The 72,089-nt window shown below is 42.8% G+C and overlaps 2 protein-coding genes across 3 annotated transcripts; both read left to right on the top strand.

Moving 5' to 3' along the window:
• The first annotated feature begins 22,008 nt into the window (after positions 1-22,008).
• FAM50B (family with sequence similarity 50 member B) lies at positions 22,009-40,955 on the top strand. Of its 2 annotated transcripts, XM_004753631.3 has the most exons (3): positions 22,028-22,105; positions 30,587-30,644; positions 39,645-40,955. In XM_004753631.3, the coding sequence occupies exon 3, from the start codon at positions 39,728-39,730 to the stop codon at positions 40,733-40,735; it is 1,008 nt and encodes a 335-aa protein (XP_004753688.1). In that variant the 5' UTR covers positions 22,028-22,105; positions 30,587-30,644; positions 39,645-39,727; the 3' UTR covers positions 40,736-40,955. The 2 variants fall into 2 exon arrangements, with proteins under 2 accessions (XP_012912237.1, XP_004753688.1); XM_013056783.2 differs by lacking the exon at positions 30,587-30,644 and having other exon boundaries at positions 22,009-22,105.
• Positions 22,028-26,523, top strand: LOC106003367 (elongation factor 1-alpha 1-like). The gene is made up of 2 exons (XM_045067018.1): positions 22,028-22,105; positions 24,984-26,523. The coding sequence occupies exon 2, from the start codon at positions 25,037-25,039 to the stop codon at positions 26,411-26,413; it is 1,377 nt and encodes a 458-aa protein (XP_044922953.1). The 5' UTR covers positions 22,028-22,105; positions 24,984-25,036; the 3' UTR covers positions 26,414-26,523.
• Positions 40,956-72,089: the final 31,134 nt, after the last annotated feature.

Genomic DNA, 72,089 nt, shown 5'->3' on the forward strand with positions numbered 1-72,089 from the left:
TATTTTTTAAACATATTTATTTCAGAGAGAGAGAGAAAGAGAGAACATGAGTAGGGGGAGGGGCAGAGGAAAAGGGAGAAAGAGAATCCCCAAGCAGACTCCGCACTGAACGCTGAGGCTGATGCAGGACTCAATCCCAGGACCCTGAGATCATGACCCAAGCCAAAATCAAGAATCGGATGATTAACTGACTGAGCCACCCAGGCACCCCAAATTGTTCTATGTTTTATTAGTTATTGCTGTTAATCTCTTATTGTGCTTACTTTGTAAGTTAAACTTTTTCATAAGTATGTACATATAGAAAAAAACATGGTATATATAGGGTATGGTAGTATCTGCAGTTTCAGGCATCTACTGGAGGTCTTGGTATGGATCCCCAGCAGATAGGGGGAACTACTGCCCCTCCCAAAGTCCCCATCTCCAAATACTGTCACACTGGGGCTTAGGACCTCAACATATGCCATTAAGTTTAAAGAGAGAATTCCTGGCCAACAGGAGACATTCCAGTGCTAGCTCCCTTGTTCCATTCATCAGTAAGTGAATAGTGAACATTCAAACTGGGACTACTGGGTGGCTCAGTCAGTTAAGCATCTGCCTTCAGTTCAGGTCATGATCCCAGGGTCTTGGGATGGAGTCCCACATAGGGTTCCTTGCTCAGCTGGGAACCTGCTTCTCCCTCTCCCTCTCCCTCTGCATGCCACTCTCCTTGCTTGTGCTCTCTATCTCTGGCAAATCCATACATAGAATCTCTAAAAACATTAAAACTTAGCTCTGTTAGAAACAACACAAGTGTCCCTCAGGAGGGGACCAGTTAAATAAATAAGCATAAATGCAGTGGATACCACGCAACCATAAAAAGGAATATATACTTCTGGTGTGCACTGACCATGAGCAGTCTTCAGCAGACATCAAGTCAGCAGGCAAAGGTATAGAATGGCGCACATGGCGTGTGTGAGACAAGACAAAGAAGGACCTGCTTGTGTTTAGATGGAAGGATAGATCAGTGTCCATCTTACATCTCGTGACAACTTCCAGAACCCAGATGTGTAGGATCAGGAAGACTTGTTGAGCAGATCAGACCCCAGGGTTGTGTGACAGCCCTCCCCCTGTGCAGAGTGGGTGAGACCAGTGCTCTCCGTCTGTCTTTCCCACTTCCCCAGGAGTTACCTGCCCTCCACTGCCTTACAGGACCCCACAGGACGCAGGAGCTTCTGCCCCTGGCTTATTTCTTCTGGCAACACCGCAGCAGGGAAAGCTCCTGAAATGGCAGCCCCTGGAGTGAAGAAGCCCTGGGGCGCCCCTGGCTGTCAGAGAAATCACCCTTTGTTGGCGCCTCATAGAGAGAGCTCCCAAAATGCGTTTTCAGCTTCCCACTAGTTGGGCACGCTAAAAAATTTCCATTGGAAAATGCCTGAGAAGCCCTTGAGATCAGGGTTTCTCAATTTCAAAGAGCACTCAAATGCCCTGGGGACCCTGCTAAAATGCAGATTCCGCTAAGGTAGGTGAGGGATGGGGCCTGAGTGTCAGCAGGCTCCCAGTGACGCCCATGCTGCTGGCCTGTCCTTCCCAGCTTAGGGGTGGAGGCAAGAAGCCCCATGGGACATAGGCTTCACCACATATTTCACATCCCATCTCTGGTCTCTCTGCTGAGGGGGCACTTTTCCTACTGAGTCAGCATGTCCTGAATTATAACAGACCCCTTTTAAAGGAAAAAAACCCTGCACTTATGGTCTCAAAAATATGCCTTATTCTCTATTCTTTATAGACTATACACTTTTAGCCTATTCTAAAGTCTTCTTCTGAAAAAAATGCCTTTCAACTGGTAATTATTATCCTAAGGGAAATTTCTCTTTTTAAAACTGGTAAGAAGTTTTTTATTGTCAGTGAAACAAAGCACAACATTAAAAATTTTCATAGAAGAGTAATGTCAATTTCTATACAAACACAGAAAACTCTCCAAGATATCTTTTTAAGAGATTAAGTCAATACAGAAAAAATACAGCATACACCATTTATGTTTTTAAAAACTCAAACTTGGGATGCCTGGGTGGCTCAGTAGGTCAAGCACCTACCTTTGGCTCAGGTCATAATTCTAGGTTCTTGGGATCAAGCCCCACGTCAGGCTCTTTGCTCAGAGGAGAGTCTGTTTCTCCCTCTCCCTTTGCCTCTCCCCCTACTTATGCTCTCTTTCTCTCTCTCTTCCTGATAAATAAATAAATAAATGAATGAATGAATGAATAAATAAATAAATAAATAAATAAATAAAATCTTTCCAAAAAACCCCAAAACTCAAACTCATCTGTATATATCTGGGAGTATACAGGAAGACATGTGTGTGTGTGTGTGTGTGTGTGTGTGTGTGTACCATAACGAAAAAACCTAGGACAAGGCACACAAGTTCTTAAAAGTGGTTACCTTTTTGGGAGCAAAATGGGATTAACCAACAATTAAAAGAGACTTTGGCTTTATCTGTAATATTTTTATTTTTTTTTACAATGAGAATGTATTTGCTAATTATTTATATAATTAAAATAAATGAAAATACTTAAAACAGCAAAAAAAAAAAAAAATCTCATAGAACTTGTATTCCCCTTGTATAAATTTGCAGACTCCAGTTCAAGAGAACACAACTTTCCCCCACTGTGATTTCACACTGGCTCAGCTCTCTTCTCTCCCTCCCCATCACCCCATTACACAGTGTGGTATAAGAGAAAAAACAGGGGCTCTGGAGCCACACGAATCTGGCTTTAATTCAATGGAAGTCAATTTACCACCTATAGTCTAGGTGACCATGGATAAGGTACTTAACCTCTCTGAGTTTAAAGTCTTCACTGATCAAATGATGATGATAGCTCAAGTGTCACTCCCTTTCTGACCATCCATCTTCTCTCATCCCACTCTAGTCTGGGACAGGATTATCTACTGTGGATTCTCCTGAAAGTATTTCTTCCCTTTAGAGCAATCTCTTAGATTATAATTTCACATGCATTGATTGAACAAAGTCCTCTTCCTCAACAGGACTAGAAGCTCCTTGCAGCAGGTTCTACGTAGCTCCTTGCTAACCACTGCTTTCCCCACAGCTAGCATAATGATGGGCACATAGTAGAGGTTCAATAGACAGTTAATACATGGATGAATAAATAACCTACTTTGCCAGGTTATTAGGAAAGGTAATTGTGGTAGATTAAAGATAGCTGCAAATTTCTTGCCATTCTACTCCCCTTGAATCTGGACCAGTCCCATTATTTACACTGGCCAGTGTGATGAATAGGACATGACACTGTAATTTCTGAGTTTGGATCTCAATAGATTTGCAGTATCCACTTTTGTATACTTGTATTCTTCTTGTAAACCAGCACACCTGCTGTGAAAACCCTGCATGTGTAAAAAGGCCATGTGGAGGAGCGCTGAGAACCCAGGGGCTACAACTCTGGCTGAGCTCCCAACCAATAGCCATTGTCAACTCTGGTCACGTGAGTGAGCCATCATGGACCCCCAGCACCAAGGGAGCCTCCAGATGTCTGTAGTCACCACCAGCAACACATACAGCAGGAGATTCAGTCATCTGAGCCCAGGCAACCCACAAAATAGTGAGAGATAATAAATAAGATTGTTCTAAGTCATTAAGTTACATAACAACAGACAACTAAAACAGATGTAAAGAAATTGGCTCAGAGTGGAAGATCCACCAATTAATAGCAGTCTTCTTTCCTCTCTGGCTACATATTTTAATCTGAAAAACCTCTTCCATGGTCTCACTTTCTGCTACCTCTTCTCCCCATCATTCTCTTATCTGGCACCCTCAATTAAGTCTTTTCCATCACTCATGGCCCAGTTGTAATCCCACCAATGACACCATGAAGCTTTCTCACCATCTCTCTGTACATCTGGCTTTCTTTGGAGGAGCTACCCTTATAATGGTAAAGACTCATTACCCCAAGGAGCATTGCCTACAGATCCCTTTTCTTGTTAAGTATTATATTATATTAAATTATATGCACTTAACATGGGAACACCCAAATACATAAAATAGTTAATAACAAAACCAATAATAATACAGTAATAATAAAAGACTTTAACACACCACTTAAAATCACTAGTCAGATCATCCAAAGAGAAGATCAAGAAGGAAAGAATGGCTTTGAATGACACATTGGGCCAAATGGATTTAACAGATATATTCAGAACATTCCATCCTAAAAGATCAGAATACTCATTTTTTTAAAGTGCACATGAAATATTCCCTAGAATTCCCTAGAATAGATCACATATTAGGCCACAAAACAAGTCTTGACAAATTCAAAAAGATTGAAGTTATACCATGAATCCTTTCTGACCACAATGCTATGAAACTAGAAATCAAACACAAGAAAAAAGTCTGTGAAGAGAACAAATACGTGGAGATTAAAAAGCATGCTATTAAACAATATTAAACAATGAATGGGTCATCCAAGAAGTTGAAGAGGAAATCAAAAAATACATGGAGACAAGTGAAAATGAAAACACGATTGTCCAAAATCTTGGGGATGTGGTAAAATTGTTCTAAGAGGTAAGTTTATAGTAAAACAGATCTATCTCAAGAAACAAGAAAAATCTCAAATAAACAACCTAACTATACACCTAAGGGAGCTAGAAAATGAACAAACAAAATTCCAAAACAGCAGAAGGAAAGAAATAATAATGATTAGAACAGAAATAAATGACATAGAAAATAAAAAAGACAAACTAAACAAAAAACAACAGAACATATCAATGAAACAAGGAGCTGTTTTTTTTTAAAAGATAAACAAAATTGAATAACTTTTAGCCAGACTCATCAAAAACAGCAACAAAACAAAACAAAACAACAAAAACAACAACCACAAAAGAAAACACACACACACACACAGACGGAGAGAGAGAGAGAGAAATGATTCAAACAAAATCAGAAATGAAAGAGGAGAACTGACAACCAACACCACAGAAATACAAAGTATTGTATATGAATATTATGAAAGATTATATGCCAAGAAATTGGACAACCTAGAAAAAAATGTATCAATTTCTAGAATCATACAACTTCCCAAGATGAACTGGGAAGAAATAGAAAATGTGAACAGACTGATTACCAGGAATGAAATTGAATCAGTAATCGAAAAAATCCCAACAAAGAAAAGCGCAGGGCCAGATGGCTTCACAGGTGAATTCTACCGAATAAAAGCCGAATAGATTTTTCTCCAAAGAAGAAATACAGATGGTCACCAGACACATGAAAAGATGCTCAGCATTACTCATCATCAGAGAAATACAAATTAAAACCACAATGAGATATCACCTCACGACTGTCAGAATGGCTAAAATCAAAAACACAAGAAACAAGTGTTGCCAAGGATGTGGAGAAAAGGGAACACTTGTGCACCATTGGTAGGAATGCAAACTGGTGCAGACTCTCTGAAAAGCAGTGTGAAGGTTCCTTAAAAAATTAAGAATAGAACTACTCTGTGATCCAGTAATTGCACTACTGGGTTATTGTTTACCCAAACAATATGAAAACTAATTTGAAAGCATACATGAATCTCTATGTTTATTGCAGCATTATTTATAATACCCAAATTATGGAAGTAACCCCAGCATCCATCAACAGATGGATGGATTAAGAAGTGGTGTGTGTGTGTGTAGGTACAATGGAATATTATTCACCCATAGCAAAGAATGAAATCTTGCCTTTACAATAATATGGATGGATCTAGAGGGTATAATGTTAAGCAAAAGAAGTTAGAGACAGGCAAGTACCATATGATTTCACTCACATGTGGAATCTAAGAAATAAATCAACAAAGAAAGAGACAGCCAAAAAATCAGACCTAACTCTAGAGAACAAACAGAAGTCTATCAGACAGGACTTGGGGGGATGGGTGAAATAGGTGAAGAGGATTAAGAGCACAGTTATCGTGATGAGCACTGAGTTATCTACAAATAGTTGGATCACGATATCATACACCTGAAGCTCATGTAACCACTGTATATCAACCACGCTGGAATTAAATTTTTTTAAAAATGTGATAAACGTGACTGCTTATTCCCAAATGTACATACATCCTTGAGGGAAGTGACCAGAGCACTCAACATCTTCAATTGCCCACAAGTACTTGCACTTGGCAGCCTTTACCAGCAAAGGGTTATCTGGCAACCTGAGGATGGTGGATAGTAGCACTGAACTAAGTGGGCTTCGTTTCCCATCAGAAACCTGAGGTCAGTGAGTCACTGACTAGTTTGCTTCTTGGACCTTAATCTCTCACACTTCCCACATTTATGCCATGCGGGGAAGGATAAAGGAAGCCTGAGCTCACATATCAGAAACACTCAAGGTCTGGATAAATCCATAAACGGATTAAACTAGAGTAACCAGAATGGTCTGCATCATCCAGCGTTCTCCTCACGCTCCTCTGGAACAGTAAGGAAGGTCATGCTCACTCCTGCCCTGTGTCTAGAGCTGAAGGTTGACGTCAACAGCCACAATTTTTTCTGAATAGGTGACATACACCTTTATTAGAATTTCCTGGTATTCTCTTTTGAACTTTGTGTAAATTTGACATCAATGAATATCTTCATGAAAGTTCCTGTTGGACAGTGGCCATGGTTGATGATGTCTCAGGGAATCCAGGACTCTGCCTTGTCTTGACAGGGCTGTGACCTCTGTCCCTTCTTCCAGAGGGCTCCAGGCCAGGCTGGAGGGCTCGGGTGGGTTCTAACATGCCCACAGATTTCCCTGGTAGTCCTTTCTATCTCAAACTAATTGTTCTTTTGCCATATGTCAGACGTGCTGGATATTGTGGATACAGAGGTGAAAGAACATAGTTCCCATCACTGAGGAGCTTTAGTCTGGTGGGAAGCCACACATGTTCCCAAACAGTATGAAACAGGAGCAGTTGTCACCTCACACTGCCAGGGCTGTATGTCCAAGTGGAGCTCATAGGATCATGGGGTCCAGACGGAGTCTCCCTTCTTTTACTCCTAACTCAGTCCAAGCTAGCCTGGTGTCCTCTTAGGCAGATACTGAGAAGGCTATGGCCAGGGTAGGGGTCGGTGGGGGGTGGGTGGGTCATGAGGCAAGAAGCATCAGAGCTGGGGAGCAGAGGGATTGCAGTGACCGTCAGGAGTCTTCCTGTAAACAGGGCCCCTCACAGGAGCTGGTGGGATGCAGAGTGTGGCAGCTCACCTGTATGCAGTCACAGTGCAGAGCACGGGGTAGTGAGGATGGGCTGAAGGACTCAGCCTCTCCCACGCCTGCAGGAGTGGGGCAGGCCAGCATCCTGATTCCCAGCAGCGAGCGCTCTCTCCTCCTCTCTGGTCCCACACTTGGGTGTGGCAAGGATTCGACAAAGCCCCGCCCACCAGGCGGCGGGACCTCATTTCCTGTCCTAATGGAAAGCTCCGCGCCTGGCACTGAAAATTAAGAATCTTTGATTTTCTACTTTTGTGAGTTTCAGTTTCCTCTCTTATGGTTTCTGACTCCTTTACTTTTTGCCGTTATTTTATTATACATTTTTATGGTTATTTGTCTCAGGCAGGAAATAAACAGGTAAACAGAGAGGAAGGGAGGGAGCTACAACAGATACATAGGCAGGTATTGATGTGAATGGATGGATGCTTAGATGATAGCTGCTAGCTGCCACGCGAGGTAAGGGAAGAGCAGACAAAAACAAGAGTCTCAGCGTGACAACTCTATGACCTTGTGTTCACCCCCAGCTCTGCCCCGGGAACTTTCCTGAGCATTGAGCTCTTGGAGGCAGCTTGAAGCCGCCCACGGCTGCATGCCAGGGCTCAGCCTTCCCATGGCCTGGCGTGCAGGCAGCCCAAAGCTACGCTTACAATGAAAGCAAACAAGGAACCAGCCAAGGATCAGCTCCGGGGAGTCAGACAAATCCTGGCCTCGGGACCAGCTCCTGACTGGTGGAGTTGGAGAGCTGGCAGATGTTATCACTAAATCACCAAAGCTGAAACCAAAACCTGAAGGTCCGTTCTCCAAAATCACAGAATCTCACAGCTGCATAGTGACCAGTCCCAGGGAGGTGGTGTGATTTTTCCTGGGTCACGATATATGTTGTTATTTCACTATGCTGGTCACGGCACACATACACAAATCTGGGTGGTTTCCTGATGATGTCCTGAATTCCCGAGTACATTGTACAAGCTTTAGCCCTGGTTTGGGGTCTTGAGCTAATGTTTTATTTTGTGTTTAACAAATGCCTGTTGGGTTAAAGAGTACCTGCATAAACCAATAATATACACACCTCTGTATTCCCAAATTCTGAACAAATCAGACTTTTGATCTTATAAAATCACAATAGAGTTAGTTTTAGTATTTCAAAATCTGGGTTTTGATATTTTAGGACTTTCTGTATTGTTGTCCTGGCCTCTCTCCCACCGCACCCCTTCCTCTCCTGAGGGGTCTCCCATCCCCACTCCTAAGTAGTCTGTAGTCGTAAGATTTATTACCAAACACTTGCTTAAAGTTATTAACTCTTGTGAACTTCATGATTTGAAAGTTTGTCTTGGGTGGCAAATTATGTGTATTAAGAAATAATTTCTTTTCCAAGATGTGTCAGTTAAAAATGGTGTTCAAATTCTTTCTCCATTCCTTGGATTGATACATTGATTGGACGAACAGGATAGAGTGAAGGTGACTTGTGAAATTTCCAGATAAGACCTCAAAATCCTTGTAGCTTCCTTTTGTACTGTCTTGGAATATTGTTGTCCCTATAAGCCCAGACTCTTCTGCTGGAGAACCCATGAGTAGCCCCAGCTAACTAACAGACAAGGGAGTGAGGCCATCTTTGACCAGCCTCAGTAAACCCTCCAGATGGCTACAGCCACACGAGTGACCCCAGATAAGACTAGTAGAAACCCCCAACTAAGTCTGGTCCAAATGGCAAAATCTTGAGCCAAGATGCACTGGTTGCTTTATGATACTAGATGTTGGGATGTTGTGTTATGCTGCCATACTAGATAACAAGTAAAGAAATTGTCACCGGAAGTGAGGTACCATGGCCATTAAAATTGCAAGAATATTGTCTTTGGGACCAGGCAGGCTGAGTCTGGAAAAGCAACCAGGAGGCTGTCAGCAAGGTTTGGGGAAAAGGCAGAGGCTGGGAAACCACTGAGGAGATTCTTCTTTGAGGTCAGAAAACAGGTGACCACCTGTTACATCGCAGAGGAACAACAGGGGATGATGTCACACATGACAACTAGGAAAATAGAGACTGATTTAATACAGTTGTGGCTCTGGGCAACAACATTCCATGTGGAATGCTGAGGGTCAGTGGAATGTTTTTGCTCAATAGAAAAAGATGAGGGAGAGAGGTGAGCCAGAAGAAACCATGGGTTTGCAAGCAGAATTCAGGGTGAATATAGAAAGCCTGGGACTTATGAGGTTAGAAAATAAAATCCAGCCAAAGAAGAGGGTACTGACCCAGAGCAACCTGACAAGGCCAAGAGCAGGAAAGGCCAAGAGCAAGAGGTCAGCCTCAGAACGAGTGTATAGGTGCTATTTGGGAATGTGGGATTCCTGGGAAGCCCACAGAGTCTATAAGAGAGTTGTCTTGGCAAAAGCACCACCAGCTTCGACTAGCAGTGTCTGAGTTGGGTCGAGAGATCCTTACATCCCCAAATTTCTATGGGCAGGAAGCAGACTGGGAGAGGGGCTGAACTACCACCATGGTCCCTTTTTATGGAAAAAGAAGGACTTTTCGGCATGTTATGAGTCCTCAAATCTGAGCCAAGAGCCTGGAGAACAGTGAGAGCCAGTCCTGGGGTGCAGAACCAGGCCCTAGTCATGGAACCTCCCTGGCTTCCAAGCCCAGCTGGACCCCAGAATTGCTATATGCACCTGACACCCAGGGGCCCCAACACTCCCCCTTTTAAGGTGAGGGCCCTGTTTACACCATTACATGCTGGGAAATAAGGAGCAGCCTGTTAGCTTTTTTTTTTTTTTTAATAAAGATTTTTATTTTATTTATTTGACAGAGATCACAAGTAGGCAGAGAGGCAGGCAGAGAAAGAGGGGGAAGCAGGCTCCCCGCTGAGCAGAGAGCCCAATGTGGGGCTCAATCCCATGACCCTGAGGTCATGACCTGATCCGGAGGCAGAGGCTTTAACCCACTGAGCCACCCAGGTGCCCCAGCCTGTTCGCTTTTGAGCTCCTCAGTCTGCAGATCAAGAGAACTACATCTGAGGAGGGGCTTCCTAGGAGGCTCACAGGTATCTGGCCCTGCTCCAGGGCACGAGTCCGGTGCCCTGTTGGGGGAACCTTCCGGGATCCTCCGACTAGGTGAGAGCTGTTAAAGTGTGTGGACGATGTAAGTAATTATGACCAAAGAGCCACAAGGGGTGGATTAAAAATAGCCACAAATTCCTTGCAGTTCCTCTTATGGAGAGAAGCTTGTGTCCCCACCCCTCGAATCTGGCCCAGCCACGCGGCCTGCTGTAATTAGCAGAAAGTGCTAGAGATGACACTGCACAAAACTTCTAGGAGAGGCTGTAAAAGACTTTGCACCTTGCACTCCTGCTCCCGTGGAAGCTGCTGCTGGTGCTGCCACATAGGAATCCCAGGCTCACCGGGCCACGTGGGGCAGAGTCAAGGCTGACTGCCAGACCCAAGGCCCCTGGAGACCACCTGGCAGATGGCCACAGCTGCGTGAGCGACCCCGGGCGAAAGCATCAGAAGAACCTCACAGCTGATCTCTGCCCAGATTGCTGAACGATGGGGCTCCAATAAATGTGGAATTTGAGCAAATACTTTGTTGTGCTTTAAAAATAGTTGTTATTTGAAAAATCAAATAGTTATTATTTGAAGCTGCTAAATTATAGACTGGTTTGTTAAACAACAAAAGATCATGAAGACACAAGAAAACAACCCTTGTTGTCACAATGGAAATCATAGAACGCAAAGAGTGAGGATGCTGCTGTCAGCACTTATAGGATTTTTCTCCTTGGTCCCTGGTTCCTCTCCCTGTGGATGCCGGAGACTCCGCAGAGCCCGGGAGGGAATCACCACCCTCATTCTCTTCCCTCAGATCCCAAGGTGCTGCTGATGGGGGCTGAAGGCACCACTGGTCTCCGGGTCTGGAAGCCTGGGTGAGCTGGGAGTTTCAAACTGAGAAGAAGTTGCCGTTTGAAGCTGTGCTTCTGGAACCTGATCATCCGAGTGAGTCACCCAGTGACCTCATTAAAATGCAGATTCCCCGGGAAAGTCTGCTTTTCTAAGAGGCCCTGGGGGGGGGGGGGATGCCAGGGTCGCGGGTCCACAGCAAAGAGCAACAATCTCAGCCCCATGGTGTTTTAGAGTTGCCCGCAGAACTTCGCAAAATGCTGATGTCTTGATCTCCTTCCCCGGCAATTCCGACTTAATTGGTCTGGGGTGTGGACTGGGACAGGATTTCTGAAACTTTCTTGGTCATTCTAACGGGCAGCCTGGGTGGAGGACCCATCCGTGTGAACGGAGTGGTCCTGGCACTTCGGAAAGGGGGTGCCAGGCTTGCAGCCAGCTGTGGCCACATCTGTAAGGACTGCGCCTGACCCCTCCCCTGCAAAAGAGCTGCATTCACCCTTTCAGGGCAGTTGGAACCAGCCAGAAGCATGCCGGAAGCGGCTGGCTGTGTGGCCAAACCACTTGTCCTGAGGGAGGTGGAACTTGGGGCCCAGAGCACAGATGCACGTTGCATAGCTGTGTGACAGCAGCCCCGGCTCTGAGCTTCTCTGTCTCACCTGGAAGCATCTTCAGGCCACCTTGTGGGGCTGCAGGCTGCTGAGAGGCAATGTCTGCCACATACGGGGCTCCATGACGGACTTGGTAAAAGGGAGCTCTTGCTCATAAACACAGAAGCAAGAAGCCTGGACAACCAGCGACAGAGCAATGGAGAGGGGCTGAGAGCTGGGGTCAGTGTTTGCCAACGTGAAATAGCCAGATGGGAAGAGATCCCTTTTGGTAAATTCCCGGTCCTTCCATCCTCTGTGATCACTTCAGTATTATTATCCAGTTCTGCTCTGCAAGAGACCCAGGACCTGCACGGCTGACTTCCTCTGAGAGGCTCCAAATGTGAAAAATGAAATAATTCAGAATGTGAAACCCCCTTTGGAATGTCCTTATTCTCTGTTTTGGGGTGAAAGAAAGTCGTTTAAAAAAGAAAAAAAACAACCTTCATTATATCAAGGAGAAGAAGAAATAAACCACATCAACAGGAAGCTCAGAGAAGAGATTTATTTGTTCATGTTAAAAAGGCAACTTAGTTAGCAATTCTTGTGAGGTTTGGCTTCGCTCCACTGCTCGCAACATATTAAGGTCTGTCTCTTGAGGAAGACAAACAATTCCAGCACCGGGGGCCTTCCAAACACTGGGCTGTTTTCAGTTTTGCAGGGAGTGTCTCATAGGGATGTTTGCTTGGTGGTGGTGACCATACTGGGGGTGGGGGTGGGGAGAGAGAGAGAGAGAGAGAGAGAGAGAATGGCAAGGGAAAGTAAATTAAAGAAGACAAGGAGATGACTTTTAATGGGCCTATCCAGAGTCTGGGAGGTGGGGTTCCTGTACCTCAGCACCCCCTTCCTCACCATAATGTCCTTTTCCTGCTCTTCCTCCGTTCCTGTCTTCCTCCATACCTCTATGTTCTGAATTATAAAAGTCTCTAATATTGCGTATGTCTAAGAGTAGAAGGTGAACACCCCTCTTCCTATCTCAGTATGCATAAGGACCACCTAGGTTAAAAACAGGGTAAAAAGCACATATTCCTGGGACCCACCCCCAGAGGGTCTGATTTACCAGATCTGGAGCAGGTCCGAGAAGCTTCACTTACAGCAAGCCCCATCCCCATCCCCCGCCCCCGCCACCGTCCACCCTAGTGATTCTGATGTGAGTGGCCATTGAACCAGGCTTAAAGATGAGCTGCTTCGCGCTGACGGCTTGGCATGTGTCTTTCACACAAGTGTGCAGAAATGTACACATGCTGCATGACACGGAAAATACGCACACCACACAGACTCGTAGACACAGGGCTACGGTACATGGGTATACACTTCTCCCTACCAGCCCACACAGCCATGAGCCCAGGGCTCCCATGAGTCAGAACAACAGCATTTTACTAGACAGAAATGAAGAGAAGTTTTAGAATATGCTTATAGACTCCTTTCTGCACTTTCCGACTTCGTGTCCTTTCTGTCTTGCAAAACCTGCCCACACAGAGTCAAATAAAGCCACACCTCATTGCCAGTGACATTCTAGACGTTCTGTCTGGTCTTTGTCTGCAGCTGGTGATAGATAAGGCTTTCTGATCCCCTACAAATAGCCTTTAACCTATTCCCCGGGGTCATGACTATTTTGTGGTGAGCAAATACCCTGATGCGTGTTCTCTGTGCCATGCCGGTCAGAGTACCATGACTGGTTCTCTGACAGAACAGACTCCCTTGGCACTCCTCCCCCTCACTGAGCACTGTGGAAAGAGCAAAGGTCTTGATGTCAAACAGGCTTAAGTTCAACTTGATTCTCTCTTTCACCAGATGTGTATGTTTGGGCAAGTTGATTAACCTCTGAACCTCAATTTTCTCACCTGTTAAATGGGCATAACATTATTCATAGTAACGCCATGAGGGTTAAATGTCACAGAGAGAATTTTTACCACAATAATCTTTCAGCAAATCCATCCATTCAGCAAGTATTTAACTGTGTGCCTGTTAATTGCACCATGATGCATTGCTTAACCAGATGCCACTTTCCTCTGCCTCAAGCAGTGCTGGACGTGACCCTAAGGGCTGGGACAGAGGCAGTGAGTGAGCAGAGCTGACATACATCCCCATCTTGATGGAGCTCACATTCTGGTGGTGGCTGCCATGGTCATCATTATTTCATGGTCATCTACCACAACAGCGCTGTAAATTAATTTTATCTTTGTGATAGAAGTAAGGGATGAGTCAGATGACTGGGAGAGATATCCAGGCCACTTCTCTCGGCACCAGGCTATAGGCGTGTCTCCACCTTATTGGGATCCATCACATACAATTCAGGTTTACGTGTATGAACCTTTATTTACATATTTACCTTTATTTTTAAGTAGGCTCCGCGCTGGGGCTTGAACTCACAACCCTGAGATCAAGACCTGAGCCGAGATCAAGAGTCGGAGGGCTTAATGGACTGCGCCACCCTCGGGCCCCCACTTGTATGACCCTTTAGATAAATGGCTATAAATAAATTGGTCCTACACCCATCAAAGTGGTCGGTTCCTTCAAGGGGAAAGTGAGACATGCTTGTCTTCCTTAGTTAAGTGACTGCTAACCGTCTTCCCAATGCTCTCTCGGCACCAGATTTCAGACCAGCCAGCTGAAATTGCCCACATGGTGGACTGAAGTCCTGAAGCCAAACCATGCCCACTAGGGGGAATATTTCCTGGGATGGAGTGGTTTGTTTTCCTGCATAAATTCAGACTCTTGAGTGTGCATTCAGGAAGTTGTTGGGTCCCGAAATTTTCAGAAGAAAACCCAAGAGATACTCCGGACTCCAGCAAAATGGGGAATATTTTTGGGGGGTAATGAAAGCCAAGAAAAAGAATTTTTAAAACTGTTTTGAAGACTCTGTTATTTCAATTCTTTGTGTGTGGGAATGACTAATTGTAATCTACTCACAAGTGACAGAGAAACTCAGATAATTCCAAACACAATAAGTTTAGAAGCTATGTTATATGCAATGCATCTAAGAAACCCCTTGATGGAAAGAAAGATATATGCAATTTTTACCCAAAGGAAATCAGTTCCTTACCACTAAATAAATGTAGGATAAATACTAAGAGAATATTGGCTTGAAGGGGGGTATTTTTATAGCTGCCCAGAAACCTTCATGCCTGGGTCCAGTCCTACTGGTTTGAGGGTCTACGTGGGGTAAGGGCTGCACTGGAAAGGATTAGGCCCTCACTCATATATTAATTTAAAAAGTTTAACCCAGTGCATTTGTGCTCTTCTTTATTAATCAAAACCAAATTTTTGAGCACTTATGTGATAGGAGGTACTAGGAATACAAAAAGTGCGAGCCTCCCTGAGTCCAGGAAAGCGACAGGTATAGAACAGTGTGTGTAGGACTCCCTTAAAACCCAGCAAAGGCTGCTGGGAAACAGAACAGAGGCAGCCCAGACAATGCATTATTTAGCCAGACATCCCTTCCCGCCGCCATCCGTCAGGTGTCATGTTCTCTGCCAAGGAGGAGAGCCAGCAGGGCAGCCACAGTGGCAGAGAGTAGAAGGCGCTCGGGGTCCGTAAAGGATGGGCACTGAGACGAGGGGAGACCTTCTTCTCCTGGCAGCGCACTTGTTCTAGACCAGGGGTTGGTACACGTTTTCTGTAAAAAGTGAGTAAATGTGTGTACCTGTGTGGGCCGCGTGTTCTCTGTGGCAACCACTCACCTCTGCCCCATGGTGACAAGAAAGCAGCCTTAGACACAGGTCACCGAACGGCCACAGGGGAGTCCTGGTGCAACAGCATTTACAGAAGCAGGCGTCGGGCGGAGGCACCGAGGGGCTTGGCTCTGCTCTGTCCTGGGCCTGGTTATCGGCTGCTGTGGGGGCCCTTGGGCAGCAGATGCTCGTGAAGGAGAGCAGAACTCCCTCCTTCCCTCTCTCCCAGGTTTATGCGCTGAGCCCAGATCTCAAGAGTCCCCTTGTGTCTGGGCTTGCTTTCTGCCATCAGCGTTCACTAGCCGTCTAACTTTGGGCAAAGCAGGAGCCCTGCTCTGTGAATGCAGATAAAAATACCATCTGCTGCTAGTCAGAGGGCGAAGGCTCGCATTGGCTTTCCTCCCCGCTCCCTCGCCAGCACCCCACAGCCTCGCCTTCCCTCCTCCTCTGTAAGAAATGGGTCCAGAAGATGCTAGTTGTCAGGCGGTGAGGCCGAATTACCATTTGCCCCGGAGTACCCCTTTATTCAGGAGGAACTTTGCAAACATCAAGAGACTATTTTTCTAAAAACCGTAAAAAAAAAAAAAAATCCCAGCCACAAGAAAAGCACATTGTGCTCTTTGGTGTTTGCTTTTAAGAAGTGTTTTTCCACTGGTGTTTTAACTGAAGGGTTTTGTTTCTTCTTTCATTTCTCCTAGTGGTTCTTGGCCCCAGAACCCACATACCGACATTTCACCCTTTCCTCACTCACATGGATAAGACTTCGCGGCCCTTGGGAGTTGGCCAAGTGACCAAATAGCTTCTGTCTCCTGTGTCTCAAAATCCTCAAGGCGGTGCAAGCTGCATTTTTCCAGGACCGGGGTGGGATGCCAAAGTGATGATGTCACAGCCCGGGCAGCCGGCCGGCCCCCTCTGTTTCCTGTTTCTTTCCTCCTGACAGACTCATGAATCATATCGTGGCTTTATCATTGGACTCCAAGCTCATTTCCCTGTTCCACAAGCATTTGGAGTTCTAGGAGGCAGGAGCCAAGTGCAATCAAAACATGAAGTCCTGAGTTGCTTTTTCCTTGCGAAACTAGAACACATGTTCTCCTGTCTTGAAAGAAAGCACGGCATCTGGCTTAATTTGGAGTTCTCTGGCCTCGAGCTCCACTCCTGGGTCAGACAGTGGTGATCTCATCTGAAAAGCTGGGCGCTCCCTGCGCCAGAGGCAGTGGGGGTCCTGGGCGAGGTGGCAGCCGGGCACTCGCGTGTCCAGCATTGGCTCTTGGGGGGCTGTGGGACGAGGGGGACGGTTTTCACAAAAGCCAATCCAACAGCCTGTATGCCCTTGACCAATGCAGAGGCAAACTGTGATCATGTTCAGCCGTTCTCTCTTGCTAGGTGTCTCCTCGGGGTCTCCACCGCAGCATCTCCATATACGGGCCCTCCGGAAAAAGTGTTGGTAGGAAGGGGGACGTCTAACCAAGTTATTTAGCCCCATGAGTTTGAAACTAACACACCGTTGCCTGGTAAATACAAGGATGGACCAGGGAGGGTCAGAGGCAGGAGTTACTCCCATACTCGGCCACCTGGAGGGTGCTCAGCTGCTTGCAATGCCATATTGCTACGTTTGCTCAGCACTCCTGTGACGGGCTCCGTTTGAAGGGTTTATTTCATTTCATCTTCATAACAACCCCATGAGGTAGATTCGATGGCTCTTGCCATAGCACAGATAAGGAAACTGAGGAACTAAGAGGTAACTTGACTAAGGTTGTGTGGTTAGCAAGTGCCAGAGCCCATCTTGACGCTGGGGGTTCGAACACCTGTGAGTGTCTGTGTGCCATGTGATATGAGTATAATGTTACAAATATTATATTTAAAATTAAAATTAGTCTTTTAATAATAAATTTTAGTCAATAATTTAATAATTATATAATTTAATAAATAGAATCCATTAATTTTATTTATGTATTTATATATTTCATTGAATTATATCCATTATACTTTATATTATTATTAAATAATACATTAAATTCATTAATTTATATTTACATAAACATATAAATATAACATATATTTATTAGAATTATTTAACAAATAATAATTTAATGAATAAAATGTATTAAAAATTAAAAATATTTAAAATGCATGTACATATTTCAGAAGTTTCATGTATATTTTAATACAATAATAGTTGGTGTGATGAGATCTGACATTTATGTTTACTGGAGTCACACTGGTGTGGTGTGCAAATACACAACTTCGTGCATACACAGTGCAAATCTGCTTTATGCACATAGTATTACACTTTAGCACCCAGGAATCTCTGCGTCCCAGGCTGGGGCCGTGAGATCTTTAATCCTTAGTTCTGATTCCAGGTTCTGGTCCCCCTGGGCTGCAATGTGTGCCCAGATCATGCTGACTATTTTCTACAAATGTGAGTTAGGTCAGGCTTGTTGCACATTGAACTGACATTCTTACATCTTCTTTGGGTATTAGCCATTTTGAGAAAGGTTGTGACAGTTGAATTCTGACTCCCAGCCCCCGTCTAGGTGGAGGAGGCATTTATTGGCCAGGAGTTCTATGGAAGTCAGACAGTAGCTTACTTGAGTTAAGGGACTATGAGTCCCCCTCAAGTGGCCAGTTGGCCCCGTGAACCCTGCCCTTCATCCTCCCATTTCCCCCACGTCTCTGAGATCTGCCCCACATCCTCCAAGGGGAAGCAAACTAAATTTAATGTTGATGTTAAATGAGAAGCTGCAGATCACAAGTGTATCTTCTGTGTCTATTTTTTATGTTTAAATACGTATAACATTAAAGTCATGCTCTTCCTCACTTTTAAATTTATCGTTCTGGGCATTCAGTACATTCACGATGTCTGCAACCGTCACCACCACTCCAGAACCTTCACTTGTCCCAAACCGAAACTCTTTCCCTATTAGACATGGACCCCCTCCCCTTCCCTCCCCCCCAGGCCCCTGTCAACCCCCATGCTGCTCCTGTCTCTATGAAGTTGATTCCCCTGGGGACCTCATAGAAGTGGGATTCTCCAGTATTTGTCCTTTGTGACTGGCTTGTGTCACTGAGCTTCATGTCCTTGAGGTCCACCTGGATCCTGGTATGGGTCAGAAACCATAATGTTCCATTGTTTGCATATTTCACATTTTTGTGTATCTGCTTATCTGCTGGTGGCCACTGGGCTTGTTGTCATATTTTGGTGACTGCATAATGCTGCCATGGCAGAGAGGCAGAAATATCTCTTTAAGACTTTATTTTTAATCCTTCTGAGTATATATACTCAGACATGGAATTGCTGGATCGTGTGGTAATTCTGTTTAATTTTTTGAGGAGCACTGTTGTGTTAATTTTTTAAAGGGTTACAAAAGACTGATATGTGACTTCTTACGTTCCTGTGTTAAATTTTAAAAAACCATAATAAAGTTCAACATCATTAATTTCGTCAAATCTGAAGTAATTCACTAAGGAGGCTACAGGTTTGCCTTTTCTTTCTCATTTACCCACAACTTTGAGACATTTTCTAAGCTTCCTTCTTCTCTTTAGGGAGCCAGTTAAATTGGGGTCTATTACTACATTCCCATAGAGTCTACATTAGCAGATATACAGTGTTCTAATTTAAAATAAATGACAGAAGAAAGCACTGCTAGACTTACTCCTCAAAGATTCCAAGCAGTTGATTTTTGTGTTGCACTCTGTCCCCACGGCACTAAGACTGCATGCACTAATGGCCTTTCATTTTCCTGGTCATTCACTCACTCAACAAAAGTTAGGCTCTTTGCCATCTGTGTAGGCACCATTAATCAGCATTCATTGTCTTATTCTGTAGGGACCTACGTCTAAGCATTATTGCTCTAAACCACACGTTGTGTATGCAAATGGCCCAGAAATTGGACTGTGATGAAGATGGGTCTACAGCTGGGGAGGCCATGGAGACTTAGAGAGGCTGTGTCTCACTGAAGAGGCAGCCTACTCTGTCGGATGGCAGGCCCAGTTTTCCAGATCTTTCTAACTTCCAGGAATGGCAGGAAATCAAGACGTTAAATGTGGATTCTCTCGGTTGTAAAATGCTAACACTTATCAGAAAAAAATATGAGAACACATTGTATAGGCAAATAAGTGTGTTTTACGAATAAAAACACATTTGCAGGTCAAATGCAGCTCATGGGTCACTAACTTCGACCTATCCTCCACCTGAAACTCATTCCTGGATCACAAAAGCCATTTGCAAGGAATATCTTGTTTTCCCAGGGTGTCTCTCAAGAGGGGATGAGTGAACCAAGAAAGACATTAGAGCTGGATTTCCATGAAGCTGATGCAACTTTACTTCTCAGCCCTGTATCTGCCTGGCCTTCTTCTCTGGGGCTAATATTTAGTATTTTCCAAAGTAAACAATTTCAGCCACAGTGGACTAGGACTGCTGTCCCTTTCCATTCTGACTTCTCCTCTGTCACATTTCCCCTTGTCTCAGGTGGCACTGAACCAACCAAGGATATTCTTGGGAAACTACAAAGGGGAAGTGAATTGAAGATACATTAAGTTTCAGTTGAGAGGGATGATTTTGTGTGGTTTGGACAAGTAATGCCCGTGGGCTACAGCGACTTCCCCAGTCTGACCGTTGACTAGTATAGGGTGAGAAGTGTGCACGACCAACTTATTGGACCTGCCCCTGGGCCCAAGCCCTAGATTCCACACCATACCTGGGATCCTGCAATTTCCTGTCAACACCTGGGGACTCCTTAGGCCTCTCCTCTGAATTTATCTTCTTATGGATTAAAAACCACTGCTGGGTGTGCTCCCTCGGGGCCCAAGAAGGGCTATGGGGTGGCTGTTTCCAGGGAGCGTGGCTGGAATGTTAGCTGTGTATGTGTGAGGCCCTGACAGGTGTTGGATGGAGCCTAGGATGAGTAAGAAAAGGGAGCGGCCAGCCTTCAATGGGAATTCTAAATCCAAACCTAGTCTTCCCAGTCTCTTTTAAGGCATGTTTTTCAGAGAAGGAGAATAAAACATAGCTCTTCAATAGTTTATTAGTGTGATTTCTAATATTTAATTTATAAAATCTTTAAATCTTTAGACCTCCATTTGTACCAAGGACCCACACAGTATTGGGATTGTACCTGGACCATAGTAACTTTGGCTTGTTTGGGCCACTCCTGCTGTGTAACTATTGCTCTAAAACTTAGTGGCATGAAACAACCATCTCATTATGCTCATGGATTCTGAGGGGCAGAAATTCAGACAGGACACAGCTTGTCTCCGCTCCAAAATGCCTGCAGCCTCCGCTGAGAAGACCCCATGGTAGAGGTGACTCTGCAGTGGGGGCAGGAATCGTGTCAGGGGCTTGGTGCTGGCTGTCGGCGGGATCTCAGCTGTGCCGTGCACCGCGGCGGCACCTAATGTGAAAGGATGTCTGCCACAGGGGAATTGAACTTCTTACAGGTTGGATCTGGGCTCAGAAGGCGAGGACCCCTGAGAATCCCTAAGTAGAGCAGTAGTATTCTGTTGGTTACAACCAAGCCACAAGCCTACCCAGATCCAAGGGGGCTGGACCTAAGCAAGAAGATGTGGACTCCATCTCTCAGGGGGAGGATCGTTAAAGAATCTGGGGGCTATATTTTAAAACTACCACTCAGCAGGCTCCTTGCTCAGCAAAGAGCCTACTTCTCCCTCTGCCTGCAGCTTCCTCTGTTTGTGCTCTCTCTCCTTCTCTCTCTGACAAATAAGTAAATAAAATCTTTAAAAAAATTAAACTACCCCCCAGGTTAAAATATTGTTAACCATCCTGACTTCCAAGAATATACCTAACGGCAATTCAAAGAACATTCCAAAAAAACTTGACATCTCTTTTGAAATTTTAGCTCATACATAAAAGAAACATAATACAGTTTTCCTCATATCTGACAGAAATCCTAAAAATTTATGTATCAGTGATGGTTAAGAATTTTTAAAGCAAAAAAGATATTTTTCTAAAGTATCAATAACAAAAAGATACTTTTGATAAATCTTGTTATAGGAAAGACTGAATTATATCTTTCTATTCTATCAAAAATATCGTAAAATCGTTACCATATGAAGTGACAAGAATGTGCTGCCCTCAAAAGTGTGGGTGTTTTTACAGACCGTTGGATCATCATATGTGCATTTTTAAGAATATTCAGAATGAAAAATGGTAATTAAATCCCAAAGAAGGAAAGACCAGCACAAGCAAGTGTAGTTTAGAAACACTTCTTTTTTTTTTTTTTTTTTTTTTTTTAAAGATTTTATTTATTTATTTGACAGAGAGAGAGATCACAAGCAGGCAGAGAGGCAGGCAGAGAGAGAGGAGGAAGCAGGCTCCCTGCCGAGCAGAGAGCCCGATGCGGGGCTCGATCCCAGAACCTCGGGATCATGACCCGAGCCGAAGGCAGCGGCCTAACCCACTGAGCCACCCAGGCGCCCCAAACACTTCATGGAGGATGAAGGAAAGATGGGATTTCAACAGAGAGAAGAAAAATGGAAGCTTGAGAGCAGAGCTGAGTAACTGGTCAACCCGTAGTGTCAGTTATATGTGACATCACTTCTGATTGTCTCAGTCTCCATTCTGATTGGTCGGTGCCTTCCATGGCAGTTGGTAAAGGTTTCCCACACCATCCCTGTCAGTTAGACGGGGCAATATTAACAAAGACACCGAGAAGGAATAATCTTGGCCTGTTGATCAAACGGTAAGGAAATTAGACTGGCTTGAGTCCAGCTGGGACCGTTATGGGGAGGACAGCTGTTTAATTATGGTAAAACAAATTGTGAAGAATATTGAATGTTAAGCAAAGGAATTTGTACATAATCCTGCAACCGGTGGGGGGTAATGAATCATTTTGTGAAGTAAAGACAAAATGGAGGTGTTTATTGTATTTTAGGAAGATTACAGCAGTAGTCGAATGAGGGCAAACCTAGAGAAATCTTTTCAGGAGGTGGGTATAATAATCCAGACATGAACTTACCAGATGTTAACTAGTAATTTCGGCTAATTTGTATATCACTTTTTAAACTCATGTTATTTAACACAACTTTAACTCAAGTTTCTTAGTAGCTTATAATGGATTGAAGACCTCTACTTAAAATATTCTACTTAAATTTTCTGGTCCCATCTCCGTCCAGCCCCTGCAGCAGTGGGTAGTTCTACCCAACCAGCTCTATGGTGGAGCACCCATTGACGGTCTCTTCTCCTTTCCCATCCCTGGCTTGTCTGGTGCAGAGGCTAGCTGGGCTGTCCAACCCACTGGGCACCCACTTATGTACAACTAAGAAATGCAGGGTTATTAACATCCTGTGCAGCAATCCTTGGCCATTGGCGATATGTGCTATAGGGTAAATGCTTTCTCTTTTCTCCCCATCCCACAGTGACACATTTTCATGGAGCTTCCCAAAGTCCCTGTGGGCTCAAATTGTTGCTATAGAGATGGCTGCCTGGATTGTACTGGCTTTCCTCTTCACCCTCCCACCTCAGCCTGACAGTCCCCCTGCTCCTGGTGACCACATCCCCAGATAAACAACCCATGCACAAACTTTTGTATCATGCTCATCTTTGGGGAAACCTAGGCTAAACTAGAACAGGATCTTCATGTCCAGTCCTTTGAAACCCCCAAGAGAGAACCTCACATAATGTTCTGCTCCCATTAGGAACATCAATATAGCCAAAAGCGAATATCCCCTTTTGACCTTTTAATTTAAAAAAAATGAGATTGTAGAGCTGAGGCTGTCCTGTATTGTAGCAGCGTGTTTTAGGCATGTGGGGAGATAGTTTAGAATCCTGGGAAGAGCAGAGAATTTCAAGTCATGAGATCTAGATTTGAGCTTTGCTACCTACAAAGTGAGTGAGAGGGCAAATTATAGAACTCTAGTCTTCCATATCTCCATCTATAAAATGGGGAAGTTAGTAACTACCTACCTTCATAGGGTAACTACAAATTTGTTTTGAGATTTGGGAAAGAAACTCCCTCACCCCTCTGAGAGGATTATCAAAGAAACAATTTCTCTTTATCCTGAATATGAATGAGACAGCACGTAACGCCTAGAAATCACTAGACATCATCTCCTGGCCCTAAAGATTGGTCAGCCTACAGATAAAGTGGAAAGGAACCATGGTGAGATTAGTGAACTTCTGAACCAAGCCACATCCATAGCCCACATGACCTCTGGTCATTTCAGATAAGTGAGTCAGTAAATATGTCATTTAAGCCAGTTTTAGTCAGACTTTCTCTTACTTGGAATAGAAGAATTTCCAACTGATAAAATATGTAAGTAAGCTTTGTAACTTGAGATCACTATAAAAACATTAGTTTTTACTATTTTTATTCCTACTAGTTAACAAGAATACCCATAGTCCATTGAGCAAGTTGAGAAAAATTCCTAAGTTTTCATGTCAATTTAGTACCAACTTTTGGAAAAAAATTTAAGTCACTGCCTTATGGTATGTAGATTACCTGTATTAGACAGATTATTAGCTATATTATTTGTATATGTAGAAAGAAACAAATGTAAATAAAACCTATTAAACTGACTGAACGTTAAAACATACTAAACTTATAAGTCATAAAAGAAATGACTGTTCAGATATGGCTACATAAAAATAATACAAAACTGCTGTAATTTGGGAAAATTACTTTAAATAAAGTTAAAACACAAAGACAAACTGGGGATAGTGTTTGAAGCTTATATGGTAGATAAGCTTATAAATTTATGAGTTCTTATAAATCAATAATAGGAAACCTCCTCAATAAAAAAATAGGTAAAAGATTTCATGATGAAATCTGAGAACTATAAGAAAAGATGCTGAACTTAAGATTAAGGAACATCAAGGGCTATCATTAAAAGAGATAACTAATATTTGTAATAACTAGCACATACACTAACATGTAATAACTATCACCAGACACTATAAGAATTCTCTCACAGAGATATAGGTATAAGAATTATTATTACAGCATTCAAATAAATGAAAACAACTTAAATGTCAAGTAGTAGAAAGCTGGCAAAATAAGTTATATATTCCTATACTTAGATACATTGTTGCCATTAAAAAGGATCCAATAAGGGAGTGCCTGAGTGGCTCAGTCAGTTAAGCATCTGACTCTTGGTTTTGGCTCAGGTCAGGACTTCAGGAACCTGGGATGGAACCCTGTGTTGGGCTCTGCACTCAGTGGGGAGTCTGCTGGAGGATTTCGCTCTCTCTGTCCCTCCCCACTTTCTAAATAAAGGAATAAGTCTTCAAAAAAGATGGTTAAGATTATAAGTTGTTTTTTTTTTTTAAAGGAACCAGTAGGCCCTTAAATGTTAACATGGAAAGAAGTATGATATATAGTTTGAGTTTATCAAACGAGGTATAGAATGACCCCATTATATTAAAATATATATTTATGTATACACTTACAGTCTAAAAATAAATGCCAGCTATTAATACTAGTTAGCTCTCAAGTGTAGGGTTACAATGAGATCATTTTATGTAAAGTTTTACAAGATGTATATAATATAAAAATATTTGTTTATAAAACAAATAATTCAATGAGCACCAATCAGAAAGAAATCAGGGGTTTTTCACAACAGGTTTGCTGCCAGAACACAGGTGTCATGAAAGCCACCACTCAACCTAAACCAGAATGGGGAAGGAAAAGACTCATATTAACATTGTTGTCATCGGACACGTAGATTCGGGCAAGTCTACCACTCCTGGTCATCTGATCTACAACTGTGGTGGGATTGACAAAAGAACTATCGAAAAATTCGAGAAGGAGGCTGCTGAGATGGGAAAAGGCTCCTTCAAGTATGCCTGGGTCTTGGATAAACTAAAAGCTGAATGTGAATGTGGTATCACCATTGATATCTCCCTGTGGAAATTCAAGACCAGCAAGTATTACGTGACCATCATTGATGCTCCAGGAAACAGACTTTATCAAAAACACGATGACAGGCACATCCCTGTCCTGATTGTTGCTGCTGGTGTTGGTGAATTTGAAGCTGGTATCTCCAAGAACGGGCAGACCTGTGAGCATGCCCTTCTGGCTTACACACTGGGTGTAAAACCACGAATTGTTGGTGTTAACAAAATGGATTCCACTGAGCTACCCTACAGCCAGAAGAGATACGAGGAAATCGTTAAGGAAGGCAGCACCTACATTAAGAAAATTGGCTACAACCCCAACACAGTAGCATTTGTGCCAATTTCTGGTTGGAATGGTGACAACATGCTGGAGCCAAGTGCTAACATGCCTTGGTTCAAAAGATGGAAAGTCACCTGTAAAGATGGTAATGCCAGTGGAACCACACTGCTTGAAGCTCTGGATTGCATTCTGCCACCAACTCGTCCAACTGACAAGCCCTTGTGTCATGTCACTCTCCAGGACATCTACAAAATTGGTGGTATTGGTACTGTCCCTATGGGCCGAGTGGAGACTGGTGTTCTTAAGCCTGGCATGGTGGTCACCTTTGCTCCAGTCAATGTTACAACCGAAGTCAAGTCTGTTGAAATGCACCATGAAGCTTTGAGTGAGGCTCTTCCTGGGGACAATGTGGGCTTCAATGTCAAGAAAGTATCTGTCAAAGATGTTCGTCGTGGCAATGTGGCTGGTGACAGCAAAAATGATTCACCCATGGAAGCAGCTGGCTTCACAGCTCAGGTGATTATCCTGAACCATCCAGGCCAAATTAGTGCTGGATATGCACCTGTGCTGGATTGTCACACTGCTCACACTGCTTGCAAGTTTGCTGAGCTGAAGGAAAAGATAGATCGTCGTTCTGGGAAAAAGCTGGAAGATGGTCCCAAGTGCTTGAAATCTGGTGACTCTGCCATTGTTGATATGGTTCCTGGCAAGCCTATGTGTGTTGAGAGCTTCTCTGACTCTCCTCCTCTGGGCCGTTTTGCTGTTCGTGACTTGAGACAGACGGTTGCTGTGGGTGTCATCAAAGCAGTGGACAAGAAGGCAGCTGGGGCTGGCAAGGTCACCAAGTCTACCCAGAAAGCTCAGAAGGCTAAATGAATATTATCCCCAATACCTGCCACCCCAGTCTTAATCAGTGGTGGAAGAACGGTCTCAGAACCGTTTGTGTCAATTGGCCATTTAAGTTTAATAGTAAAAGTCTGGTTAATAGCAATGCATCGTAAAACCTTCAGAAGGAAAGGAGAATATTTTGTGGACCATTTGTTTTTGTGTGTGTGTGTGTGTGTGTGGCAGTTTTAAGTTATTAGTTTTTAAAATCAGTACTTTTTAATGGAAACAACTTGACCAAAAATCTGTCACAGAATTTTGAGACCCATTAAAACAAAAGTTTAATGAGAAAAAAAAAAAAAAGAAAAGAAATCAGAGTTGGATAATATGTGGCCTCCTTGATGGTTGAATGCATTCCTCTTGTCCTTAGCTCCAAATGTGATGTAGCAGCTGGCAGATGATAGTAACTATCATGTGTAGGAAGAAGGAAGGCAAGAGGAGGGGTGACATTAAGATCTACACTCCATTGTCCCAAAGCAGTGCACACAGTGAGGGGTGGAGGATTAGAGAGAGCATAGGGAAGGGTTTCCCAGGGAAGGAGGAGAGAAGTAAACAGAACTTCCCCAACCAGGAACCCAGGAATGGAAAAATTTCACAGCCAGCTCCAGGTGAAGGAAAAGATTTCGTTTCTCATGTTCACTCACCCAAACTCCTACCTATGGTGTTTAGAATTGGCTCCTTGAAAAGTGTGCGAAGTAGTCATTTGCCAGATTCTGGCTATGAAGGCCAGGGGCTGCCCCAGCTCCTCTGCCACCAAACCAAGAATTTCTTGTGCCTGACCTCATCCCTTCCTGGTCCTTTGGAGTTGCCTTTGGACTAATCTGATAACAGGTCAGCACTGTTATGAAAAGCCAAAGCCTGATACAATCCTATGAGCTAAGGCTCTTGGCGGAGTTGACTTCTCCCTGCTCCCACCCTCAGAAGCTGGAGTTTGGAGTTCTAGATGAAAAGAACAAGGAGGCATTACACAAACAAACTAACTTCAGGCTCCCTTAATCTAAGCCTTAGCATCAACTTTGATGAGTTATGAGAAAGTTCTTTGGTTGAATCCTAGGCCATACAACTCAAAAGGATCAGACAATTTCAACTTGTAAATTTTCAGATGAGAAAACTAAACCTTAGATAAGTTATGTGAATTCCCCCCGAGGCCATGACCAATTTTAGAGATGACATGAGAATCCAGTACTCCTTAAGTAGCATAATCTCCCTGTTGCCATGCCACATCTTTGGCTGCCACACTTCCAGTGGCAGGGTTTCAGAGTTTCAGGGGTTTGTAAATATTTGGGTAAATATAATCAACTGACTGATTTTCTTGGGTTCTTTAAACTGTGGGTGATAGTTGAAAGCAGCAACTGTAACATTATCTAATGGGATTTTCAATGCATGAAATAAAAATGTATTTCCTTGAATATATCAATGAAATTCAATAATCTTCTAGACAGACATAAAGAAAAAACAGAGAGGACACAATATAAAGAATAAAGGAGGAAATCACTACAGGCAGTAAAAGGATAATGAATAAGACAAAAACTATATACATAAGTTTGACTGCTTAGATGAAATGAGCCAGGGCCTCAAAGGCCACATACTATCAAGACTCACCCAAGAAAAAATAAGCACACTTGAATAGTTCTATCTATACCTGTTAAATAAATTGTAGTATAAAATCTGGCAAAAAAGAAAACTCTAGGCCCAGACAGTTGTACTGAAAAATTCTACCCAATGTTTAACGAAAAACACCCAATTCTACACAATCAACATCATACAGGAGGTTCTAGTTAATGAAACAAGGAAAGAAAAAGAAATAAGTGACATATATATTGAAAAGGAATAAATTAAATTGTCCCTGTTCTGAGATAATAGCTGTTGTCTCAGGAAACACGATGTCTATACAGAAATCCCAAGGAATCTATCAAAAAGTTTGTAGAATTAATACTAATGGATGTAGCAGGACAAAAATGCAAGGTCAACAGAAAAAAAATTTATTTTTATATATTGGCAATGAATAAATAAATTACAATTAAATTTAAAATAGTTCTAAAAAAAGATAAGTAGTTGGGTATAAAGCTAACATGCGGAATCTGTATACTAAAAATTAAAAAGTGCCAATGAGAAAAATCATAGGAGACCTAAGTAAATGCAGAGCCATACAATGATCTTAGATTGGAAGGCTCAGTATAGTTAAACTGGCAAATCTCCCTAAATTAATCTATTAATTTAATGCAATTCTAATCAAAATCCAAACATTGTTTATATAGAGTAGGTGATTTTCCAATTTATATGGGAAAGCAAAAGGACTAGAATACCAGGAAGTTCTTTTTTTTTTTTTTTATAATAAAAAATCTTATTTATTTATTTTGGAGAGAGAGCACGTGTATGGGCCTGAGCAGAGGGTTGGGAGGAGGGAGAGGGAGAGAGAATCTCAAGCACACTCTGTGCTGAGCAGGGAGCCCAACACAGGGCTTGAGCTCATGACCCTACCAGGAGGTTCTTGAAAAACAAATAACATTGGAGGATACATATTAACCAATTTTAAGACTTACTATAAAGCTCTGTAGTGTAGTATTAGCAAAGGAATAGATGCATAGTTCAACAGAACACAACAGAGTCATGAAATAGACTCATAAAATATAGTCAATTGATTTTTGACAAAGCTACAAAAAATATTCAGTGAAATAAGACTAGTCTTAACAAACAATGTTGGAACAATTAGATACCAATATGCATACAAATTAACTTTGACCTAACCCTCATATCTCAAACAAAAAAATTAACTAAAAAATAGACCATATGGGCTCTTTCCATAATTTGGCTATTGTTGATAATGCTGCTATGAAACCAAGAAACAGACTCTTAACTAAAGAGAACTGATGGTCACCAGAAGAGAGGTGGGCGGGTGATGGGTGAAACAGGTGATGGGGATTAAGGAGCACACTTGCTGTGATGAGCACCAGGTGTTGTATGGAAGTGTTGAATCACTAATTCCATACCTGAAACTGGTATTACACTGTATGTTAACTAACTGGAATTTAAAGAAAAATTTGGAAGAAAAAAATATAAAGTGGCTCTTCACAAGTAGGTAAAGAAATAAAGTGGGTTTCCTGTAAAAAATATAATAAAATAATAGAAATAATAATAATAAATTTAAAATAGACTATAAATCTAAATGAAAAATGTAAAACTATGAAATTCGGAGAAGAAGGCTTAGGAGAAAATCTTTGTGACTTTAGATTAGGCAAAAAATTCCAAATAAGACATTAAAAGCGTGAGATGTCTGGGTGGCTCAGTGGATTAAGCCTTTATCTTCGGCTCAGGTCATGATCTCAGGGTCCTGGGATCGAGCCCCACATCAGGCTCTCTGCTCAGCAGGGAGCCTCCTTCTCCCTTTCTCTCTACCTGCCTCTCTGCCTACTTGTGATCTCTGTCTGTCAAATAAATAAAACCTTACAAAAATAAAGACATCAAAACCATGATTCATAAGTGAACAATTGACAAATTGGACTTCATCAAAACTAAAAAATTTGCTGGGTGAAAGCCCCTTAAAGAAATGAAAAAAAAAATCTATGCAGCTAGAAGTTATTGCAAATCATATATGTAATAAAAGGCTTGTATTCAGAACCTCCAAAGTACCTCTCAAACTCAATAGTAAGAAAACAACTCAATTAAAAAATGCTCAGAGCATACACATGGCCAAAGAACACATAAGAAATGCTCAACATCACTCAGCACAATGAGATACCACCTCACTTCACTGTTCAGAATGGCTAAAATTAACAACTCTGGCAACAAGAGACAGCGAGGAGGCAGAGAAAGGGGAACCCTCTTACACTGTGGGTGGGAATGCAAGCTGGTGCAGCCACTAGAGAAAGCATTTTGTAATGTGTATAATTGTTAAAACAGTATGTTGTACACCTGAAACTTATATAATGTTATATGTCAATGTATATGTAAAAAACTTCAATGAAAAATTTAAAAATAAATAAAACAACTCAGACACCTGTATAAGCAAAACAAAGGAGTCAAGTTTACAGTTTTTAGATTTTAAAAAATTGTAAAAAGACTTTGCAAAGAGTATTTTATAGCAGGGCTTCAGTGTCTCACGTGTTTTCCCATGTGAGCACAATGGTCCTTAATAAAGCCTCCTTCTTCTCTCCATTCCCCCAGAAGCTTCAGCAATCAACCAAGACACTGGGACAGTGTTTGGGCCAAGAGTTTCTTCTAAGTAAGTGGCAACTCAGTAAAAAAATGTAGCATCATGGCCCGGGCTAAGGGGGTCAGCACATAAAGGCCAAAAGAGTCCAGGAACTAACCAGTTCCTGAGAGCGCCTACCTCAGTCCCAAAGAAGAGTCAAGAACCACCAAAAAGCTGAACCCTGTTCTGTGGACCTTAGCAGGCTGTGTTTCTCACATTTCATTATCAGGAAATCAGTCCAGTGGGGGCTTCTGAAGTTGGTGTCCACTGGAATTAATAGCAGAGATTTTTTTAAAAGATTTATTTATTTATTTTAGAGAGAGATAGTGTGCAGGGGTGGGGGCTGTGGAGACAGGGCAGAGGGAGAGGGAGAGAGCGAATCTCAAGCACACTCCCTCCTAAGCACAGATCCTGATGTGGAGCTCCATCTTAGGACCCCACGATCATAACCAGAGCCTAAATCAAAGGTCAAACACATAACTGACTGAGCCACCAAGGCGCCCCAATAACAGATTTTTTCTTACCACATGTGCCTTGACCAGTGCCTCTGGAAGAAAAGAATGCTATTTAGAATCTGTCAAAATTTGTAGCCATTAGCTATTTGTCAAAACTGTTTGTCATAACTGCACACCAAAAAGAATAAATTGTATTTTGAGTAAGCAAAATAAATAAATAAATAAACTCTGGGAAAAGTTGGTCTTCAAATTATCCTCAAACTGTAACTAAAGACAAATTTTAAGCAACTAGCTCATGTCTTTTTATTATTGGGGCTCAATTCAAAGCAATGGATGGCAAAAATGTGTACCATTAGGTTGTTTCTACTTTTGTGCTTTAGTTTATTACCGAAACAAAATATACAAGGTAGCAGAGGGATCAAAAATAGAGGACAGGGAGAGTCTGATCTGTTAGGAGCCTGCGCACCAAACACTCTGTTCATATATTCCATACCACCCCATTGACTGCGTAGGATCCTCCACATTTACGAGCTGTTTAAGGACTAAATCCTAATAGTGATGTACCAAGTAAAATATGTAATGGTGACCACAGGTAGTACCAGAACTCCTCTGCAGCTGCTGGAACCCTGGGGGATGAGAATGGTTTTAGGAAAATTATTAACCAGCTCGGCTTCCCATGAGATATGAGCCCACCAAGTGGTCTGCCAGGCTTGGAGTGTGAGTGCATTTTGCAGAAAGCTCCAGAATGCTCCAGGGCAGCGGTTCCCTGGGCAAGCAGAGAGGACACCCAGGAGCTCTGGCTGATGTGAAGGGGTTCTCTAGAAAGTGGCTGATGAAGTAAACAAGTTCATGAGGAGTTAAATAGTACATTCTGTCTGCTGTTTGTGATGATGATGTCAGGGACACTACAAACGTTCTGATAAGTGTATGAACACCATAAAAGAGACTTCTTAGTTTCTGGTTTGCTTTTCCTTCAGGGTTCCTCAAGAGAGCGTGGTCCTTCCCTATTCACCCAAAGTCAATGCTAGGTTCAGATAATTTCTTATCTCAGAATTTAATTTCTGAATTTACTGGGCAATCATTCCCTGCCTACCTCTAGTGCCAAGAAGTTGGGATCTCAGAACAATTTCTCCTCAATTGACCTCATTATCCATCAATCCCCTAGGGACCATCTTAGAAGCCACCCCAGGGACAGATTTTCCTGCCATAAACTTAGTGTCTCCCAGGATGCTGGGCCCCACAGCACAACCAGGTCTGTGTTGGCTGTGACCAGTGTCCATTATGGCTGTCCCTGGGCTCCTGCCAAAGGTTCTGCCAAGTAGCAGGTGCTGCTCTGACTGATGAATTCTTCAATCCACGATCACTCCTAGTTGGCAGAAAATATAGGTTTTGAGATAATCGCTCCCACTAACCATCTCTTTGCTATGATTTGAATATTCCACTTCTTGTTTTTGTTTTCATTTTTTTGGTGCGTGTGTAGGTAGCAAAGCAAGGTTTATTGAGTGAGAGCAAAGCTCCCAAAGAGGGAGGGGACTGGAGAGGATTGCCCCCGAACCCACCACTTCCAACAAAGCAAGAAGAACGGGGTGGTGTTTAGTTATCAATAATCTTCATTGACAGCAGGATGAAAAACAAGAGGAGACACCGACCAAGGGCCAGAGTTGGCTTTGGCACCTACCAGGCTGGTGACTGAACTAGGCCTCCCTCTGACTTGGAGATCTTCTGAGATCAATGTAAAATGCCACAGTCACTGTGCTTTCCAAAAAGAAAAAAGAAAAAAAAAACCATCCCCAGAAAACCAATGACTGTGTGGTATTGTAACGCTTTCCATACGTTTCTGCATAAAATAACACTTCTCTTTACTACTTTTCATGTTCCGTGGGAGGAGAGACAATCTTGATTTGTTTAGAATATGTTCCCTTCTGGGCAGACATCTGATTTTTTATTTCTCACTGACTTTTCTGTATAGGTGCGAGCCCCTTACTGCCTCTCCCTCAACCCTGCTTTCCATCAGCCCCTTCACTTCCCTGGCAATTCTTCTAAATGTTGTGTTTGAAGAGACACTGCAATCTAAAACAATGTGTACCTTTTTGTTCTTTTTTTTTAAAAAAATATTTTATTTATTTATTTGAGAGAGAAAGATCACAATTGGGCAGAGAGGCAGGCAGAGAGAGAAAGGGAAGCAGGATCCCCACTGAACAAAAGGGCCCAATGTGGGGCCCAATCCCAGGACCCTGAGATCATGACCTGAGCTGAAGGCAGAGATTCAACCCACTGAGCCACCCAGGTGCCCTACATTTTTGTTCTTAAAAAGATCTATTTCTTTGAGGGAGAGTGTGAGCGAGCAGGGATGGGGGGGGTGGAGGGAGAGGGAGAGAATCTCAAGCAGGCTCCATGCTGAGTGCAGAGTCGAACGTGGGGCTTGATCCCACGACCGTGAGATCATGATCTGAGCCCAAAGCCAGGTGTTCAACCAACTGAGCCACCCAGGCATCCCCATGATATGCACCTTTTGAAAGATCAAAGGTAATTAGAGCTTCCTCTACTCTTTGCCTTCACTTCCCAAGTGCCCATGTAACCCTGTTTGCTCCCACCTAGCACACAGTCACGTAGTTACAGGCCAAAACTCACCTCAATTCTATTTCTGATTAAGCTGCAAAGAACATAAAAGTATATTATTACATGTGACATTTGCCGTAGGTTTCTCGAAAACAGTTTTTATCAAATTAAAGAAATTTCTTTCTAGGTCTAGTTCACTAATTTTTTTTTTTAGTGTTATTTGCAGGTATCTGAGATATTATTAATGTGGTGAATTACACATGTAGATATTTTAGTATTGAACTATATGAATAAATCCTACTTTCTAATGTATATGTTCATAAACTGCTGAATTCAGTTTGTTAATATTTTGTTTGAGGTTTTAGCCACTACCTTTATAATTCCTCACATTGTAAAAAATCCAGTTTAAAAAAAAATCTGGTTTAAATACTAAGAAGTTCTGTAATGCCTTCCTCCTCATGTGACTGGGCCAGATATTTTGATTTAGTCCAGGAAAAAATTAAATCTTCATCCACCATAAGAAGAAATCAATAATAGATGAAGTAAAATTGGTTAGCCACAAAATATCAACGTAAGAGTTACTGAAGAATAAGAAAGTAAATATGAGAAGGAACTTCCCGCAGGATTGAAAGGAGTTGCCTCTAGAGAAAAGAGTGACAAAACTGGGAGCTGCTTGCTCTGCTGCCATTTTATTTTGTTTTGTTTGTCAAAATAATCCTTTCACTATTACTTTTCTTTTTAAACCATGAATATGCATTACTTTGATAAAAACGAAGGAACACATTTAGGTCTCCCAAAACTCAGAGACGTTTCTGGCGCAGAATCTATTTTGAAATCTGTGACATCTTCTTTCTTTTCTCTAGTGAACATATATTGCAGTCATGGCTTGTTTATCTAAGCTTTTTCCATCCCGTACATTTTGCTCTTCTCTGTCTCTGAACATGTGAAGCTTCTTTCTTCCACCTTTTAACATCCCCAAATACTGGACTTCTCCCAAGCAAATGTTAAAAGACATTTTTAACTACACACTGCACCCCCCACACACACACACATTAGAAAGCATCCAATAGAATTATCTTTATAATCATTTTAAAACATCCATGAAAGACTTCTGGTCGGGTGACAGAATTCTGCAGAGGTCATGCACTGGTTCATTGGGGGGGGGGCGGTTGGCATCTGGTTGAGTGAGAGGCTCTGTGCTTTGCTTGGACAACTAATTCAGGATACATGATGGCGGCTGGATGGATCTGTGGGTGGTGATGTCAGGAGGCATATCCTAGACCCAGTGTGGGCTGATTAGGAAGGGTTGCCCTTTATAGACACAGGTTCCACCATCATCAGTTCAGGGCAAAGCTGACTCCAGAGAAGGGGTATGCTTGCCCCTTGTAAGATTATCAGTTTAAACCAGGAGGGAGACTGATAGAAGGTAAACTGCAAACCAGCCATGACACAAAGTATTCTTTTTTTATTTGTTTCTTATTTGCAATGGAAACGAGAGTCTTTTTTTTTTTTCCTGTTAAAATAGTTAAGGCAATAGCTTTGGAGTTTTGTGGAATTTTTAAAAAAATGCTACTGTTTGCTTGCATATTTGTTTTACCTTGTGGCTAAGTTGGAAGGAAGTAACATTTTTGTTAAATTAAATTTGCATATTTAATCAGCATTTCAGATTCCTTGGAGCAGGCTGTTGCTCCCTTCCATCTACTGTTGCTACTGTTATTGTTGATACAGTTTAAAAGAGTTGGAAAAGTAACTTGTAGCTTGGTGCAGTCCTTTTCATTGAGAATTGAGGCCACAAGCAGCTATCATCTTGGAGCCTGTGGGGGGGGATTCTTAAAACCAGGATTTTAGACTCTAAGGATAAATCTGCTTCCTTCTGTTATTTGTGTTTCTTGTCAAGCTTTTGGAAGAATTTCAGACTAACCTTTTTAATTCTGGAGGCTGGCTGGCTATGGTATTTGAAGCCTGAGATTGAGTTAAGAGGAGGGATGGTAGATAATAGGAATAGGAATGATGAGGTTTGGGGACTATATTGACATTTGGCTTCTGATTAGATTGGGAAAAGGGCAAGTACAGTTGATGTGGCCATATTCTATTTGATTGGATTAAAGTGTGCTGGTTGGGTTATCTAATTGGAAAAAAAAAAAAAAAAAAAGGAGGTGGCCGAGCAATCTGATTTCTGTTATATCTAATAAAGGTCATCATACAGGGAGCCTGGAGAGAAGAAGGTATTGGTAACTTTGTGTATCTGTGGATGGTAGTGGCATTGGAAGTTGCTGGAGGTTTTCTGTAGGATGAACTTGAAGCTGATTTTGAAGCCTGGCACCAGGAGAGCAGGGTTCTAAGAAGAGTATGTCCAAAAGAAACAGTTTATGAAAAGGCATCGTGTAGTCAGGAGCACTGAACTATTCTGGGTGGCTACTGCACGGTGTGGAGTATTGGGAAATGGGTGGATGGGTCTGGTGATTAGGACCTAGTAGGAAAAATTTAACATTCCAGTTTTATCTTAAAAGAGTTAGAGGAGATTTTGAAGAAAGGGAGTGACATTATCAGGTTTATTTTTATTTCTTATCAGGATCACTGGATAGTGTATAAAAGATAGACAAGAATGAGAATATACTGATAATGGGGCTTTACACTGACTTTATACTTCTACCAATGAGGAAATTTTAGGTGGGGGGTGGGGGTAAGCACAATTCCTGCATTAAGACCAGATGTAGGAAAGGAAAGAAAAGGAAAATACACGGAAGATTTTTTTTTTTTTTTAATTTTATGTGTGAAGCACAGTAGTCAAGGAAAACACCTCGATTTCTTTTTTAGCCAGTTGGTGAGTGGCAACACCACAATATTTTCTTCTTGGCCTGTAGGTGCCATATTTGATTATCAGAACATAAAAGGTTTCTTCTTGAGGTTGTGCCCACAAGCATCATTGCTTTTAGGAGGGGCTAGCTAAAAACTGGCATATAGTTCACAGCCTGTTTTTCTAAATGTGGTCCCATGAAGCACTGGTTTTGAGAAATGTCAACAGATATTTTGTAGGGGAAGAAATGTTGAATAATCCAAAACTTTTGGGAAACATGAAATGCTATACCCCTCTTGGAGGGTGTCAGTGGAAACATGTCAGACACTCACAGTAAAGAGTTTTTTCAACTTTCTTTAACTCAGAATTTCCATAGTTACTTGAGTTTAGAGAGCGTTTTTTCAAGGAACACATATTTAGGGAGATCTAACTAGACTGCAGTTTTTATGCTATGAAATTTGGGAGGGGGCGGATACGATTATTCAAGAATCACTGTGTTTGAATCAGAAGAGAGAACTGTATCCAGTGGTGTGCTAATACATGTCTACCTACCAGCCTGGGGGATGTGGGGGAGGTAAGACAGACTAGAGGTGTTAGAAATACAGGAAGAAGCATGAAATAGTTATCTTGGGGAGCAAGACAGCAGACTCACCGTGGCAGCATGATAGAATTACCAGACAGTTTTGAGTACCCTTTGGAGGTTTGAGGTCATGAACCTAAAGTGAGACTAGCCAACACAGCAGTGCTATTTTCTCCAGCTGCCAGGGTTTAGGAGTTGAGAAGATGGGGGCTAGGTTTAATCAGGATGAGAGCTTTTCCAGGCAAGAATAACATGAAGGAAAGGAGCATGAGAGATTGAGAATCTGGGACTCTCTGGTGGGTTATGAAGGAGTAAGCACGGATGTGTGTGTGTGTGTGTGATGATAACGGAGAGGTTCTGGGTCTTTGGATTGGAGGTTTCAAGCCATCAGAGAACAGATGGAGTTGGGGTAGTGGAGTAAGTCATTTGAAAATAAAGAAGGTGATAGAATTCCCATTTGGGAGATGGGGCACTTGCTGGCAGTGATAAGAAAAGGTCTTCAGAAGTGAGGAGGTCTAGGTGTCAAGTACGTTCTGCTGATGACACCCAGGATTCAGATGGGCGGAGGATGGAGGGGAAGGCAGTTGAGCCAGGTGCTAGTCCGCAAGGGTTCAGAAGGACAGGGAATTCCAGAGATGACAGCAGCAGCTGGATAGTATCACTGGGTTGCATGAGCTTCAAGGGAAGAAAGAAATAGAAAGAAACAAGAGAAAGAAAGAAAGAAAGGAAGGAAAAGAAAAGAAATGTTTTCGAAAGAGCAAAGACACTCGTCACACTTTTAGACTTTGAGATGATGTGGATGCCAGAAGAAAACAACCTGCACTTTACGGAGCTTCAGGGAGAAATGGTCATCTCAGGGAACAGCAGGCTTCTAGCGTGAGACAAAGAGGTAAAAGGGAAGGTTCCCAGAGGTGGCTGAGGATTTAGAAGAGTTTTCTGACGAGGTGCTGCCTTCTAGAGGACAGGGTGGAAGAGTTTAAGAAGGTGGGGATGGTTAGATGAGACCTTGTCTGGAGTTTATGGGCATGAGGGTCCAGCAGATAATGGAGCTGTGGTTTCCTAGACATCCTGTTTCCATGGAAAATGGGGTTGTACCTGCGCTGCTTCTGAATGTTTTCGCATGGGGCATAAGGCAGATTCAACAAATACCTCAAAAATTATTCTTAAGGGACAGCAAGCAACTAATATGGTCCTGCCTTACTCCTAACATATTAATGGGAACTTAGCTAACATTACCAACCTCTAGAAGAGTACTAGGAGAGTACTTGCTCCCTTGCATCCTCAAGAAGAAATCTATATCTGACTGAGGGGGAAGGTGCCTACACCCCCTGAGCCAGCATAGATGTTAGGCTCCGTTATCAAAGGAAAGAGATTGAGACAAAGTGAAAGTTATTTAAAGCTTTATTTTATGCCAAGTATTAGAAGTCAGACTGATTAGCCAGGGGAACGAGACTGAAAGTTAAAATTATGCAAAGCTTTATTCTATGCCAAGCATTAGAAGTCAGACTGACCAGCCAGGGCCGCCTCCAAAGAGAGTGACCCCTCTCAGCCTCACAGACTTTTTTTTTTTAAGATTTTTATTTATTTATTTGATAGACAGAGAGAGATCACAAGTAGGCAGAGAGGCAGGCAGAGAGAGAGGGGGGAAGCAGGCTCCCTGCTGAGCAGAGAGCCCGATGTGGGGCTCGATCCCAGGACCCTGAGATCATGACCTGAGCTGAAGGCAGAGGCTTAAACCACTGATCCACCCAGGCGCCCCCTCACAAAAGCCTGGCCACACATAGGTGGCCAATGAGATTGTAACATTGCATATTCATGTTGGGTCACACGCAGGTGGCCAATTGAATTACAATTTACCCGATAGTAGCTGTTTGAACTAACCTATTACTCTGGTCAGAATTGGAGCTCAAGTTTGGTGCCCAAAAGACAGGATTTACATTCTTTGGTGGTTAGGGAGACAGTATGTGTGCCTTTTACTGATAGGATGTCTCCACCTGGCCTGACTCGTCCTTGGGTTCTGGGCTCTGTTATTAGGAACTGGCCAACCATATTTTACTAGTTTTCCAGACTTGTATCTTAAGTAAGTTCCCAGGGGGCGGGGTGGCGAGGGCAGGGTCAGTTTAAGTTTTACTGCACAAACAACAAAATGGCTTTTTAACCAAGATGGAACCGCTCTGGCTAAATAGGCCCTGACAATAGACACTTTCCTTCCCAGCACTGCTCTCCACTGGTTGCCACACCAGAATCCAAGCCACTGCAGGCCAGCTCTCTTGGTGCCCAGACTCTTGCATTCCCATGTCTGATGGGGTTTCTGGACAAATGAAGAGACTGGAAGACTGGGAAGAGTTTGCTCTGTAAACCCACCTTCTCCAGGAGCAGCTCTCAAAGCCCAGGGTTGCACTGTCCAGATAGGGCTACTGGGATTTAAACTAATTAAAATAAAATTAGAATGCAGTGCCTCCATAGCACCAGCCCCATTTCAAGGGCTTGATAGCCTCATACAGATACACTCATCGGTCAGCACAGCTGCAATAACGTTTCCACCTCTCCGGAAGTTCTATTAGAGTGCGCCCCCGTGAAGTATTCATTAAGCTGTTCTTTTGGTCCCTTTCTAACTCAGGTGTTTTTCCTTGGTGCAGCACCTGTGAGCTAGCCCCGAACCCCGCGGGCGTTGGGAAGGACCAGGAAGCCGGCGTGTCTGCGCCCGTGTCAAGCTGCGAGCATGGCTCAGTACAAGGGCACGATGCGCGAGGCCGGCCGGGCCATGCACCTGATCAAGAAGCGGGAAAAGCAGAAGGAGCAGATGGAGGTGCTGAAGCAGCGGATCGCCGAGGAGACCATCATCAAGTCGAAGGTGGACAAGAAATTCTCGGCTCATTACGACGCCGTGGAGGCCGAGCTCAAGTCGAGCACGGTGGGCCTGGTGACCCTGAACGACATGAAGGCCAAGCAGGAGGCCCTGCTGAAGGAGCGGGAGATGCAGCTGGCCAAGAGGGAGCAGCTGGAGGCGCGGCGGCTGCAGCTGGAGGCGCTGCGGGAGAAGGAGCGCAAGCAGGAGCAGAAGCGCAAGGTCTGCAGCCTGTCCTTCACGCCGGACGAGGGCGACGAGGGCGACGAGGACGCGACGGCTGGGGAGCAGCCCGGGTCCGCGGCGGGGAGCAAGCGGCGGAAGAACCTGGGGAAGAATCCCGACGTGGACACGAGCTTCCTGCCGGACCGCGACCGCGAGGAGGAGGAGAACCGGCTGCGCGAGCAGCTGCGGCAGGAGTGGGAGGCGCGGCGCGAGAAGGTGAAGCGCGAGGAGATGGAGGTCACGTTCAGCTACTGGGACGGCTCGGGGCACCGGCGCACGGTGCGGATCCACAAGGGCGGCACGGTGCAGCAGTTCCTGAAGAAGGCGCTGCAGGGGCTGCGCAAGGACTTCCGCGAGCTGCGCTCGGCCGGCGTGGAGCAGCTCATGTACATCAAGGAGGACCTGATCCTGCCCCACTACCACACCTTCTACGACTTCATCGTCACCAAGGCCCGGGGCAAGAGCGGGCCGCTCTTCAGCTTCGACGTGCACGACGACGTGCGGCTGCTGAGCGACGCCACCATGGAGAAGGACGAGTCGCACGCGGGCAAGGTGGTGCTGCGCAGCTGGTACGAGAAGAACAAGCACATCTTCCCTGCCAGCCGCTGGGAGCCCTACGACCCCGAGAAGAAGTGGGACAAGTACACGATCCGATGACCCCCTTTCCGCTCGCCGCTAGGCTCCCTGTCCTACCCCTCCCTGGTCCTGCAGAGCCCTGCACACGTGGCCTTCGCAGCCTCTGATGGCCTCCTGTCCACGCCCAGGCAGCAGCACCCAGCATAGGAAACAGATCTCTGTACCCTGTCACTTCCAACTTAATTTGGTGACCTTAATTTCTTGCCCCAATTTGAATAAAGAGCCGAGGGTTCTCACTTTATCCAAGTGTGGTCCTTCTAGTGCTGATGTTTTTGGGGGGCTGCTTGGTTATTTGAGGGAGTGGGTTGGGATTAATGTTACTGTGTGGACCCACTATATGGCTCTTTTGAGCTTTATTGAAACCATCACTGGGCTCTGCGGGACAGAATGAAAGTATGGGGTGCATTTTTTACCTGAGTCAAAAAGGGTTAAAACAAATAGTCATGAGCATGGACTTTGGAGCCAAACTGCCTGAGTTTGATTCCCAAGTCAGCTTCTTCACTTGCTGTGTAATTTGGGACAGACTAACTGAACCTCTGTGCCTCAGTTTCCTGGGATAAGAATAGCACTTACCTCATAAGATCCATGTGGAGATTAAATGAGTTAATATTTGCAAAGCACTTAGAACTCAATAAACGTCTGCTGTTACTCTTCTTATGGTCTTAATTTATTTAAAGAACTGCTGTGACCCATTTCAGAACGATGTGAAGGCAAAGGTTGACCTCCCCCATAACTTTTCCCAAGATCAAGGGAGTTGAGGGGGGAGGTGGCTCACAAACTGGGGGAGCAGCCCCCTCTGGAGCCGTCCTTAGCTGCGTTGTTTAGCCCCAGGGGTTAGGAGTTGGTTAGTATAGCCTAGAGATGAGGATTAGGGCCATGCCTTGTGCCTCCAGCTCTGACATGGCTCTGCACAGTGATGTTAAAGATTCTGTCATTTAAAATTTTGATATTTTACTCATGAATTTCCTTGTATTAATGTTGATTTTTAAAAATATTGCGTTAAAATGTTATCTTAAAATTAAAATTTTTTTGAGAGATTGGGGAAGGGGCAGAGGGAGAGGGAGAGAGAATCCCAAGCAGGCTCTACTCTCAGAGCAGAGCCCAACATGGGGCCCAATCCCATGACCCCATGATCATGACCTGAGCTAAAATCAAGAGTTGGAAGCTCAATTTACTGAGCCACCCAGGCACCCCTAAAATATTAATTACTGAATTCTGGGGTGTGTTCACCCCCTTCCCACCCTCCATTTACCTTAATGCCCAAGGCAGATGCCTCACTCATCTTACCCCAGTCCCAACTTCTTAGAGTTCTTGCTTCAACCCATAAACAAGAACTTCCACCAAAATGTTGGCCCTTGTGGGTCCCAGCCTGTGCTGTCCATTAGGATCATCAGGGAAGCTTTTACAGCTGCCAAATTCTCAGTGATGCTCAGAGTCAGGATCTCAGTGGGAAGCAGACAGTACATGTTTTGAAGCTCTGCAGAGTTCAATGGGCAGTCAGGTTGGAGAATGAATGTGTTAAGGTTGCCTTCTCTCTACCACTTACTAATTCCTCTGCTGAGATTTCAGGCCATAAGCTCACCTGGGTCATGCCCAGGATGGGTTGAAGACCACCTGAGTGGACTCTTGGTTTATTTCAGTGGAATGTGAAACGGTACCCAAAGCGTGATGCTTGCTTGGAGCAGCAGTGTCACACCTGACATCTTGTTAGAAAGCACACACCTATTGAATTGGAATGTGTGACCCAACAAGATTACCTGGTGATTCACATGCACACTAAGATTTAGTGACCTGTGACTGGCTACATGTCTGCTCTATAGTCTGAAGCTCTAATATATTAATTCAAAACTTATACTTAGAGGGTATTAATAGTAGAGCTCTGTATTTTTGGTCCAAGCCACATTTTCTAATCCAGCTTTAATAATGTTGATATGCTAACCCCAGTCCAACTCCTACATCTATTTCTTAATTGGTTTGGAGTTACTTAGATTTACCTTACTTTGTTCTGCCATGCGTGACAAAACCCCAAAGTCACAGTGGCCTAAGCAAGCCTATTTTTTTCCTATGCAAGCCTGGGGATAAATTTGCATAGCACCAGTCAAAGACCTGGGCTACTTCCATCTCTTCTGTTATCCAAGTGGCCTCCATACCCACAGGTATATCATAAGCCAAGATGGAAGTTCCAACTCCAGCCACCACATCCACATCCCAGGAAACAGAAAGATGGTAAAGGGAGAAAGGGAAATCCCAAAGTCATAAAATGTCTGTCTCTTAAGGATACCTGTAAATTGACAATAATTTGGCTATATCCCTTTTGCTAGAATTTGGCCACTTGGCCACACCTTGCTACAAGGAAAGCTGGGAAATGTAGTCTTTTTTTTGGTCAATTTATTTTTTTTTTCATTTTTAAAACTTTTCAATGTCAGTACAGTTAAGATGCGGTGTTATACTAGCTTCAGGTATGCAATATAGTGATTCAACAATTCTAACATTACTCAGTGCTCATTATGGTAAAGTGCACTCATAATCGCCTTCACCTATTTCACCCATTGCCCCCACCCACCTCCCCTCTGATAACCATCTGCTGTTCTCCATAGTTAAGAGTCTGTTTTTGTCTTTTTTGTTTATTTAATAAACTCCACATACAAGTGCAATCATACAGTATTTTTCTTTCTCAGACTGACCTCACTTAGCATTTCATCCCCTAGATCCACCTATGTTGTTGCAAATGGCAAGATTGCATTCTATTTTCATAACTGGGTAATATTCCAGTGTGTGTGTGTGTGTGTGTGTGTGTGTGTGTGTAATGTATGTCTATATATATATGTATGTGGTATATATACACATACCACATCCTCTTTATCCATCCATCTATTGGATGTGGGTTGCTTCCATACTTGGCTAACGTAAATAATGCTACAGTAAACATAGGGATGCATATATCTTTTTGAACTAGTATTTTCATATTCTTTAGATAAATTCCCAGTAGTACAATTATTGGATCATATAGTAATTCTATTTTTAATTTTTTGAGGAACCTCCATATTGTTTTCCACAATGGCTGCACCAGTTTGCATTCCCACCAACAGTGCACAAGGCTTCATTTTTCTCCACATCCTCACCACCTATTGTTTCCTATGTTGTTGATTTTAGCCATTCTCACAGGTGGGAGGTCATATCTCATTGTGGTTTTGGTTTATATTTCCCTGATGATGATTGCTGTTGATATCTTTTTATGTGTCTCTTAGCCATCTGCATAACTTCTTTGGAGAAATGTCTGTTCATGTCTTCTGCCCATTTTTAAATTGGATCATTTGTTTTTTGTGTTGAGTTAGATGGGAGATGTAGTCTTGAGTTGAACTACATCCTTACTGAATTTCTGCCCTCTGATCTTTCCATTTCTCATAGAGGGTTATAGAAGTCTCCAGCTATGATAGTGTGTTAAGCATGATGACCACTACACTCTGGAAATGCAAATAGGTAAATACTTTACCTATTAGAGCCCTTAACCTATTTAAATTCCCAGTTCTGATAATTCTAGCAGTCCTGCCATATCTGGTTCTGATGATTTCTCTATCTCTTCAAATTGTGGTTTTGGCCTTTTGGTATATCTTATAATTCTTTCTTGATAGATAGACATGATATGCCAGGTAAAATCTTTTACTGAGATCATGCCCCTAGACTGTGAACTTCAGAAGTATTTCCCAGTTTTTTTCTCTACCCCCTTAAGTGAAATGGGATATCAAAAGTGGGCAGGAATTTGGTATTTCCTTTCTCCCAAGTCAGTTGAGCTTTGGTAATACCCCAGCAGATTAGGCTGTAGTTAACTAGTTTCTTCTGAGGGCAGACCTTGTTAAGAATAGAGTGCTCCATTGCATTTAAAATTGTTCCCTTTGCAAGAAGCAGGAAGGAATTTTTCTCTAATATTTACTGTGAGAACCTATTGACCACCTGAAGGTAAAACAAAAATATGGGTCCCTGGAGTTCTCAAGAGTTGACCACACTGAGCCTGAAGTAATTGTCATTACAGTTCAGGTTTCTGAACACCAGCAAGGTTTCCGCATCCTGGCACTGATTCCTGGAGAGGTTTCTGCTCATGGGTTACTGCTCTGGTAAGTTTGAATTCTTTTTATCTGTCCGTTTCTCTAGTTCCAGGGCAAAAGTCTGTTCTGTGACCTTACTTCTTGGATGGTTTCTATGAGAGTTGTTGATTTTTCAGTTTTGTTTGGCAACTTCAGAGCTCTTTATATGCCTAAACCAGAAACCGGGAGTACTCTTACTCCTTCAATATTAGGAAGCATTGAGCATTCTAACAACTTTAGCCTTTTGAAAAAGAGGCAGTCCTCCTCTTAGTCCTGATGTGTTCCAGTCTGGGTTGGTTTCTCTCTGCAGTCCGTGGCTGACATTTTGGAACCTCCTTTTACCGTTATCCTGGAAATATCCTCTACCTGCCTTCTATGTTAAATTCCATGTTTCCTTTAGCTTGGGTCTTCTTGTGATCTTTCTTGATTTACTTCCTCTTTTTAATGAAGTACATTCTCCCACTGTTTGATGATGAAGAATATTTGAGAAGTATTGTTTTTAGAGCTTGAATATTTAAAATTTTTCTTCATTTTACCCTACTACATGATTGAAAGTTTGGCAGATGGAACTCACTTTCTGGCAAAAGTAATTGTTTCATAGTCTCTTAGCTTGCTTTATTAATTATTCCAATTAATATATTTAGCTGGAGGTCAAGTGTAGGAGTGGTTACATAAAATCCATGGCAAGCATCCCAGACCCTCCTTGGAGGAATCGCTGAGAGGAATGGCTTCTTCCATTTTTTTTGCCCCTCATTTCCTCTTATATTTTAAGATGCTCTGCTTCTGCCTGTCCAAAGAGGACTTCTCAGAGGAAGAAACCCCACCTTTGTTGGGTCATTTGATTTCCCAGTCCTCTCCGTGGCAATCTTCACTCAGGTGTAGGTCCTCTCCCTTTATTGTCCATATCGTTTTGTGCTTGTCATATATTCTGTATTGTGCTATGCTTTCTCTCATCTCCATGTATTACTTTGTAAACTCCGTAAGCCCAGGAGTCAAGGTTTTATGATTCTTTTCTCCCCAGAGTGACTAGACAACAAAAATTGTTTGTTTACTTGACTTGGATGGATATGGAGTTTATTCCAGGATGCAAGTTTACATGCACAGACATCAGTTGGCCCAAATCTTTCTGGATGGAATTCAAGACGGGAGTAGACAGAAGGCATTATTTTGGAGGCTCCCATCCAAACGAATTTAGGAGAAAATTATTACGCCTTGAGTGACACTAATGGCTCCATAGAACACAAGACACGATAACACCGTGGGGGCACACTTGCCATTGCACCACCTCTAGGATGAAATCTGAGTTCTGACTAAAGTGTTGCATTTCAACATCCTCTATTATTGTCCTATGTATTATTAGCCAACTGCCTATTCTTCAGCCTGAAAAACCTTGTAGAAGACTATTTATAATGAGAACTAAGATTTAGTATATGCTATTATGCTGGAAATTGTTCTAAACACTTCAGTTATTTTAACTAATTTAATTCTTATGAGGATCAGATGAGACAGGCTGTTGTTCCCATTTTACAAATGAGGAAAAGAGAGGCTTAAGTAATTTCTTCCAAGTTAAATACCAGTGAGAGGAGAGTTGGGCACTGCTGTGTTTCTTCCCTTTGCCAACTAGACAGCACTTGATTTATTTTTGCTTGCTCTTGGGGATAGACAAGACAATCCTCATGCCATGAGGGCAAAAATGCTTTTGTGCCAGGTCAGTGTGAAGACTGCTCAACCTTGAACATTTCCCTATAAAATCACACAGGAGGAAAGCATGTATTCAGATAAGCTCTAGGGGATCATCACATGATATCTTATCTTCTTATAACATCTTAATTAATCAATATGATGAATTAATCAATAGGAAAGTATTAATAGATAAACAGAAAAGAGCTTCAACTAGCCTGACAGAGGAAGGGGCCAAACAGGTGCATTGATTTGAGAGCCAGGACAGGGATCTCAGAATCAGGGTCTCATTTGTGTTTTTCAGTATTTCTCAGAATGAAGGACCAGAGTTTCTGCATTCCTTACTGAAGGATTGCAGCAAGGAACGGCATTTCTCATGGATTCATATATTTTTGCCAGAAAAATATAATAATAAATAATATTAAGATGAAAAATAAAACCAGATGAAGAAAAAAGCAATCCATGCTGGAAATCCATAAAATTTTTGAAAAGTAACATATATATATATATATATATTTTTTACATTTGTGTACATATATGTATCTGTGCATATACATGGTGTGTGTGTGTGTGTGTGTGTGTGTGTTTGCATGCATGTGTGTTTTTATTTGGCTCTCCAGCAGAAAAGGAATGCTCCTGCACAGGCCTCAGGGATCACAAGATACTGAACATATTTCATTAGGGCAGTGTTGAATAGTAGTTAGGGCTAATGAGCTGGAGAAGCTGAGGTCTCTAGGAAGGCAATGGGATATTAGTTCCCACACATGAGAGCCAGTTTCCAAGAGGCCCCCAATGGTTTTTTTCTTCTTGGTTTCATGCCCTTGTATAACCAGTAAGATTTTGATAAAATGACAGTATATAACATTGAAGACTCGGTCATAAGAGGTACTGTACATTTTTTCCACCTTTCTCTTTTGAATAACTCACTTTGGGGAGGCCAGCTATCACTCTGTGACATTTAGGCAGCTATGGGGACAGGAGCACCTGGCAAGAAATAAATAACCAAGGCCCTCTGCTAGCAACCAACAAAAACAGAGCATCCAACTTGGAGTCAGATCCTCCAGCCCCAGTCAAGCTCTTTCAGATGACTACAGCCCAGGCCAAAACATGACTAATCTCATGAGATCCTGAGCCATATATAACTAATATAGATGTATTAACTGAGACATATTTTATGTACCATAAAATATAATCATTTAAAGTTCAGTGATTTTTAGTATACTCATGGAGCTGTGTAAACATTACCATAATATAATTTTGGAACATTTTCATCACTCCAAAAACAAACCCTGTACTCCCCAGCCCTAAGAATTTACCAATTATCTTCTGTTTCTATAGATTTGCCTATTCTGGACATATCATATATCAATGGAATTATAGACTATGCAGCCTTTTGTGCCTGACTTCTGTCACTTGTTATAATATTTTCAAGATTTATCCATGTGGTAGCATGTATCAATACTTCATTCCCTTTTATAGCCAAATAATATTTCAGTGCATGGGTAAACTACATTTATCTACATATTAACTGATGGAATTTGAGTTGTTTTCATTTTCTGGCTTTTATGAATAATGTTACTGTGAATATTTGTGTACAAGCTTTTGCGTGGACATGATTTCACTTTCTCTAGGGTATATACATAGGAGCAGAATTACTGAATCTTATAGTAACTATATGAGCAAACTGTTGAGGAACTTCCAGGCTGTTTTCCAAAGCAGTCACACCATTTTATGTTCCCATTAGTAATGTCTGAGGGTTTCAAATTCCCCACATTCTCACAAAGACTTATTATCATCCATCTTTTTTATTAAAGCCAACCTTTTACTGTGTTGTGGTATCTCACTGTGGTGGCTATGATTTGCATTTTCTAGATGGCTTTAGGCGTTGAACATATTTTTCTTTACTTATTGGCCACTTGTGTATTTTCCATGGAACATTTTCTGTTCAGATCCTTGGCCCATTTTTAATGGGAGTACTTATCTTTTTCTTATTGAATCTTGATAGTTATTTACATATAAGAATCCAAGTGTTATGTCAGGTATATGATTTGAAAGTATATTTTCCATTCTGTGAATTGTCTTCGCACTTTCTTGGTAGTATTGTTTGAGCACAAAATTTTAACTTTAATGTAGTTCAATTTATCTACTTTTTTATTTTGGTGTTAGTTCTTTTGATATCATATCTAAGAAACTATTGTGGAATCCAGACTTATAAAAATTATTCCTGTTTTCCTTTAAGAGTTTTAGAGTTCTACCTCATAGATCCATTTTAAGTTAATTTTTATATGGTGTGAGGTAAGGGCCCAAATTAATTCTTTTATATGTGGCTATCTAGTCCCAGGACCATCTGTTGAAAAGGCTATTCTTTCCCCATTAAATAGTCTTGCCCCCAAATGACAGAAATCAGTTTATATCTGGACTCTCAAATCTATTCCACTCATCTATGTGTCTATTGTTATGCCAATTCTACATTGTCTTGGTTACTGTTGCTTTTAGATAGTTTTGAAATAGGGAAATACGTGTCCTCCAACTTTTTTTTTCCTTTTTCAAAGCAATGAATTTTCTGTTTTTAGTTTATCTGGGAATGTCTTTATTTCACCTTCATTTTTAGAAGATAGTTTTGCTTATCATAAACTTCTGATTCACAGGTTGGTTAGTTGGTTTTTCCATCATATTGAATATGGCCTTTGGCTTTCAAGATTTTTGATAAGAAGTCAGCTTATTGAGGATTCAGTAAGTGTTCCTTTGTGATGAGTCATTTTTCTCTTGTGACCTTTAAGATGGTCTCTTTATTGTTGGCTTTCAACACTTTGACTATGATGTGTCTGGGTGTGGCTCTATGCTCTAATCCTACTGAGAATTAATTGAGCTCCATGTATGTGGAGATTAATTCTTTTCAGCAGATTTTGAAGTTTCCAGCTATTATATCTCTTAATATATTTTTCAGTTGCTTTCTCCTTCTGGCACACCCAGTATGCATATATTGATGTGCTTAAGGATGTCCCACATTTCTCTGAGGCTCAATTTTTTCTTTCTTTTTTTTTTAATCATTTTGTTTCTACTACGTAATTTCCATCTATCAGCCATTTTGCCTGTTCTTTCTTCTACCAGCTCAAATTTATATTTAAGTTTCTCTGCTGAAATTTTAATTTTAGCTATTATATTTTCAACACTAGAATTTTCATTTAGTTCTATTTTGTAATTTATATCTCTTTTTTTATATATTCTATTTGGTGAGTCATCATCATCACACCTTCCTTTAGTTCCTTAGACATGGACTCCTTTAGTTCTTTGAACATATTTATAATAGTTTTTTTTTTTTTTTAAGATTTTGCTTATTTATTTGACAGAGAGAAATCACAAGTAGATGGAGAGGCAGGCAGAGAGAGAGAGAGGGAAGCAGGGTCCCTGCTGAGCAGAGAGCCCGATGCGGCACTTGATCCCAGGACCCTGAGATCATGACCTGAGCTGAAGGCAGCGGCTTAACCCACTGAGCCACCCAGGCGCCCTATAATAGCTGTTTTGAAGTTTTTGTCTGCTATGTCCAACATCTAGACCCCTTAAAGGTAATTTCTATTGTCTGCCTTAATTCCTGTGCATTGGTCACACTTTTTTGTTTCCTTGCATGTCCTTATATTTTCTGTTGAAAGCTGGACATTTTAGATAACGTACTGTAGCAACTAGGGATACTGATCTCCTCCCTTCTGAGGACAGCTGCCATTATTGTTTGCTTAGTAAGTTGGCTTGAACAGGTCAGTAAAATCTTTTTCCTGCACTGTGCAGCCTCTGATATCTTTGCTCAAACTTTTTGGGCTCATTTTTACCTTTAAGACTTGTTTTCTACCAGTCATCCCTGGATCAGTCTAGGTTATCAGTGATCCTCTGGTTGGTCAGAGGTTGTAGTTAAGCCCCCTGAACCAGTGATTTTTCACTTGTTACCATTGGATCTGGGTGTGGTTTGGAGACTGCTTTCACTGTTCAGGGAGTTTATAGGTTGCCCCACTTTCAGCCAAGGACTAATAGCTCAGAATTTCTGTCTCCATTTACCCTTTGATGGGTAGGTTTAGCTGAACTCTCTTTGACTTTCTTTTTCCATGACCTCCTCATTAAACATCTGGCTAATCTGCTTCTATATGCATCATACCCACTTGTTAGCTGCCACTAACTTCTGGTCAATTGCTCCATTGTTTTCACTAATGACTTGGGGCACAAATTGCTCCACAGTCTGATCCAGTGAAAGTAGAGCCCCTTAACAATGTTAGGGTATTGCCAGTCTTAAGGTTTGCTCCAGCTTTTTCCTGGACAGAATCTCTGTGCTTTGGATGAAGAGTCAGGGAGATGGGGAGATAGGGACCTTGCTCTTTACCAGCTGCACCATCTTTACCAAGCAGGAGCTGTGTGGGGGGAAGGTAGGAACTGGTGCCATCAGCTAGCTATCTACTGCCCAGTTTAGATCTTACACTGCCCAGAGGTGAAGTTTGGGGGTTGGGTAGCAGATGGGATTTGCTAGTATTCATCACCTTCCAAATCTGTCTGCAGTAGCTCTTCCACTGCAGGAAGCTGCAGGAGAAGCGAGCTGACCCTCAGTTTTTAGCCTTGACTAACTAGTGGGAAGATCTCTTTAGTTAGATACAAATAGTCTGGTTCAAGTTCAAAGTCACAATAATGTCTTATTTTATACACTCTTCTGTAATGTGATCTTTTACCTCCTCCACCAAAAGGTGAGGTTCATTTCCCCACCTCTTTGGCCCTGTGTCTACCTTGATGAGTGCAATATAGGAAAATTAATGCTATTTCCATAGATGTAGTTCAACTGGCCTCACCTCTTCTCTTCCTCCCTCTCACAATACTTGCTCTAAAGATACACTCTCCCAAGATTCAGCTATCAAGCCATGAGAAGCCAATCCATGTGAGAGCCCATGTCAAGGTGCTTCAATTGGTTCTCTAAACTGAGCTTCCAACCTATAGCCAGCATCAGCTGCCAGCCATGTGAGTGACCTATCTTGGATGTTCAAGCTCAGATGAGGCCCCAAATGACTTCATCCCCCACAGGTAACATGCACAGCAGAACCACCCAGGAAAATCCCAGGGGATTCACAGAATCATTAGAGGTAATAAAATAGCTGTTGAATATTGTTGTTTTAAACCCTGAAGTTTGGCTCACCAACTTGGAAGTTCTCCATACCCCATTGTTTAAGGTTTTTATGGATGTTTCATTGCATAGGCATGACTGATGAAATCACTGGCCATTGGTTATTGAAAGTTTGTAGTCCTTCTCTCCCCAAAGGTCAGAGGGTAAAGATGAAAGTTTCAAGCTTTTAATCACATGGTTGGTTCCTCTGGTTATCAGCCTCCCTCCTAAAGCTGTCTAGAGGACCACCAAGAGTCACCTCATTAACATAAAATTAAGTGTAGTCTAAGGGACTTATTATGAATAACATACACTCTTATCACTCAGGAAGTTCCAAGGGTCTCAGGAGCTCTGTGCTCCAGGGACAAAGACCAAATATATATATTTTTTCTTATACCACAATCCTATATAGGTAACATATACCTAAATCAGCTACTTCCAAACTTGTTTGGCCATGACCCTTAAATACGTCTTACATCCTAACCAAGTATGCAAACACTACACACATACATATGTAGGTGTGTATATAACACTGAAACCAAAGTTTTATTCAGTTTCTAGGAAATCATGTTCACCTTTGCTATATGCCTCACCCTCATTCTATTTTCAATTTGGGTCAATTCATTCCTGTTCCCTTCTGTTTCTCCTTCCTCCTTTTTCTTTCAAATGCTGACCTTAATGCATGAAATGGCTTTCTTGTCCCACTACAGTGTCTCAAGCCATACTCCAAAATACTGTGGTCTCAATAGCCTACTCTCTGTCTCTAGATCTCTGAGACTTTATAGGGAAGAGGGAGAAACAAAGACACCCTTTTCTGAGGAGAGTCACATCCCAGACCAGCAGGAAAAGATATGAACATGTAGAGAAAGAGAACAGAACTCAGTTTGAGTGTCAACTGTCTAGCTATAAAGAGGAATGAGAACAGGTGATGGATGGCAGAGGAAAGACTTATATCCCTTAAAGACCCTCACCCTCACATAAATACTGGACACATGTTTTTCAGTCAGTCACTTGTTTCAGAAACCCAAATATATGCCCCAGGACCCTCTTAGCCCCATACCTGCCCTCAAGCTTGCACTTGAGTCCTTCGTCGCCCTCTGCCAGTCGTACCTCGGCCCTGAGCCTTTGGACTAGTCTTGAGAAGGCTAACTTCACAGAGTCTGGGTGACCTCACCACCAGACTCCAATAGCCAGCAGGTTGACTGCTACAGAAATCTCTTCCAGAGCTGTGGGCATAGGCAGAAAAGGAGTCCCTTCCCAGCACTGGAGAAAGGATTCTGGCTAGAGGATCCAAGTATATCCCAGAAAGGAAGGCAAAGGGCTTTGTTCTCAGAGATGTCCTACCCAGCCTCATGAGTTTAAAGACAGATGTTCTTTGTGATTCTAGAGAAGCATATGGTTTTTTACGCTTTCTTTATTCTTCCCTGGGTTAAATTGCTCTGGCATTGTCTCACTTCTTCTAATGGACCATGTCTAACATCTGTGCAGTTACAAATGGGGCATGCTCATTTGTGGGTTTATGGAGCTTGAATGACCTCAAGTCTGCCAGGGACCAGCTGCCTCACTCAGACAGAGGGAAACAGGGGCCACTGCTGGAGTGTGAAGTAGGTCAGTTCACAGGGCAGGGGAAAGTAACGAAGCGATGGGTATTAAGGAAAAAAAAAAATCCTAACCTAACTATCCTGTAATATTGTTTAACCTGGATTCTTTGCCTTCTACCTTTGTAGAGCTTGTATATGATATTTAAAGGGCATGTATTGGGTTTTTTATATTATAAATGTAACATGCGTATTACAGAGAACTTCTAAAATATAAAAAAGGAAACCAATCACTCATAATTGTGCCACTCAGAGAAGACCGCAGTTATTGTTTTGACATTTTTCTTTCATTCATTTTATCCCAGGCATGTGTCTACTTGAGATACATTTGAATCATTAAACCCTATATGCAATTTTGTAATCTACTTTTTAAATTTCCCATTATATTCCTCATGTGGTCTTCAAAAGCATCCCACAAAATATCTTTATCTTAATTTCTCTTTCATTCTTATAAAAAATAGATGTGTGCTCCATTGATATCTTCAAAGATAAACAGATCTGGAACATGCAGGGTTTCAGTGTTCTAGATTTTAAAAATTACTGTCCTCAGTAATGACAGGCCAAAGTAACAGGCCTCTCTTAATTTTCTGCAACTGCTCTGAAATTAGGCTTTTTTTCTGTGAAGGCAGTACCTCCCATGCATTCATCCTTGGTAATGTGTATATCTTGGGAAAGAGACCTAGAACCCATTCTTAAGGATTAAAATCCCACTTTTTAAAAAATTGAAGGTCTACTAATCTAAACCCTGAATTTTTTAGAAGTGGGAGAGTAACAAAGTCTCTTTTCAAACCACATACTTGTGAAGTTAAGTTTAACTTAACTTAACTGGGACTGTTTAAATACTGCTTGTAGTCCCCTAACCCTGAGGCACAGCCTTTTCAAACTTGCTGACAGAGAGCTCTAAAACCTTCCATCATTTCCATGAAATGGAAATTCTTCTGAACTCAATGGATTTTATTGGGGGGAAGGAATACTTGATTTTAATTTAGGCCCAAAAAGTGGAAAAGGGTGAGGAAACTTTTTAAAAATTCTAAAACTCGGGGCACCTGGGTGGCTCAGTGGGTTAAGGCCTCTGCCTTCCGCTCAGGTCATGAGCCCAGGGTCCTGGGATCGAGCCCCACGTCGGGCTCTCTGCTCAGTGGGGAGCCTGCTTCCTCCTCTCCCTCTCTGTCTGTCTCTCTGTCTACTTGTGGTCTGTCAAATAAATAAATAAATAAATTCTAAAACTCTTCCCTTGTCCCCACCCAGGTCCCTTTATGCATTTACAATATTGTTCTGATTTTTTTAGAGGATTTAAACCAGCTCCCATGAAACCACACCTGTTTTCCCAAGAGCCCTTTAGAAGCCTAGTGTGCGAAGCCTAGTGTGCGACCCATACTTGATCCCGTTGACCTGCAGAGGACAGAGGGCCCCTGCTCAGAAATTGCACCCCCTTCCATCCTGTTAATGACGGGATAAACTGCACATTTCTCATTTATACTTTATAATCTCTACAACCTCCCTATCAGTCCAGCCACCTTCCCCAGCTACCCTCACATGTAAAAGCAGCTTAACTCGTGTCTCTCTGACATGAAGTAGACTTCAAATAAGAAAAAATAAGGACACTAAGTCCTCTGGTCCATTTTATGGCAGCCATCAGAAAGCTGACAGGGGAGAATAAAATGCCATTCATGTGGGTCCTTTGTGTGGCTTTGAATGAGTGTGTTGAACCAGGCGGTACTTGGGCAGCTCTGGATTTTTCACCTGGGTCAGAAAAGGTGCCCTAAGATAAACTCCTTCCATGTTTCTATGGATGCCAAGGAACCAAGGGCCTAGGACGGCTTTTGAGAGCTGGTGCAAGATAATATCCTTCTCTACAAAGAATCCGCTATCTGATTGCGGCTGCAAGATAGCAAGTCTTCCTCCTTCTCCTGGCCCCAAGGACCAGGGTGTGGGGAGGAGAGGCAGCACAGAACCACCGATGCTCTGCACCCAGGACCCTACCTGCTTGGAGTCACAGGGGACTCAGACGAGGACATGGTGGCCTGTCCTGGCAGAGTTCCCAAGCATTGCTTCCTAGTGAATGGTGACCCCAGGAATCTGTGTTTTCCCACTGATGCTGACCTTGGGCTCAGTCAGCCTCTGAGTCTCCACCACAACGGCATCCCTGGGCTCTATCAGCCACCAAACCAGCCACCAATCTACAACTTACAGATTTAAGAAATATTTAACTAGAAGATAAGGGCATTGGTTTGGTTTGACACGATAGTTTAGTTTTGTCTTTTCAAGGAAGCTGTGACTATCAAGACACCAGATTTGTAACTGTATTAACCATTTAATGTCACTGACAAAAATCTAATGCTGTAGGGTATGAGATGAGACAAGGGTTAAACATCTTGATCTTCCAAACCTACTTCCTTCCGTCTTTGCACCATTGTTTCCTTCCTGTGCTATATAGTCCCTTGTGCCAAATATTAGGTGGGTCATTGTGGTCTGTGTTATTTGGTAGAGTTTCAAATGTCCTCCACAGTGACTCCTTCAAACCGAAAGTCTAAAGAAGCCAAGATGAATCTCAATTTCAATTTAAGTAACTAGCAAAAAAAAAAAAAAAAAAAAGAAGAAGAAGAAGAAAGAAAGAAAGAAAGAAAAGAAAAGAAGATGAGAGAAAAGGAAAGAAAAAGGAAAGGAGATCAAACTTTAAAAATTTTTCTCCAGAAAAAAAAAGTGTGTGTTTTTAGTCTCTCTTTTTCCTGTCCCATTGTATATGATTTCACATCACAAGAATTTGTTACAAGTCAGACCCAGTTCCACCTTTGAAAGAGGCACCAATGTAGTTATGGAAGGGAAGGGTATTTTGTCTAGGAGGTCAATGTTGAAGGATGTGCCATGGCTCTTAAACTTTGGTGAACATGAGTCACAAGAGCTTCTTAAACCTGTAAAGTCCTGCTAGCTCTCCACTCCAAAAGATTCAGCTCAGTACACCTCCAGGAGAGTCTAAGACAAATGAGTGCAGGTAGGGGAGAGGGGCAGTCTTTGAGAAACACTGCAAATTAGAGCAATATCCGCTCTGAACTTAGCAGCCTATTGACCTTGGGGAGAACCAAAAGGTTGGGGGTGAAGAAGTGTAATCCATGAGTATAAACATCCTTTTAAAGATGTTCAGAAAGGGAAAGGAAGAAATTGAACAGTAGCTAGTGGTAGATGTGGGGAAGAGGGAGATATTGTGTGCCTTTTAAAAAAAATAAATAAATAAAAGAATGGAAGGATTTAAATCTATTTAAGTGCTGAAATGAAAGGACCAAGTAAGAGAGGTTGGCAGTAACAGGAGAATGGAAGATGACAGAATCTAGTCCCCGGAAGAGGTAAGAAGCCTTAAGATCCAAGACGCTACCAGCGCTATGATCAGCCAGCTTTGCAGAGGAGGAAGGGAGTTTATCTCTGAGTCAGGAAGCGATCCAAATAATAACCTGAGATAAGAGAAAATGGATGGACTCCTAAAGTTTCTATATAGCAGTGTTGTTGAGTAGTTCGAACTTACTTCAAGTGCTGAAATAAGGAACTAGGACATAGAGAAAAAAGGGCATACCCCAGAGATCTCTAGTTGTCAAACCTTAAATGGTACTCCCTTCTAAGAAGCAGTGGCCTCTAGATGTTTGGGAGAAATGGCTCTATCTTTTCACCAAAAAGGGAATGATTGGAATCCTAACTTCTCATGGCTGCTGTCTGACCCTCTTAGTAAAAACACCCTGCAATGTTCGACAGTAACTTATTTGAGGCCAGTGACCTGGTAAATCTCAGTGGACAATATCTCACAAAGCACTAGGTGGTGGTAAAGGGATCTGATACATTGTTTCTGATGTTTATTCTGCATTATATGCAAGTTATGGGTATCTATTATTACAGAAATGTATATTTTTATTCTAGCAAATAGAGACATGGAGGAAAGGGGGGGATAGTCACTCACAGTCACACGAAGATGTGACTTTTAAGACTTGGGTGCTGTATTATAACTAACATCCAGGAGGCTGCCAATAATCCTTGCCTCCCAGTAGTCACACCCTTACCCTGTCTCCTCCTACACGGAATCAGAACCACCCTCTTTCTCCAGCTAATAGCAGGTACCAAGTGGCCATCACTGTAAGAAACCCACCTAGAAAGTTGATCAAGTCACCAGATGTCTGTGGACCTGGGCAAAACTGATGGCAAATTTCACAGGATGCAGAAAGACCCAGAAGGACCACCCCCAAATTCTTAACCCATGGAAACCAGGAGAGATAATAATGATTATGTTTTAAAAACCACTCAGTTTGGGGGTCACTTGCTTGGTTGATTCCTTTGTTTAGCAGTTATCCTTGATGTTTGAATACTGAGTACATACAGACTAGATGGGCACTATTCTTAAATCTTTTTCTTTCCCTCAGGTCTAGGTGGAAAAGAAATATCAGCATGATTGTTTACTTGCTACATAAAATTATCTCCTAAACTTGAATTATTCATAAAATTTCAGTTAGTGGGTTAGAAAATACGTTACAAACAGGAGCCCTAAGGTGTGTGGTGCAATGAGATGCTGGCTCCAGAGAAAGCCACTCTTGCATCCGAATTTTTGTGAACTGAGCTCCTGTCTCCAAAGCAATGACATCATAATTTGTGGGAACCCCTGCTCCCTGCCTGGGCAGATCTGTAGGAGAATTAATAATGTATCTTAAGGGTTCTCAGTTCCTTGCTCAGGCATATGCCATAAAACAAACTCAGGAGTAACAGTACTCTGTGAATTATGCTAATTCAGACTGATTATAGATGGGTCTACCTACTTCCGCAGGCTTAAAGAGAATGTGAATATTATTTACTATTTAAAAAAACCAAACTACGTGTCCTTCCTAAACAGGCTGACTACACTGTTCCCGCAAGTGGGAAATCAAATTTGTCAGTCCTAGGAACAAAAAATCTGAGGCCCATGCTCTGCTATTCCCATTATTTTGGTATTAAGCTCTGGGACCAGTGTGTTTGCCCTGAGATTTTAACAATGTAGCTTGGGGTTTTTGTTTTTTGTCATTGTATCTTTCCCATACGATTTTTTTGACAATGTATTTGACATATTTGACAATGTATTTAATTCCCTGTATCTCCTTTTTCTTTTTTTTCTTTCTTTTTGTTTTAGTTGTTGTTGTTGCTCTTTATTGCTGTCATTGGTTTTGTTTATCTTTTGTTTTTGTTTGTTTGTTTGTTTTTTAGCTGCCACAGGCTTGAAATTGTTCAACTTTGATTTTCAATAGAGTTAACAAAAATGTATTACTTCACTTTTTTACTGTGGTCAATAAATACATATATTAATCCATTAGTGAATTGTCTGCTGATTTTAGATTACTGAATCCAGTAACCCCGTTCTAGAATTATAAATGACATAATCAGTGATTATATCAGTGATAATCAGTGATTATCCTGAAAATTTATTAGGGGAAAGAAAACTGGTAACTAGGGAGCAAAGAACTATTAAATTTTGATTTCCTTGGTTTGATTTTAAAGTTCTACCAGCGGACGTCTGGGTGGCTCAGTGAGTTAAAGCCTCTGCCTTCGGCTCAGGTCACGATTTCAGGGTCCTGGGATAGAGCCCTCATCAGGCTCTCTGCTTCCTCCTCTCTCTCTGCCTGCCTCTCTGCCTACTTGTGATCTCTATCTGTCAAATAAATAAATAAATAAATCTTAAAAAAATAAATAAATACAGTTCTACCAGCCGACAGATCATCAAGTATTTATTGTAGGGGAAAGGACAGAAAGGAAGGAAAGAACAAGAAAACCTTTTCAGACCTTAAAATGAGGCAGATAACTTTGTGAGACTGCATTTTCTCATTCAGCCTTCCTTAGGAAAGTAGGTACCATTCTCCCCCGATATCAGATGTGGAAACTGAGGTATTCAGAGCATTAGCAACTTGTCCTGATTTTTAAGTGGTTGAAGCAGGATTTGACCCTAGCTCTGTCTTCTCCCTACCACTATGCTAAACCAAATAGATGACATTTCTTTTTGTGTTGGAGTTCCCAACTGCAAACAATGGAAAACAATTCTGATAAGCAAAGAGGAATTTACTGGAGGGAAAAGGGGTTGGTGGGAAGCGGGGGAGGATATGAGTATGGCTCACAGAATCAATAGGAGAGCGAAGGACCAAACTTGGGAATCAGTACAAATAAAGCATCTCTGAAATCCTAGGACACAGCACTAGTCTCCTAGGCCTACTGGCTCTGTTTCTGAGAATGACCCAACCTTTTCTCCAAGCCTTCCCTCAAGAGCCAGAGTCCCAGATAACATGTCTAATTGGCCAAACTTACATGCATCCCAACAGGAAGGAGTCTCTGAGCTCACCCTCCACCAAGACCTCATATAGTAGGGGAGAAGTCGAGTCATGGACCGCAGACAGTAAGGCATGTCAGATGTCCACCAAGCTCTTGAAAACTAAATGTCTTTTCTTATAAAACAAACAAACAAACAAAACCACCAAACCTGTAAAGCTGCAATGTAAATGTGACAGATCTATCTGGGATGAATGGGTCTTCCTGGTTAGATCATATACTCCATGAGGGGTGGGACTCTGTCTGTCCTGGTGTCACCCAGAGTCTGGGACATGATGAGTATCCTGATATTCCTTGAATGAATGAATTTTGTGAATAAGTTTTGCCTACTGTTTCTCCCATCCTTTATCCAGGGACATCACATAGAGTTCTGGGCAGATTAGGCATACTTTACTCTATTTGCAGACAAAATATGACAAACCAGGAGAAAACTCCCCAGCATTCTTGCACAAGCTTATGACCAAATGACATTCAGTGCCTATGCAGTAAAGCTCAGGATCAACCTTACAGGTTACACTTCCCTGAAGAAATTTCACAAATCGTGTTTCTTTTTTTAATTTAAAGATAACGTATTATCAAAATTAGTTTTAAAAGAGTCAATCATAATTCAAAGCATATCCCTGCCATTTTTGCATATCATCTTTATCTCCTTCTCCAATACATAAATATTTAGTGTAGTTATAATCGGAGTATACGTACCTTTTATTATGTATTATTTTTTCCACAAGCTACAAAGGACACTGTTCTAGGTTTCAAAATTGACTACATAAATTATGTTAGTGATGGCATAATATTCCATGATCTTGATGTACTATAATTCAATAAGCCATTTCCTTATTTTTGGACATCTGGTTCAGATGAATCAGACTTTTAACAAGATATGTCTTCAGAGGAGATCTAGAGTATGGTCAACAGAGGGCTTGTGGAAGTGATGTCGATATGAGAGTATATTTATTGATGACTGCAGACAATAGAATGTAACTAAAGATTGCTCACAAATTGGTAGGCGATGTGGGCATGACATACACAAATAAAATTTAAGGCAAATTATAGGGATTTATGAAGTTCAACAGGATGACAAACATTAGATGTAGATGAGAAGGACAGAGCCAGATATGCAGATAAAGAGGTTTTCACCCCAGTCCTCATTGATATACTAGAACTTTCAGGCTCCAGAACTTTCTCTACTTGAATCCATGATTCTATCTAATGAAACATTCGTGTTTGAGTGTGTTCTCCAGACCTAATATCCCTGGTACTGATAAATCTTTTTTCAGTTTCTCCTTAAGATTATTTTAAATCCATATTCCTAGATTAAAGCAACAGTTTTTTGGAGTCACAGGCAGGATTGGACAGTGATGGGAAAAGAAACCGAGGAATCCCAGGGTGAACTTTGACTTATGGGCTGGTGGAAGTTTATGAAGATACCTTGATGAGAAATAGAAAAAAAAATGAACTATTTCTGTAGAGTGTATTTTTATTAGGGAAAAAAATTAAAAAGCTACATAATGCCATTTATGCCTTGCATCAGAAACACTTTTAAGCATTCAGACTATGTCTTAGGTCTTAGGGGCTGAAGTTGTCCATTTATAAAAACCAGATCCTTATCCCTGCCCACACTGTTCCCAGTGAAGCAATGGGTCAGATTCCGTCTCCCTGGAATAGCACTTGGAGTGACAAACTGGAAAATTATTAACATTGATTTGGCTCTGATGGGAACAAATGTTCCTTCATTTTCCTTCCTTCCTTCACTGGTCCTGCTGTGACTGCATCAGCCTTGAAAATTCACCTGAACTCTGAGACAATGAGATGATTCTATCCGATGGAAAACAGTCTTCGGAGACAGCAGCAGCTCCTGTGACTGTACCAAACCCAAGTCCAGGGTCTGCACAGGGGAATGCCCTACATCATCCTAGGTCCCATCAAGGATGTGTCCATAATAGAAAATATATCCTTATTCCTCGGGTTCTATCCGCTCCTTAAATGGCAGTCACTTCAACTCGTATGTTTAAGGAAGTGATCAAATTCTATCACGCAGATGAATATACTTAATTACATAACCATATATGTTTAGTTATGTATCAGACTCCATGGATAGATAAATAGATTAAATAGATACATAATCTTTCTGACGTCATGCCTATCACCCCGTAAATACTGTACCATGTACCTCCTAAAAACAAGAACACTTTTCCATACCAAACAACTCTCCAAGTCAGGAAATCCACACCGACACAGCACAGCCATCCAGTCTGTGGACCTTGTTCAACTTTCTCAACTGTGTCCCTTCTCCTTTGCCACGTGATCTCCCAATGGAGCATGCGTTGCATTGAGTTGTTCATCTCATTTGTGTCGTTCTGTCTGGAATAGCCCCTGCTTCTGCCTGCCTCTAGCCTTCTTGATCTGTCTTCAAGAGCACCAGCTTTTCACTCCACGACTGACCTTCTAACAGCAGGAACACCACCAGTGTGATGACAGGCTCTCCTCAGCATGTCACTTCAGAAGGCTTCACACTGCCAACCAGTTCCACCTGTGGTGGTGTTACCTTGATCACCTCGTCAAGCTGCTTGCCACCCTCCCCCTTGCGTTTGATTACTATTTCGTAGGCAGATAGTCCAATGTTTTGCCAATATCCTATTTCTTATGAAGCCTGGACCCACCAGAGATGTGCACATGTATCAACTACTATTATTATTGTTGCCTCACAGTCATTATTTATTCCCATTACTTCTCCTACTTTATTAGTTGGCATTCTACCATAAGGAAGAGCTTTCCCTTCATCACATTTGTTTGTTTGTTTGTTTGTTTGTTTGTTTGTTTTTGGAGAGGAAGAGAGAGCACAAACATGTGGTGTCAGTGGGGGAAGGGGCAGAGAGCACAGGAGAGAGAATCCCAAACAAGCTCCACAGCCAACACAGAGGACAATGCAAGGCTTGATCTTACGACCCTGCAATCATGACCTGAGCTGAAATCAAGAGTAAGATGCTTAACCGACTGACCCACCCAAGTGCTTCTTTTGACTTATTTTTTTCAGTATGGACTCATTGATTCCTGTCTCATACAATGAGTTGTAATCCAATGATCCATTTTGGGACATTAATTATTCCAAAATTGTCCGATGAGAATCCTTCAAGCTGGCTCATGTGTCTTTCTGATATGTTATCATCATTCTCCACGCGATGCAGAATCCTGGGGAAGTAGGGAAACCACTTTAGGTCAGTTGATCCGGAAGGCCTCTCTGAGGAGGTGAGTCTGTGTGACAAGGCCAGGACGGGAGTGGCAAGGGCAACGGCTCGGCAATGAGCAGGCTCCGGGTTCAGGACCTGAGGAGAGGCCAGCGTGCCTACAACACAGACCGGGGAAGGAGTCTGAGGGTCACGCTAGGCTAGATGGGAAGATGCTGGAGGCTTTTAAGTAGGGTGTGCCATGATTTGGTTTCTATGTCCGAGCATCATGCGGGCTGCCGTGTGGAGGAAGCTCGGCGGGAGAACAGGAACGGAAGCAGACAGCCGGTGGAACGCGAGCACGCCGGGCTCTGGGTAAGGGCTGACCAGCTCCTCCCCCTCCAGACTGACTTCCCGCTCTGGAAGCAATGACGCCTGATTAAACAAGAAGGCGTGTTCACTCAGTCCCTCCTTCAGCTTCTGTTCTGTACGAGACACCAGCAGGTGACATGCTGGGTTTGACCTCACACGACTCTCTGTCCGGTGTCTCCCGGCCTGGCTCCTGGCCCAGTACCTGCTGGATGAGTCCTAAGCATCTGTGAGCACCTCAAAGTCTGCATGTGGGACAATTCCCTGGGGTGGAAGTCCCGGCGCAGCCTCAGTATCGCGCATGCTCCGTGTTCGATCCTCTCGCGTGCTAGGTGACCTGCCTGGGATCACAGGCATCACCCCATCGTCTTGCTCCTGCTTTCACCTTCCAGGCCAGTATCTCCCAGCTCCAAGCACTCGCAGCTCCGCGCTCTCCCTTGTCCTTGGCATGCCTCTCTCCGTATACACAAAATTAAAATTACATGCCTGGCCACACAAGGAGAAAAGATCTATTCCTGTGGATCCACACTTGAAAGAGTTAGTGTGATTTATTAAAGTAGGGATTTATTAAAACCCACACATTTGTTTCACTTGGGAGTGAAGGTGCTTCCTAGAACACAAGCTCTGATTTCCCTCGGGGTCTACCTCTGGATCCCCTCAGCTCTCTGTCTATTGAATCAAAATGAAACAAGGTCATCTGCGCCTTGTCTCCAACACAGTGCTTCTTTCCCTTTCCCCTTTGGCCTTTCCAGGATCCCAGCCCCCACACAAAAGCTGCCGTGGCACATGCAGACAGAGGGCGCACCACAGCAGAGCCTGGTGGAAACATTCCCATGACCACGAGGTTGTACTCATCTTCTGCTGCCACCAAATTTACCACAAACTTAGCCCCTTACGATGATGCAAACGTATTAACTCAGGGGTCCCTGTGAGTCAGGAGACCAAGTACAAGGTAGCAGGAACCCTGCAGAGACTCCCCAGGCTGAAATTCAGGTGTTGACCGGGGGCTTCGATCTCAGTGAGACCCAGGGACCCTTGCAAGCTCATTGGTAGAATTCAGGTCCTTGTGATTATATGATTGGGGCCCCAGAGGCCACCTCTGTTCCCTGCCATGTGCCCCCTCATGGCAGGGCAGCTCCAAAGACAGCTGCTGTTTCAACTCTTCTCTTTTCGGGCTGTCCTCCTTTATGGGCTCAACTGGTTAGGTCAGGCCCACCCAAGACAGTCTTCCTTCTAATGAACTCTAGTCAACTGGTGAGGGACCTTAATGACGTCTGAAAAATCCCTTTATCTTTACCATAGAAGCAACTTAATGCCAGGAATGAAACTCCATCCTGTTCCCAAGTCTTGCCCACACTCAAGAGGAGATTATATGGAATGTGAGTGTAGGGGAAGGACTCACGGGCCATTTAAGACTTCTGATGACTCCAGTAGACTTTCTCCCTAGCATTTAAAAAAATTTATTTCTAACGGTTGTAAAATACATGTCAAATTTGTTGTTTTAACCATTTTTAAGTGTGCGGAGAGTCTAGTGGCCTTAGGGACCTCCACAGAGTTGTGCTACCATCGTCACCATCCGTCTCCAGAACTCTTCTCATCTTGCAGAACTGAAAATGTGGGTTTGCCCCTGGAAACCCCACCACCACCACCTCCAGCTTCTTATGCATTTGTGTTCTCAAATGTAGTGATGGCAGGAGGAAAATCAGGTAAAACGAAAAATTTGCCTATCTCAGTTCAAAGACTTGCAACTTCATCAGAGCTTCATTTCATGTGCATCTCAAACAAAGATGCTTCTGAGCTTGTTCTTTGAAAGGCTTGTGTCCCAGGTGACAGGGCTGGGAATGTAAACTCTGGTCCTTTTGGTGGGCAGAAGAGAGAGGAAGAGAGGCATCAGATGACAGAAATAGGACCCACTGCCTGATCCCCAACTGCCCACAACCTCAAACACAGCATGCATTAAAATCAAAACTTCTCACCGAGTCAGCAGTGTGGTACATTTTCTTGGATTTGGAAAAGGAACTGAGGCCAGACCAAATGAGGAACCTTGTGCTTCTTTTGTGTCTCTACTTGCAAGCTAAATAATGGGGTCTGCAAAGTCAACTTTTTTAAAATCACGTGCTCCCTGTATAGTCAGAAGTAACATACTAGAATAATCTAAAATGCTTTTAACACCACGAGAACTATGGTCTTAAACTGAACAAAGATAATGCTTCTGTGTGTGTGTGTGTGTGTGTGTGTGTGTGTGTAGCTTCCCTACTCATAAATCTGTCAATATTTAATAGGGTAGCAAACATGACTTTGAGTCTAAGGTTTCTCATTGAAACAATGTGTCATGGAGGGAAAAATTGGCTTTTTAACATCCCAGGAGTCTTAGGCACACCTGTGTCCAAAAACATAGGGGAATTTTGTCCCCTTCATTTAGTTATGGATGTTATATTTTGTACACTGTAGATTTCCACAGCTTTGTTCACAAGGCATAATTATTTCCAGACAAGATGCTGGCTCAGATGACTGCCTCGTTCCTAATGTGGCTTTTGAATTTCGCAAGCAGCAAACTCGGAGCTTTCCTCTCAGTGGGCCTTCTGCACATCCTGGTAACGTGGCAGAGAGAAATCATAACTACACAGAGGTCATAATTTTAAGCTATGATAAAATGTTTCCAGAACAAAATAACTTGTTGTTCGAATTCCAAACCCACATGCGTAGAAACCATAATTTTCTGTGTGGAGGGCAACTCTCTTCTACAGACAGAATGAGAGGGATTATGCCGTCGGCTTCTGCTTTTGGAACTATGCCTGTGCCTAGAGCAGCAACCAGGATGGCCAGTGGCCCATCTGCATGGTCAGCCCCGCAGCCACGTGCAAGCAGGTGTGAGTCCGAACACAGTGAAGAAGCACAGCCTCAGGTTTCCGTTGCCCCGGCCCTCTGCACACCTGGGAAGTGGCGTGCAGGCCCCCTTGCTGGGAGCCATCGATGGGAGGCCTTGGTGTCTCTGTGGCCTATGGAAGACTTGCATTTGCATTAGTTTCCCTCAGGGACTTGATTTTAAATAGCAAAACAAACACAAATGCAAGAGACTTTTTGCTTAAAAAAAAAAAAATCGGGCTCATTAGCATCACCACGTCAGTATTTTTAACGTACTGGAGGGTACAAGAACACTCCGAAGAGTGGAGAACTGCAGCTACCAGCTCCTAGAGATCCCTTTGCAGCTTTCCCCACCTCCTCCAGAGGGGAACAAATTCCAGCTCCATGATGTCACCGCGTTAGCAGACTTTTCTGAAGGACGCAGCTCTCCAAATGTGCACATGTTCTGTTTGTATGATTTCCTCTAGCATATCCCAAAGGCACAGGAGATAACGAGCCACGGCAACATTCAGCAAGCTGTGTCTGACCCAGAACTCTCCTGACGCACATGCTTGCACACACACAGTTATTTGTGCACTTCTGACCCTGCCTGGCCACCCTCCACTGTCTAGATTTGAGCCTCTTTTTTGTCCCAGAGCTTCCTCTAGGCTCCCAGACACCCTATTTGCAAAAGTGCTCCAGGCTCCTTGTTGTTATGTGCAGAAGTGCCCCAGCTCCTCAGCCTGCAATTCCTCTCACTGCCTCTTTCTGAGGTTCCCAGCTGTGGCGTGACTCCTGCTCTCCGAAATGCCAAGGAGCTTGGTCTCAGAGGAGCTCGCCCTCACCCACCGGCAGCCAGCTCCTCCCCTCACACTTCATCGCAGAACTGCTTCAGCAGCCCCCGCATCACTGATCCTTGCCCTAGTGGATGGATCTGCCTCCAAGCCAGAGCCTCCACTTAGCTGTGTCCTAGCCCTTCTTCCCCCCATATCCAAATAGTCTCCAAGACTTCCCACTCTGCCTCTCTCCGGGTCCTTCTGATTCACTTCCTGCTTTGTCTTCCACACAAACCCACGTCTCTCCACTGGCCTGACTTCAAAAACTCTGATTAGGGTCAGACAGAGCCTTGTGGAGACAGGGAATCCCATTCAACATCATGTAAATAACTGTAAGTTATGGTAGCGGCACATTTGCAGAATATGAAAGGAAGTTAGACTAGAAGTCAGCCAAAATAGCACGGTGACGTCCAGTCATGTGGTACAGAGACCTGGCAGGAAGAAGTAGGTAACACATAACTGAATTCGGGAGGCCAGGCTGTGCACCCAACTCACTGCCAGACATTGATAGAGCCCCTATGGAACCAGGCTCAGCGCGGCATCGAGAAAAACCATCCAGGACATCTTGACCTGTAGCTCACACTTCCCCCCTAATAGCCTTTCACAAGTTAAAACCTCAAAGGGTTGGTAAGAAGTCCCCCCAAATTCACTGAAGAATTCAATCCTAGATGTATTTGGAATGGAATGGAATGGAATAATGGACACATGACTTTTAATACTGAAAAGATACAGAATTAAGTAAAAACATGAGAAAGGTAAATCAAATCTGTTTTTGATATACTGAAGTTGAGAAATGATTTGTGGCTATATGGTGTTTTTCTTTCTGTTAAGTGTAAAAGGATTCTGAGTGCTGGAATGTCAGGTCAAACTTGTAATTCAAATGTAAAATGTGCAGTTAGATAGTTGACTTAGGTTATGATTTTTATGTTGACTTTTTTATTATTTATTTTTTATAATTTTTTTTGATTGTGCTATGTTAGTCTCCACACAGTACACCATTAGCTTTTGATATTGTGTTCCATGATTCATTGTTTGCGTATGACACCCAGTGCGCCATGCAATAGGTGCCCTCCTTAATACCCATGACCAGGCTCACCCATCCCCCTCCCACATCCCTCTGAAACCCTCAGTTTGTTTCCCGGAGTCCATAGTCTCTCATGGTTCATCTCTCCCTCTGATTCCCCCTACCTTTGTCTTGACCTTGTTGCCCCTCATGTCCACCATGCTATTCCTTAGGTTCCACAAATAAGTGAAACCATATGATAATTATCTTTCTCTGTTTGACTTATTTCTCTCAGCATAATCTCCTCCAGTCCCGTCCATGTTGATGCAAAAGTTGGGCATTCATCCTTTCTGATGGCTGCATAATATTCCATGACATATTCTTTATCCATTAGTCTGTTAAAGGACATCTCTGCTCCTTCCACAGTTTGGCTAGTGTGGCCATTGCTGCTATGAACATTGGGGTGCAGGTGTCCATTCTTTTCACTACATCTGTATCTTTGAGGTAAATATAGCCAGTAGTGCAATTGCTGGGTCATAGGGTAGCTCTATTTTCAACTTTTTGAGGAATCTCCACACTGTTTTCCAGAGTGGTTGTACCAACTTGCTTTCCTACCAACAGTGTAAGAGGGTTCCCCTTTCTCCACAACCTTGCCAACAATTGTAGTTTCTTGTCTTGTCAATTTTTGCTATTCTAACTGGTGTAAGGTGGTATCTCAATGTGGTTTTGATTTTAATTTCCCTGATGGCTAATGATGTTCAACATTTTTTCATGTGTCTGTTATGCTGACATTTTAAAAGAATGTAATATTCATCCTGAGTCCAGATTTTCTTTGTTATCGTTCTAGGAATAATTAAGTGTTTGGGAAGATTTATTTGTTAATCAGGCAATTAAGGAAGTCAAATGACTATAAATACTGTTTAAAAGATTATTTAATTTTTGTTAATAGAACCAAGGATTAATCAAAGTCTCCCTTTTAAAAGCTATTAAATATTACTAGATTCATTCAATTGAAAATACAATTTTCAGGTTGAATAACATATGCAAATGCCATTGTGTTAAACAACATTTAAAATATTCACCAATTTTGGGGCATCTGGGTGGAGCAGTTGGTCAAGCAACTGACTCAAGGTTTCCGATCGGGTCATGATCTCAGCATTCTGAGATCAAGCTCTGCACTCAGCAGGAACTCTTCTGGAGATTCTCCTCTCCAGATAATCCAGAGATTATCTCTGAAATAAATAAATAAATCTTAAAAAGAATTTAAAAATTTAAAAAAGGTCACCAATTTTTATTATAAGAGGATTTCTTATAAGGCACATTGGCAAGGATAATGTTTTCTTCCACTGAAAAAATCATCTCAGCCACTAATCATGGGCGCAGCCTCACAAGAGAGGCAAGACAGGGTGTAGTTAAGGCTCCCTTAGCCTGTGAAACTTCTTTTTTTCACGTGTAAAATGGCATAATAACAATTATGCCGTGCAGCCATTCGCAAGGATAGAATGAAATGATGTGGATAAAGCAAGCCCCTTGCCTAGCATCTACTTGTAGCCGAGGCCCAGAAAATGGTACTTCATACTGTTATCTCCTTCAGGAGACCTACAATAATAGTAAATGTAATACTCTTTCCCTGTGTCACAGTTTGCTTGGATTTTATTGGCAATTTATGCTGTAGGGGAAACTTGCAGAGTGACCCTGGTAACATGTCAGAAATATTACTTGCTGGCTTGAAACCCTCCCATGGCTCTAGCTCATCTCCATTGCCTTTCTGGCCTCACCACCCACCACACACCCACCTCTCCACTGGGCTGTTCCCAGGACACGCCCAGCCATCTCTACGGCAGGCCTCTGTGACCCTCCTTCCCTCCATCTGGAACCTTCTCCAGAGCTCTGCCTGACCCACCCCTTCCGACACTGTGTTTAGAACCACACCGTACCCTTCCCACCCTGTGTGCCCCATTTCCCTGCTTTCTTTTTCTTCCCATTTTATAGGACATTTAGTGCCATCGCTCGTCTCTGTGTTCGCGTTCCCCCACTAGAATGCAAACGAAAGCAGAGATATTGTCGATGTGGTTTGCTGCTGTCTTCCTCACACCTAGAATTGTGCTTGGCACCTAGAAAAAGCAGAGCCGGTAGAGAAAAGCAGGGACCAGGATTCAGGCAATACAGGCTTTTATTCCAATTCTGACTCACCTGTTCTGCGACCTTGTACTATTCACTTGGGATTCCTGAGCCTTCATTTCTTCCTGTCCACAGTGGGCATGGCCACCCGTCTTCTGGCCACTTGGTGGGGTCGCTAGAGGATTAATCAAGGTGTGAGGGCACATTTACCACAAGGCGGCGCAGAAATGTGACAGATTGTTATTATTAGTTGGTGACATTTGGAAAAATTGCCTACGTGCACACTGTTTTGAATGTTTTCAAGTTGAGAATTATTTTCCCTGTAGCATTTGTATGGAGTAAGATCACTCTGCCAAGGACGACCTCTAGCCTCCAGCACCACAAAGCGTGCCCTGTGGCATGACGTAAGCCACCACCTGCGGCATGACGTAAGCAAGGATGGCCCACATTTTCTCAAAACCGGTGAAAATCAGGGTTGATCTGAAGATTTGAGAGCTCTATCGAGGTCACAGAAGCATCTTTGGAATTTGTCTCATTGTTCTATGAAATACCTAGACAACGTTCTCTCAGGGCGGGGGTCGGGGGTTGAAAAACCGTTAGAAGGGAAGAAACTTGACGACATCCATTATCTCTGTTAATGAAACGATTCTATCCAAAGGGGTGGTATAATGGTTTAAGAGGTTGTAAAAGCATTCTCCTCATTGGTTATGTTGGGGGCTCTGCATTTTTTAAAAAAAATTCTTCCCATGACACTCAGAAACGAAGGATCTTTCTCTTGTAAATGGACACTCTTGAGCAGGGAAAACAGGCAAGTTTCCAGAGACCAGGTCCGTGTGAGAGGTTATCTCGGCAGCACGGAGGCGTATTGAGTGTCCCACTTGCGGAGACCACAGTATCCAAGAAAGCTAGTCACTCTAACAAGGCACCCTTACCAACACCTACAAACACCTGTGCTTAAGCTAACTAACAGTCCAGGCTCCATGTGTGGTGGAACAGCAATGTGCCCTCTGAGGACACACGGGACAATTTTAGTATCGTATGTGGCTACCGTGTGATAGCCCAGGTTCCCTGTGAAATAAAAATCTGAGTGTCAAAAAAGTGCCTGAGTGGTTCTGCTGGTTGAGCGACTGCCTTCAGTTCAGGTCATGATCCTGGAGTCTGGGGATCAAGTCCCATATCTGGCTCCCCTCTCGGCAGGGAGTCTGCTTCTCCCTCTGACCCTCCCACTTATGTTCATTCTCTCTCTCTCACACACTCTTTCTCAAATAAATAAAATCTTAAAAAAAAAAAAGTTATAGAACAGGTGCAGGAAAGAGATGGTGCAGGAAAGCAGATATGGGACACCTAAGCCCTCATCCTAACTGTCCTGCAACAATTTAAAAACGAGACAAGTTTCTCATGGAGGGGAAAGAAGAAAAGAGATGAGCGCCATCTTGTGGAGAGACCCGCCGGTGCACGTGGTGGCCTGCCCACCCCTCACCTCTCTTCCCAGCGGAAACATCTGCCAACTCAGATGCCTAAGGAACATGTATTGGAAGACACCAGTTTAGCTTTTCCAAAATAATAGTCATTGAGTCTAATCTCCCCTGCCAAGGTCTTGGAAGCTGTGTTGGTTCGCACTCCAGGAAGGTTGCACTCTGACATCTTTTTCTCCCCACAGATGCCTTTCTCCTCAGTTTGTTGGGGTTCCCAGATGGGAGGAAGGGAGTGACAGTTCTTTTGCTCTTGTGGCCCCTCCTCCACTTCAGTGTCACACCATTTGGCTTCAGGCAAGAGACATTTGTTATACTAAATAGCCCACAGGTGCTGGGGATACTCAAATGAATGGCTTTGGCTTTGGGACACTGTAAATCAAGGAGTCAGGCAAACGTATTTACATGATAAGTACTACAACTGTGCACAAAAAGTAATAATTACAAAGGAGTTGGAGAAAGAAGAAGAGAGGCCATAGCTGCTGTTAACGTCCCCAGTGTCCACCTCCCTCAACACCCCTCTCCAGACTCCTCAGTGCCCGCTGCAGACACAGCCCTGGCCACGTTGACAAGCCTGTCCTCTGGGGCCTTCTGCCTCCCTGGCGAGGCTGGCCTGGGTGTGGACACATTGCCTTTCCTCTTAGCTCATCCGAGGCAAGGTTGGAATTTTCCAGTAGAAATGTTTACTAGGCAACTAAAGTAAAAACAAAAGCGAGAAAGAAAAAGGAAAGAAAAGAAAAAGAAACAGCTTGCT

Source organism: Mustela putorius, unplaced genomic scaffold, assembly GCF_011764305.1.
Source record: "Mustela putorius furo isolate JIRA1106 unplaced genomic scaffold, ASM1176430v1.1 tig00003870_pilon_pilon_pilon, whole genome shotgun sequence".
In the NCBI taxonomy this organism is placed as follows: domain Eukaryota; kingdom Metazoa; phylum Chordata; class Mammalia; order Carnivora; family Mustelidae; genus Mustela; species Mustela putorius.

What these genes read in the sequence shown, in the direction of transcription:
- LOC106003367 (XM_045067018.1), top strand. Translation starts at nt 25,037, where the DNA reads ATGGGGAAGGAAAAGACTCATATTAACATTGTTGTCATCGGACACGTA.
- FAM50B (XM_013056783.2), top strand. Translation starts at nt 39,728, where the DNA reads ATGGCTCAGTACAAGGGCACGATGCGCGAGGCCGGCCGGGCCATGCAC.